Consider the following 72089-nt stretch of genomic DNA (forward strand, 5'->3'; position numbering starts at 1 on the left):
AACGATACTAACGGCATTCTGAATTCGCTTCTAATGCTTGACGACAATAATTGAATTCGGTGGAGAAAATAGATGCAATCTCTATTTGGCTTTCATGAAACCCTAGAAGTGTTTACTAATGGAGTTCATGTGCTGGATGCAAATGCATCCGACACACAGAAAACTGGCCACACCGAAGCCAAGAAGAAGGATTGCAGGGCTGCGTATTACATTCAAACGGCGGTTGATACTGAAAATTTCGACAGAATCTCTCATGTTGAATCGGTGAAGGAGGCATAGATATTCTTGTCAAATATTATGAAAGAGGTGAAAAAGTCAAGGTTGTCATGTTGCAGACCTTGCGTCGACAACATGAACTGTTGTCGATTACGAAAATGTTGTAGAGTATGCGTCGAAGGTGCAGAAACTCGTCCGTATCCTGAAGGGTTGTAGAGAAACCCTAACTGATAAGATGATAGTTGAGAAGGCAATGCGTGCGTTGACCTCTCACTTTGATCATGTTATCGTAGCTATTCAAGAATCTAATTAACTTAAAACGCTAAAATTGGAAGATTTGGTTGGTTCTTTGGAGGCACATGAGATTAGGATTGTCGAAAGGAAAGGAGTTCAAGATTCAATACAAGCTTTGCAGGCTCAGTCATGGAAAAAGAATGGTGGTTCCAATAAATTCAAAGGCAAATTCGACAAGACTCGGGGCAAGAAGCCTTTGATGAACTCTCACAAGCAGCAAGTCGAAGATAGAACTTCTGAATCCTCGAATGGAGGAGGAGAAAACTATCGAAAGGACAAAGAAGATAAGAAATATAAAGGTGTGCAGTGCTATCACTTTGAGAAGTGGGGTCACTTATCTAAACATTGTTGGTATAGGAAAGACAATGGATCGACAAAAGGCAAGGACGAAGGAGCGAACCTTACATGCCAAGATTTAGATGATTATGAAGGTGTGATGGTTGTGGCTGCAGTTGCAGATAACCATGTCAAATCCAAGATCTGGTTCCTCGATTCAGGCTGCTCGAATCACATGACTGGTCAAAAGGTGTGGTTGGCAGATTTCGATGAACCGAAGAAGAGCAAGGTAAAATTTACTGACAATACAATAGTTCGTTACAAGCAGAAGGTACTGACAACATAGTTTTTCACATGAGTAATGGAGGGAAAGCTATGATCAAAGATGTGATCGATGTACCTTGTATGAAGTGCAAGCTGCTAAGTGTTGGACAAATGGTCGAAAAAGGTTTCGCACTTGTCATGAAAGATGGAGTTCTAAAATTGTTCAAAACCCAGAACAATTTGGTCTTGAAATCCCCTCTGTCGAAGAACAGGATGTTTAAGACCGTGATCATTTCAACTGAAGTACAATGTCTAGAAACTGTTTTCGACCACAAGGATAGATGGTTGTGGCATTTGAGGATTGGACATTTGAACTTTAGATCACTCAATCAACTGATTACTCAATATATGGTGACTAGTATTCCAAGTCTTGAGATGCCTGACAAACTATGTGAAGGTTGTTTAGTCGGAAAGCAATCCAGAAATTCTTTTGCTTCGACTATGCCAATGAGATCATCCTACATAGTCGAAGTGGTACACTCAGATGTATGGGATCCATTCAAAGAACATATCTTTGGTGGAGATATTTTGTTTCATTTGTCGATGAGTTTAGCCGAAAGTTATGGCTCTGTGTGATCAAGAGAAAGGAAGAAGTATTTGACATCTTTAAGAGATTCAAGATACTTGTCGAAAACCAGAGTAAGAAGAAGATCAAAGTTCTGCGAACAGATGGAGGTGGAGAATACACATCCAATATGTTCAAAGAATTTTGTGTCGAACTTGGTGTTGATCATGAGGTAACTGCTCCCTATACTCCTCAACATAAATTAATTTCCGAAAGAATGAACAGAACCATAGTGGATATGGCGAGATGCATGCTGAAGCAGAAGAATCTTCCAAAGTCCTTATGGGGTGAAGTTGTTTCGACTACAATTTATATCCTGAATAGGTGCCCTACCAAGAAGTTGAAGAATAAAGTTCTTGAAAAAGTGTGGAGTGGCAAACGACCATCAGTGAGTCATCTAAAGGTGTTTGTCTCTATGTGTTACAAGCATGTTCCTGATGCAAGAAGATGGAAGCTTGATGACAAGAGTGAACCTGTGATTTTGGTAGGATATCATTAGACTGGTGCATACGGGCTATTCAATCCAGTTAATGCGAAGATTATGTTAAGTCGAGATATTGTGGTTGATGAAAATTCTGTATGGGATTGGAATTCGAGTAATTCAATCAACAAGCCATTGATGAGCTCTGACTTTGAAGAAGAAACTGCTGAAGTCGAAGTTGATGCAATTTTCGAAACTCCAGTGAAAGTCGAAATAGTTTCCAACATTCATGACACTGTCGAAGTCGAAGAAGGTGTGGCTTACAAGCCAAAGACCTCAAAGAACTCGAATTCTTCTAGCAAGACTTCAAGATTATGAAGTACCTGGTGATGATGAAGTCACACCAGAAGGAGAATTAGTTCATTTTGCTTTATTTACAGGTGTTGAACCAATCAACTATAGTGAGGCTTTAAAGATTCAACAATGGAAGTTAGCTATGGTCGAAGAGTTTCAGACAATCGAGAGTTGTAACACCCGTATTTTTCCTTAAATTATTTTAATTAGAATTTAAATTATTTGTTGGAATAAATTGGCATTTTATTGGAAAATTAAGAGAATTGGGCCAATGTAGTGTTTAGTAAAAGGAGGGGTGTTAGTTATGAAGCCTTTTACTAAAGCTGAGTTTTATTTTTCATAAAAGAAGGAAAAGAGGAAAATTGGAAATAGAAGGAGAAAAGAGCAAAAGAGGAGAAGAGAGCAAGAACGTGAAATTTCAGAAGCAGAGAAAGAGGAAGAATCCAAGAACTAAGCTAAGGTAAGGGGGGACTCTTCCAATTAACCTTTATTATCGGGTCGTAGGTGATAGGATTGATATCGTATGTTATTTATTCGATAGAGAATAGATTCTAGGTTGGGTTTTTGATCAATTAGGTCCAATTTGATAGATTGTGTGTAGACACATGTTTGCAATGATTGATGATGTTGTATGTGTTGTTTAATTGCTAAAATAACATGTTGCTCTGTTTTTCATGTACAATCGCATTGGTTCGATTGGTCCAACCTATTCTTTTTTACCTTCTCTTCCTCTCTATTTGGTTTAACCTATTCTTTTTTACCTTCTCTTCCTCTCTATTTAGATTATGAGTTTCAATTTTAATAATGTTCTTTATTTGTTATAGGTGATGAAAGATAAAGCAAGAATAACCACAATTTGTTGACGAAAATGAGGAATGCATGCGGAAACAAAAATAAAGAAAGGAGAAGCAACACTATAGAGAATAATGAAGTGTAGATTATAGATCTCCTTCGTATATGGTATACTATTTTTCTCTCCTTCCTCTCTAAATTTATTACTCATTTATGGAGGCTACTGCTGCCAATTGAAAGATGAGTACAGGTTTATGGTTTAGGTTGTGATGGCAACAAAATAGATTATTTGTAAGATTATTTTATTTCTATGAGTGTTAAAAAATTCACTTTGATTTTTATTTTATAAGAGTATTTTATTTCTATAATAGAAATTAATACTCCACTTTGAAAAGTAGTAAAATTAATTTTAATTTATTTATTATTTTTCTGTCTAAAAAATTATTTATTAGTTTTCAAAAGTAACTTAAAGTCGACTTTTGATTTCAATTATTAGATTTAAAAAAAAATTGATTTTGACTCAATATTAAATATGAAGAAAATAACAAAAAAAATCTATTTTATTTATTTGTGGCTAGAAGTTATTATATTTGATTTTTCTTGAATGTGATTTAAAATTTTGTATTTATATTTATCAATTTTTCTGTCATTATCAATATATTATGAGTCCATTCGCTTTTATAGAAAGAAAAAATGAGAGATATATCAACTTTCTTTAAATGCCGTAGGAATTACACATTGCTTTATTTTTATTTTTGTTGTTTGTCATCTACAATATAAGAAAGTTTAATGTTCTGGAAAGGACCAAAATGCCCCTTTGCTTTGTTGGTGAACCACGTGGCTAGCTTCTTTGCATTCCATTCCTTCCTCCTCTTCCTATGCTACAGCTTGCGCCTCCCAACAACTCATTTCTCAACTTTTTTTCAAATTTTCTTTCTTGCATTCTTGAACATAACCAAAACTTTTCCATCTACTATCTTTCTTGAAAACCCAACTTTACTGTTTACTTTACTTAACATGTCTAATCACTTCACCTTCCTCTTTCCCATCTCTTTCCTATCTTAGTCTGTCATTTCTCTAATATCTTCTTCTTCCATCTTCCTCCCTCCTCAATTCTTTAATATCTTCATCTTCCACCTTCCTCTCTCCTTATTTCTCTAATATCTTCATCTTACACCTTCCTCCCTCCTCATACCATTTTGTCTTCCTTTTTTAACGCTCCTGCTCTACATGGCTCGATCGATGGAGAAAGTAGTGGACATCAACGACACCAAGGAACTTTGGAAAGTGGCGGTGAGAGTTGTCCATAAATGGAAGGTAGTCTCCAACAACAAGGAGCACTTTGAGATGATCTTTCAAGACAAAGAGGTAACTGAACATTTATGTTAACTCTTTTAGGTTTGTCATTTGTTGTGTTGATGTTCATATGGTTTGAGGCCTTTGCTGATTTCTTTTTGTTTAACCCACGTTCCTTTTCTTACAATAAACCTAATATGTTGCTTCATGTGTTTCAAAAATGTTGTTCATGTGTATGTTTTTTGGATTGTGAAGAATGTCTTTCTAATATGTTGTCCTTGTGTTTCTACCTAATATTTTAACTATGATGGGCCTGTTTTTACCATAATTTTTATACTTTTCTGATATTTATACATTTCTACTTTTTCGTGATTTTCATGTGCATCAGTGTTTGTGATATGAATGTTTAACATGTTTTGGTTCTTTTGTATTTGCCAGGGATCTGATATTCACGTAGTTGTTCCAACTACGTGCATGGCCCCTTACAAAGACAAGTTTGAGGTGGACCACACGTACACTGTCTCAAACTTTACAGTGCAGCCAAATACACTGGAGGAACTTCTGTGAATGATGTCAACAAACACGACATACCCATACAACGCACCTTCACTAGTTTCCTTGATATTATGACCAGCAACTTTAAGAAGGATGTGTTGATCGGTAATTCTACATGTCGTGTTGTTTATACTTTCGCTTTTATGATGTTGTTCATTGTCTTATGTTTATAGTTTTCATTATTCCCTTAGATGTTATTGGCGTGATCGGTGCTATAGGATATCAACAAACTGGAAGTGGTGGAAAAAAATTGCAACTCAATTTTGTACTAAGGGATGCAGCGTATGTCGTCTCAACGTTTTCCTGATTTTTATACATTTCTAATTCATGTCTTCTAACCATAATGTTGTCATTTTCCCAGCAACAACACAATGAACTGCACCATCTGGGAAGACTATGCCAAACAGTTTTTCAAGTTTAACGAGGAAAATGCTACGACATCTGGACCAACTGTGGTTTTGCTTAACTATGCAGAAGTTAAAGAACAGGGTATGATGTTTTGTTGTTTATTTTGTATCAGCAATGTTTTGCCAATTTTTTAACACATTTTTTTTAATGTAGGCCAATACCCGCTATCAATTACAAATACATTCCATGTTACGAAACTCCAAATCAATCCAGATTTGCCTTCAGTAAAAGACTTCATAAATAGGTATCTTCCATGACAATTACGGTGTCCCATTCATTATTTGCGATGATTGATTATTTCTTTTATCTTATCTCTTCATGCAGTTTCTCAAAGGAAGCTTTGCGTACCGTTTCAAGCCAGCTCAAATCCCCCTCTCAATAATACTCGCGCAGCTCAGCTTCTGAGAATGTTAGACAGAGTGACACTCAAAAGTTGCTTAATAAGGCTGTTGCTCTGCCTCTGAGTCAGATTAAACAACTGTGCGAGGTTTAGTTACTGATTGTGATAGTGATAAACTTGAAGCAATTTGATGAACCATATGATTTCTAATGATCCATGTTTGTGTGTTGTTGCAGGACACTTTCTGTGCTACGGTTGCAAAGACAAGAAAAATTATCGCTTCTTCCTATGGATGGTACTACCGGTGCTGCCATGCATGCACCAAATCTGCACGCGGTGATAAACCTCCATACGAATGTGATAATCGCCATTTGACTGAAACGGAAATCTATAGGTATGAATGTTTTAGTACGTTTTTATTTGAACGATACAAACTCTTGTTGATTTTATGGTTTTTTAACATGTAATTCTTATCCAACAACAGGTATAAGATTGAAGTTGAATGATTCCATCTTGACACGTCTTGCAAATTTATTTTCTGGGACAGGGAATGCACTCAAATCTTAGGTATTTCAGCTGCTCAAATGTGGGACACAATGATACAGGTTGTTCATCTTATTCAACTTTTTTAATTAATGAAACGTACTGTTGTGTTGTATTATCCTTAACATGGTCGTTTTCTGTTATAGGCTGGTATCACAGATCCTTTGGATTTTTCCTTAAAGCTTGATGCCATGTTGGACTTGGATCTGGCTTTAAGAGTTAGATGGCAGCCTAGTTGGGACAGCTGCTCTGTTATTATGTTTGTAGATGACAAACCGTTTGTTAAACAATTCAGCGCTCCTTGGGAGCCTACACAGGTAACACTTGATCAAAACTTGAACTTCGTTTGTTTTTACATCCTCCTCCTCTTATGTTGAATGTATTTCTCTCTATAAGGCCAACCTCACGAATTCTGAACCCTCCGGAACAAAGCTGCCAGTCCAGGTCATCTAATGACTAAAAACATTGTACTTCAATACTGATTTAAAGTGTACCTGGACTATTGGTTTAAATAATTATAATACGAGCATATGTGTTTATGTTTTGCAGATAAAAGAGAGGGTTGATGAAGCTAACACTGCTGTTGCCGATGATTGTGACATTCTTACAGTATGATACATCTAATACGCAATTCATCTATTCAAAACACTCGCAAAAAGTTGCATAATTGTTTATTGTTTCTTTGGATTATGAGATTGCAGGATCTAGATATAACATCCAAACATAACCCCGATCCGCAAACACCCACTGCAAAAAGGCAAAACCATGATGGCTCAAGCGAATCGACGACCGTGTGTGATGGGGAACTTTCTTCGACAAAACTTAAAAAGATCATCAAGTTGGAGAAGAACAAATAGTTGTACTCCTGTTTTGAAACATCTTTTTGTATTGGCATGTACTATTTTGATACTGTGTTGCGTGCCGCTATTTGCGAGTCCTATTTTGATAGGATTATCCTACTGGATATCTCATTTTATTTAGGTGACGGCGGTCTATTTCTCTCCGTGTAATTTTTATTTTGGCTAGCTTAAAACTCTATCTTAATTGCTAAGCATCTTAAGACATCTATTTTACATTATATATTCATTAGCTTCTGTTTACATTTCTCAGCTTATCATGTCTCTATATTTCACGGTGCACACATTCTGTCACTTGCAAGTTTTTGGAGGTTTATTATATCAGTTTGGTTCAATATTATAAATCTTTATAATATAACTTTTGGTATATGAATTACCATTTATATTCATAATGTGGAACATAAATATGAATATTGATTTCACCAATAATGGTTCTAGACAATAATCAACCTTGAATTATAATTATTTTTTCTTACTCAAAAACAGTGTTCAATGAAATATCAAATAGATGATTTTTTATATTTGACTTCAACATGTATTTACTTAAATAATATCTAACTCAAAACAGATATATTAAACTATTGTACTTATCTGTCCCACAACTTCTCAACTCACCCTCCAAATACATTTTTTGATTGAACCCTGTGTAACAACTACAAGGCTTATCTCACTTTAACACCTTTTCAAATCAGTCTCCCAAGCAATAGTTTTTTTTATATATAATCTAACAACACAACCTTACGTGCAAGGTTTGTGTCAGCAAACTTTTTTTTACTTTTCTTCCAACCTTCCTATTTGTAATAGTGGCGGCAGCCTATTGTTTTAGCTGTCCAATCTAAGGGTGGCAAAACGGGTCGCCCGCCCCGCCTGCCGACCGCCCCGCCGTCTGCCCGCAGAAAAACGAGGGGGACGGGCATGCCCGCCAAGTAAAATGGGCATAAAAGTCATGCCCGCCCCGCCAAGATGGCAGGTTGGTGGGCGGCGGGCTTACCCGCCTAATTTTATTTATATTTTTTTAATAGATTAGTAGGCTTTTTTTACCTTTTAATTAAACTTTTCACTTATTTTTTAGAACAATTTTTTATAAAAGCGACTTTTTAACAAATTTACTTAAAAAATATTACATATATTTATAAATAAATGTATAAAATATACCATCAAGAATTATACTGACTAGAATTAACTAAAAAAATAGTGAGTTCTGGAGGGGCGGGTATGGCTAGGGGTGGCAAAACGGGCCGCCCGCTCCGCCCGCCGCCCGCCCTGCCTTATGCCCGCCAAAAAATGAGCGGGGCGGGCATGCCCGCCAAGTAAAATGGGCATCAAAATCATGCCCGCCCCGCCAAGATGGCGGGTTGGCGGGCGGCGGGCTTACCCGCCTATTTTTATTTATATTTTTTTAATAGATTAATATGCTTTTTTACCTTTTAATTAAACTTTTCACTTTTTTTTTTAAAACAATTTTTTATAAAAGTAATTTTTTAACAAATTTACTCTAAAAAATATTACATATATTTATAAATAAATGTATAAAATAAATCATCAAGAATTGCAATTACTAGAATTAACTAAAAAAAGTGTTTTTTGGAGGAGGAGCGGGTTTTGGCGAGCGGCGGGCTTTGGCGGGGCGGGTATGGCGGGCGGCGGGTTTTGGCGAGCGGCGAGCCTAAAATCTCAACCCAACACGCCAATTTTTGGCGGGTGCGCGGGCGGCCCGGCGGGCCCCGGCCCATTTTGCCAACCCTAGGTATGGCGGGCGGCGAGTTTTGGCGGGACGGGCTTTAGCGAGCGGCGGTCCTAAAATCCCAACCCAACCCGCTATTTTTTGGCGGGTGCGCGGGCTGGCCCGGCGAGCCACGACCTATTTTGCCACCCCTAGTCCAATCATCTGTGCTTTCACTTTTTCATACACTGCACATGACATATATTAACCCATTGCATAAACAAAAACTAATTTTATTATAATATTACTTTTTATGTTGCATATTCAACCTAATATAATAATATTACTTGAAATCCTGATGGAAAAGTTCAAATCTTTTAAGCCAGTTAGCGGGAAACCCAAATAATTCAAATTACCCTCTCTTTTTGGTCTCCAATCCATTTGCATCAAATATCAGTATACCTTTGGACGTTGCAGGATCGTCCCATACTACATTCAGTGTACCAATTGCATCTCATTCTTCACTATTATATACCAATTTTGAAATACTAATGCATTGCTAAACTCTATTTCAAAATCTAAACTGCATTATGTCTTGATCAATCCCTGGAGTACGAAGCTACTTCAAATCCAATTGCGAAGGCTGCTATTGCCAGATGTCGGAGAAGATTTATTTTGGATCAACAGAGACGCTCACGTCATGATAATCTCCCGCATACACCTACTGTCATGCAACATCCAGTTACCTCCCCCATCCAAATCGAATCTCATTTTACACATGGTAGAAGTTCCATGGGTGGAAACCTCCAATCAAATGGAACTCCTATTTCTACTCACTGTCAACCCTTGCAATATTCAACTGCTCATGCAATGGCTAGAAAGAGGAGGAGGAGGATCATATTGTCTAACAGGAAGAATGGCCCACATCACCCAAACAAAGAAAATATGTCCAACTTCAGAAAAGTTGTTCCTTCCACCACTACGACACCGACATCATGTAATCGACGGCCTCTAACTGACAACCTATCTAACCTGACAACCACAGCCCCTTCCAATAGACATATACAAGGTGGAAAACCTCAAAAAAGGACCAGACTTAATCATCATGCTCCCAATAACCTACTTGCAGACTTTAACCAAGCAGTTCTCCAAGTTCGTAACACTGACGTGGCTTCTACGTCTAATGCACGTGTAAACCCTATTACACGAATTGCTGACACTGCAGCTCATGTAACAGATGAGGCAAACTCTAGCTCTGAAGATGATATCAACTTGGGTGACAGTTCTGATGATGATTATGATGGAGTCGAGAATGAAACGTGCGTAGATGCCCATCTAGAACATATGCTTCCTTTCTCATTGTTTTAATCTATTTGAAATTTTATATATTAGTTTGTAATCTCCATTTACCAATCAATACAGAATACTCTGACATAGGAGATCGAGTTTGGGAATGTCAGTTTTGTCATGCCTCTATGTGGTATCAGGAACGGAAAGAAAAATCACGACATACCATTGTTCCTAAGTTCCACCGGTGTTGTAGGAGCGGAAAAGTTGTACTACCATTACTAACGAATCCCCCGCCACTGTTTCAACACCTACTACATAGCGGTACCAGTTCAGAAAGCAAAAACTACCAAAGCAACCTTCGTATTTACAACGTCATGTTTTCCTTCACCTCTCCAGGAATGAAGTTCGACAAAACCGTTGCTGATGGGAGAGGGCCGCCTACATTACGCCTGCATGGTCAAACATGTCATCGAGTAGGGACGCTGATACCAGAAGATGGTCAGACTCCGCAGTATGCTCAGCTATATATTTTTGACACCGACAATGAAATAGATAACCAAATAAAATGTTTCAGGTAATTGTACTCATTCACCAATTCATATTTCACCATGGTAATTTTGTTGCAAACTCATAGCTAACCCCTTTAAAATAATGTCCAGTAACAGTGATGTGGTCAACAGGGATATGGTTGGTAAGTTGAAGGATATGTTGGACGACTGCAATCCACATGCAAAGGCATTTCGAATGGCAAGGGATCTTTTGAGAGGCAATCCTTTCTTAGACTTGAAGATACGACTAATTGGTGATCATCCCCAAGATGGCCGTGTATACAACACACCAACTGTATCGGAGGTTGCTGCTCTGATTGTTGGAGATATTGATCCTGAGACAACGCGATACATCATCATCCACGCCCGCAATGGCCATTTGCAACAAATTACCGAATTTCATCATGCTTACTTAGCATACCAATACCCTCTCATTTTTGTTTATGGAGAGGATGGATATAGGAAAAATATACTACACAGATATGAACATGAGCATGAGGTTACGAGGAAAAATCGTCAATCGATCATGGATTGGCTAGCTTTCCGGCTACAGGATCGCCAGTTTGAGGCAAAAACATTACTTCATTCACGACGACTTTTTTAACAATTTTTAGTGGATGGATTTGCAATGATGGAGTCTGAGCGTCTCAATTGGGTAAGGACCAACCAATCCATGTTACGAGTTGGAAAGTATAACAACTTGAATGATCGATGCAACGGCACTGAGGCTAATGCGGCACCAAAGCAAGGAAAAAGAGTTGTTTTGCCATCTACTTTTGTTGGGAGCAAGCGGTACATGGATCAACTCTATTTTGATGGTATGGCCATTTCAAGTAAGTTAGGGTTCCCTGATTTGTTTGTGACGTTTACTTGGAATCCTGCTTGGCCGGAAATACAACGTGCCCTGTCCGGGACTAACTTAAAGCCACATGATAGACCTGATTTTATTACTAAAGTATTCAAAATAAAATTTGATGAGCTAATGGATGATATAACCAAACGCCACGTTCTCGGGAAGGTTATTGCATATAAATTTTCTTTCTTTTCTCAATATTGCTAATGTGAATATGCAGTATCTTTGTAGATAACAGTGTATTTCGTTTAACATGTGCTTTTGTCTTACAGTCATGTACACGATTGAATTTCAAAAACGGGGATTGCCACATGCTCACATATTAGTCTTTTTGCACCCTCAGAGCAAATACCCAACACCATCTGACATAGATAATATCATTTGTGCTGAGATTCCAGACCCGATGTTACAACCAACTTTGTACAAACTGGTGTCGGCCCACATGATGCACGGCCCTTGTGGTCCATCCCGGATGAATTCACAGTGTATGAAAAACCGAAAATGCTCTAAATTCTTCCCTAAGAAGTTCCAAGAAAACACGGTTGTTGATGCAGATGGCTATCCCCTCTACAGAAGACGTTCTAATTCCCATGTCATTCAAAAAAATGGTGTCTCTTTAGACAACCGACATGTTGTACCTTACAACGTAAGATTCCTTTTGACATACCATGCACATATTAACATGGAGTGGTGCAACCAAAGTACATCAATCAAATATCTATTCAAATATATACATAAGGGTTTCGATAGAATCACAGCAACAATAACTACAAACTCAGGCTCCGGAACCGACAAAGAACCCGTTGATGAGATCAAACAATATATGGATTGTAGGTATGTCTCCCCATGTGAAGCATGTTGGAGGATTTATTCGTACAAAATTCATGGCAGGAGACCGACGGTGGAATGGATGTATTATTATTTAAGGGATGCCTGCTTTGCAATGGGATTCCTTGAAGATGACCAAGAATACATAGGGGAGATAAAGGAAGCAAGTGAATGGGGTTTGGGTCATTTTCTCCGCAAGCTTTTCGTAGTGATGCTTTTGTCCGACGCCATTAATAGGCCCGCTCATGTTTGGAATGAGTCTTGGAGACTGTTGGTTGATGGTCTGCTTCATGAACAAAGACAGTTAGTACACAATGCAGGTTGTGCCCATAGATGTAACAGTAGTACAAATTTTTGTTCAATTTGGTGTTGTTGTCAAATTCTCTACTTTTTTGTGCTTATAAAATTCCAGGTGTTAAACTATTCTGAGTTTTGATTTGCATGTACCAATTTAATGTTATTGTGTTTTTGTTTTGTACCCGCAACCGAGACAGATTTGGTGCTGACTGAAGAACAGTTGCTGAATTTGACATTAACTGAGATTGAAAAACTGTTGCAAGCAAATCGAAGAACCCTCCACGACTTTAAACCAATTCCATATCCCGACGGGTACGTTCTACTGCAGTTAGGGAACAGGCTAATATATGATGAAAGAAGTTATGATGTGTCTGCAATGCGAACCGAATTCACACGTCTTTTCAATGCTCTAACAGGTTTGCCTCATCTGTTATGTATGTCTCATTGTGAATTCGGGCTAACTTTTTCGTAGATGAGCAAGGGAAAATATTTGATAAAATAATGACCGTTTTCCACGCTCAAAAGGGTGGTGTGTTCTTCCTACATTGTTACGGTGGAACCGGTAAAACATACATGTGGAGAACACTTGCAAGTGCATTGAGGTCCAAACATGATATAGGTTTAACCGTTGCAACGAGTGGAATAGCTTCTCTATTATTGCCTGGTGGTAGAACTGCACATTCGAAATTCAAGATACATATCCCAACAATGGATAACTCTACCTGCGAAATAGACTATGATGATGACGTTGCAGACCTTCTAAGACAGACAAAGCTTATTATATGGGATGAAGCACCCATGGCACACAAGCATGCTTTTGAAGCACTCGACCGAACTTTGAAGGATGTGATGAGTATGTATAGTAATTCAAAGGAAATCTTTTGTGGAAAGGTGGTTGTATTCGATGGTGATTTTAGACAGATTTTGCTCGTTGTTCTTAGAGGAAGTCGTTCTGATATCGTACACTCCGCGATAAATGCTTCTTACATATGGCGGTCGGTTAAAGTTTTGACTTTGACACATAACATGCGACTACAATCCGGCCCAAATGAACATGAAAAGAAAGAAATAGCAGACTTCTCAAAGTGGTTGTTGGAAATTGGTGAAGGAAAACTCTCTGAGCCAAATGATGGATTTGCCGACATTGACTTGCCACCGGAACTTTTGATAATGGATTACAGCAATCCAATCGTTGCCATCGTCAATAGTACTTACCCTGATTTCATACAAAATTACCAATCTAACGACTACCTCAAAAGTCGCGCGATACTTGCTTCTACATTAGAAGTTGTTGATCAAATTAATCGTCACGTCCTTGATTTAATGCCAGCTTTTCATTTAATTCCCAAACCTTCTAAATCCATATTTATATCATTACACTCACTATTAATCACATTTATGAAATATAGGTGAGATCAAGGAATATTACAGCTCAAACACTGTCGACAGGTCCGAAATTCATGACACCAATGTAGTCGATATCCTCACACCAGAGTTTCTCAGTTCACTAACTACTTCGGGGTTACCTAACCACCACATTAGCCTGAAGGTAGGAACGCCTGTTATGCTTATGCGTAATATAGATCAGTCGGAGGGTTTGTGTAACGGAACAAGGGTGATGATAACTAAGATGGCCAACCATGTTATAGAGGCAAAAATCATGGCCGGAAAGGGTTGTGGTAATTTGGTATACATCCCAATAATGGACATGTCTCCCTCTCAATCCCCTTGGCCTTTCAAACTTAAACGGCGTCAATTTCCAATAGTTGTTTCGATGCAATGGCGATCAATAAATCTCAAAGACAATCTCTGGATACAGTCGGTCTTTATTTTCCAAGGGACATATTTACTCATGGACAAATCTACGTGGCACTATCAAGGGTTACAACGAAGCAAGGAATCAAAATATTCATATATTATCAAAACGACCAGTTAAAGTCGACTACTACAAACGTCGTGTATAAAGAGGTTTTCAACAACATATAGATGGTTCTTATCTAAGGTATATACTTTCATCACTTCAACTCTGAGGCAATATTTCTGTTTTTTATATGATTTGCTAACTGTTAATTAATTAAATGTTCACGTGCAGGCTTTGAACTCTACAGCGTGGCCCATGTAAACATGCCTTAGGCAACATATGGACACTACTTCTCCTCATGACAGTAGACACTTCATTTTTTTGGTATATGTATTCTAATATATTTAGAGTTAATCTTCTAAGCCCTAAGGGAAACAAAACTCTTACGTTGTAACAGTTTTGTGTGCAATACTTTTTGGTTTTCATAAGTACTTAATATCATCCTTATCCAATAACAATAATACTTAATATATATATATATACAATTTTTTTTTGGTTCTTAATTTCTTACACTTGTGGAAGTGAATACACATAACATATTTTGGCAACAGAAGTAACCTCTAACCTAAATCGAATTCGGTCTCCGCATTTGAAGTTGTTTGACTTGCAGAAGTTGTCCCATCCATATCCTAATTTTGTGCGGCGGGGGTCTGAAAGGTTTAATGGCGACATGGTCTTATTCTTTCCATTGTCACCGCACAGCACAATAAATTCATATCCATAGTCTCCGAGAAACAAAGCGAAATCCTCATGCAATTTCTACAAAACAAATAAAGGTTAGTTTTTAATTTTACATGTTGCTGATGCACAAATATTAAAAAATTGGAGAATGAGCACTCAACTAATTTAGGACGATCTACACTGAAAGGGAAGAAATCCATATCAAAAAAGAAAATGTCCCGCTTAAACAGGCATCTACTATGAAAACGTGGTAAATCTTCGGGTGTCACCACCTCCTTAAATGATAAAATACCAAAATTGTTGTTGCCATAATACCCAACTGTCATGACCACATCAGAAGGTAGGTTGTAATACAATTCCATACAAGGCCATCCGCTAATAACGAGTGGATGAATCTCTATTTGGTTATATATTATATCATGGTGTACACCTTGGTTGTTCATCACAGTCCAACACTTGGAAATTTCATCTTTGTTCTTTTCAACAAAAGATGGTTGGATCTCTGGATAGGGCTGAAATAATGAATGATACTTATTTTGAGTTTGAAGGCAAATAGTTAACCCATAAAAATCTATAAATACCATGAATTTAACAAAAAAATTATAAATTAACCTGTGATGAGATCTTTGCTATATCAAAATAAGCTATCAGCTCAGAATGTTGAAGATCACCACAAAGCTCCATTTGAAAGAGGAAGAGGCTGGGTTCTAAATTTATTTCTTGGAGAAACGATGCAACTTCAACTTATCAAATATTTGGTTGCAATATGTAACTTCATAATTGTATTCTATTTATTGCTCAAAATATGGAAAATATCACATGCTGGATTCACCTTTTTGCCAATTGTTATCCACAGATTCACTCAAGTTTTTTTTTGTCATTTTCTATGCAAAGGAATATATTCTTCACATGTCTACAGCATTTTTTCCACCACTTGCATTATTTCTAGCGCAAGCCATGTGAGAAAAGTAAAGAATCTTTTCTTTGATATGTAGATATGTAACTTTGGTGTGACATGGTATTGTATTATAATGTTTATTTATTATTACAAAGAAAAGCCAACTATGAGTCATTGCCACTATTATTATTTGAATGCCCATGAGATTATTCACAACCTTCGCATATAAGTTAAAACATAGTGGATATTATAAACTTCATATCTACATATATACATATAGATGTTATGTAGCAAATTCATATATTACATCATTCCAAGTTACATCTCCAAAAAATAAAATATTGTTCAAAATGGGTACCAATATATTCAACTAATCACTAAATAACAGTGGACCCATTCACCTAGGTACTTAGAAAAATGGTTATCATAATAATAACACAACATACACCTTCCTAATATGCATACACCAGTCTATACGTCGATCTAATTCCAACACACCATGCACAGACACATTCACTTTGACGGGTTCTTACGTTTCACCGTAACCAACAACCTATCCGCAGAAGGAATCCTCAGACTGAATCCAATTTTGTCGCCCGTTTTAATTTTCCGGTTCCTTACGAACGTGTACCATTCCTTGGAAATAAACCGCTCAGTGCATGTTTTTCTTTTTGACCGGTGCAGCACACAGTTGTACTCCCTTGCGCGGTCTGAATCAAATAGCACAATCGACTCGTGCCCCTCAGTTAGATACTCTTGCACGACCTTCTGAGGCATTTGCTGCATCACCGGCAAAATTAGTTCATACAAATAAGAAACAGAATTGTAAGCATATACGCAAATAGTTGTGTTGTAGCCTACATTTCTTAAAAGGAAATTTAATATATATGAATCATTTGTCTTCTATTCACGCGAAAATAGAACAGCACTTAACCCCTACGTTTCAAACCATACATGCATCTACGTTATCTAATAACCATTGATGCTTAATATATATAGCAAAATATTTTCTATAACATGTTAACATAGACGTTTCATTAAACAATAGTGATTATATGTTTTGTTCTCCTTTATTTTATACACAGTGGGACATTTTTGAAGAGTCAAAGTGAATACTTACAAGGACGTTTCTTGTTGCAACCCTGCGAGACTTTACGTGACGCCTCCAAATAAGGATCCTACCTACTGGACCAAGGTATTCTTCCTTGACCTCTTTGTCATCCCATATATCCTCATCACAACTGCAACGTATATATTCACATTAATTAGTACCTTATATGAATAGAAAAGATTACATGTACATATAACCAATACATGCAGTAAACTACAAAAAAATTGTAGAAATAACCAATACATGCAGGAAACTACAACCTATATGCCTTGCAATTATATTTGTCAATATTCTGCTGCTAATGCGGTCAACCATCCTTTATTATTTAGATTCAACCTCATTTGCATAACCTTATACATTAGGAAATTTCGCATAACCCTATACATTAGGAAATTATATCTTAAATACTTCACAATGAATTAGGGGCAGGTAACACCATGATTTAAGGGAAATGGTGAAGTATCCAAGTCAAGACTATGTGCAAATTACAAATGCAAATTCAGAACATAATATACAATTCACATTCAGTTGGGATTTAACGAAACAATATGTTGTCTGACAAAATAGAGTCTTATCTATATCATATACTAACAAAAAACTATACATCACGACACAATTTCGTAATCAATACTAACACCAATCCACAAATTATTAAGGTTACTTGCAATGTCAATTTCATTCAATGGAGTTCACCAAACCCTATACATACATTTCCTTATTTTGTTATTATTATCATAATCGAACCATTAACTACATTACAAACTGTGTAAAGACTTACCTTTCGCTATCAGATTCTGTCACGGTAGGACAGGACGCGGACGTTGCCAAAACCCTCTCAGTTGCTGCCATCGACGATTCACTTGGACCTTCGTGGAAATTTAGCTGCTGGATGTCGTTATCCACGTCACCGGTGCCACGATCGGACACACCATCGCTTTTGTGACCTGACGCTGGTTCGCCGCGGATGCTTCTCACATAAACCCTATTTCTTATCCGGTTTTCTGGTGCGCTCAGAAAATCATAGACGTCGACTGGGATACGACCAAACCAAGGAGCCGGAATAACATGGTCTTCGCCGGAGGACATGGTTTTTTTTTGGTGGAAGCGTATTGAATGCAAGTAACCTTGATGGGGAACGTGTATGAATACTGATGTGTTTATGCTCTTCTTGGATTTCGTCTGATAAACAAGGGTAAACGTTCCCTTTTCACTTGCCTGTTTGTTTTTTTGGGCCTAATGTGTCAACCTTTTGGAATGGACCAAACTTCACTATTATAAAGTGGATAAAAACGGGCCGACTTAAATAATCTTTCTTTCTTAAATTTTTTTGTATATTCCCCCACAAAGACAAAAAATGTTTGTTAAAAATATATAAGTTTTTTCCTTTGCCTCATTAAAAATAATTGTTATGTGTTTAATAAAATATTATTAATTTTTAATTATTATATTTAACTAAATACACTTATGTAACATTAAATACATACCACAAAATAAATTTGAATTTGACTGTCATGATGTGTTAACAATTGAGAAATTTAATTGCATTACATATCTAATTATTAATGTGTCATTTTTATAGATTATTTCCTAATTATTTTTACAAAGTAGTTGCGTATAATTAATAATTTTTATAAAATAATCGGATTTTTAAGCGAAAACATCGTTCTACATATTATAAATTATTATTTTTTGAAAATTTCAATACATCGTTCTACATGTTTAAATGTTATTTTTGGCATTAATTTTTTGTATAAATTCTTGCTATTTTTTATATTAAGCCTCGTCTTTTTTTTTAATGTAGAAAAGGCAACATTTAGGACAATCCACATATACTTCCAAAAGGCAACATGTTTTGGAATACACTGAGTTTTTGAAAACCTTAATAGTCCATTCTGCCATTGACAGAATTTTAAATAAACCATGCAGCCCAGCATAATACAATCAATACAACAAAAATAACCACCATTTGAACTTGAAGTAGAAGCCCAACAAAAAAAACTACCAAAACATTGCCACATCTGTCTAGAAATTTTAAAACTAACACATTCATAAATACTACTTTGTCTACGACAAACCACACGTCACATTCATTAACACGTTAGTCACTCTGCGGATCCACGCTCTACGGCCACCAAAATCGGTTCCACCGGAGGATATCTAATGCAGAAACACAATGTGTCTCCCTTCTGAAGGTTGCGGTATTTGCAAAAGTCCGACCATCCACCTCATAAATACCTATCCACAGTGTCTTCCCTCTTGATCATCTCGCAGTAATACGGAACATCGTTGTTGCGATCGATCAGGGTTATTCTTGGAATCTTACCATGAATGCATTCACGAATTACCGCTCTTGGAATATGCTGAAACAGAACAAATAAACACCAATTTTACATTACTACTTACTATGCAGCATTGTTGGATTTGATTATACCTGTCGCATCGTAACTTACCAGAACATTGTTTCTCAACTTCACTGGATTGTCAACCACCCTGGTTCAGCTTTGCTCTTTCACAGCCACTGATCCTACATAAATTAAACACAACAGGTTTATATAAACCATTAAAACACAGTAATTTAGCAACATAAAGAACATATCGCACACCTTCACCATTTTATTCATCCACAATAAATTTATACCTTGCAGATTTAGCACGATTGACACCCCTGTGAGAAACTTCACCTTTGCCATTGTCTTCCTGCGACTTTGCTGACTTCGCCACACTGTTTCCAACAACTTTTCCCTTGCCTTTCACCTTCTGCGACAATATTCCAGCTCCTCCATTTTTACACCGATGCAATAAGAAATGGGAGAGGATTAATGTCCTCCTTTGTACCTTTGTACCTACTCATTCAGCGACGAATATATTCTTACACACATATGTCTACTATATTTTACAACATATTTACCTTGATGTCCAGGTTGATATGTGATCCTTTTTTTGCCGGGAGCCCCGTTCACCAATGCCATCCGTTCCAGGTATACAGGCTTTCCTCTTGCCTTCACGCCCCAATCTTCCAACATCACCGCTCATTGCAACTGCTACTGCCTTTCCGTGTTGTTTTCCCGATCCCGTATTACGTCGCTGTCTGCCACACAAAGGCCCATCAAATACATCATGCTTAGTATCAGACTTGGTATATATACAAAATTTTACTTTTATACTAAAATAGTTGGTTATAGCAATTAAAAACCAAGACACAAATACCTTCGGGTTACAGATGTTTGAAAAGATGTGCGGTAGACGGCTGCATGATAACTTTTGCTTCGATGCCCTGCAGCAATGCCTGGGATCTGTTGTTTCCCTTTCCCTTTACTGCCTCCTCCAATTTCTTCACAATCCTTAACATCTTTTGCCATTCCACACAGTTCTTCTTCCTCAGTCACAGGTTCTGTTTTCACCTTCGATGCTTTGATTTCTTCCATCGCATCTGTACTTTCTTTTTTCACACGACGTATCTCCTCCAACATTTGTTTCAGCACGTAACTCCGTGTGCGTTTCGGAGTCTTTTGGATTCCAACATGACCTTCTTCATCTCTGCACAATAACAGTTTTTTTTAATAATTAATGGCTTCCTCGTCTTTTATCATTACAGCGAAAATTATTAAACCATGTCACTATTCTAATGTCAACTCCGCCGTTGAAGGTTCATCAATATACATGCACGAAAAGAGAACGAATAACTATTAACACAAATCTATGGCAACTACAACTACATGCAAGGGCAACAAAAACCCCAAATCGTCGTTTACTATAATAAAGCTTCGACTGAATAACGACAACAACTGAATAACATCTTACCTTGAAATGGTGGTGTTCACCGTAGCGGAAGATCGGTTGAGTGGGATTCCTTCCATGTTGTGCCACATAGATGCTCCGACAACTTTCGATTATACTGTCTCCAAACCCGTGCGTTTCGAATATGAATATAACACAAGAACTCTGAGAGACAAGTCGACTATTATCTTTGTTTCCTCTAACCAATTGTGTTTCCCAACTAATAAACTTTAGGTTTCCCAAGGAGTTTTAATATCTACAATATATAACGTCCTTTCCATTACTCTCATTTAGTTCCTTTTTTTTTTCTTTATATCATTTATTCAATTATAATAACGACTTATGTCTATTTAAAAATATTTTTAATGAATTACTTATTAGTCAATAACTTTACTACTCTCTATTAATTTTTTTTATATGGTTATGGTAAGGTAATGCTCATTTTCAAAGACCGCTAACCATTCCAACCACATTATTTGTTTGTTGTTATTATAATTTTGTATTATTTTTAATATAATTCCACTATTTAACACTTTTTAATTTTTTTTTACAGGAAAAAAAATTACACTTTTTACTTTATAGTCTTCCTCTACATCTTTAGATTCATCTAATAATAACGTTTATACAACTGCGCCATAATATCTTGTATTCACAATTCTTCTTTGGAATTTTCATTATAATCAACAAAACTTTCTATTACTTAATATCTACTCTTAAAAATAATATATCATAAATGCTTTTAAAATATATATATCTTATAATATCTAATTTTTAGTTTTACTAAATTTTATATCTTATGCTATCAAATATAAACCCTAAATAATTTTATAATATATATATATATATATATATATATATATATATATATATATATATATATATATATATAAATATATATATATATCTTATAATACAAATTATACATCTGAAATGAATGAATGTGCGTCCCATACCAGAACCCGTGCGAACGCACGGGTTAGTTACTAGTTATATATTACATTTTAATATTACTCTGCATTTCAACAAGGCTATGCATGTTATATTATTTTAATATGTATTTAATCTTTTTATTATTAAATATATTTATTGTGCAGTCTCACATCAACTGCCTACCACCTGTCCCCATCAGCATGCTGGGAGTGTTGTTGTTTTCAAAGTCTATGGCTAGGTCTGATTTTCCATATTATTAACTTACATTTTGAATGAATGTTTCTTCTCACTTTATCCAAATAAGAAGCTCTAGCTTCATAAGTAAGAGGTTGAGTTATTTTCATTGGCACATGTTATATGGACTTTGCTAATAGATTTCTTAAATTTGTAGGTCTTATTTAGTTTTTAAAAATGTTATTTGTTTTATAGGTTTCTCATGTTTTTCAATATTTGCTATTATTTATGATAGTTTTTTTCATGACAGTTGAAGTATGATTTAAATCCTAAAATATTATACTCAGATATGAACTAAAGCGGTAATGAATAATTTGTTTCTCAAATATTTACCTGTCAGTTCAATTATGTAGACAATAAATGTTCTCTTACATTATCATTATCTCAACACTTTTAAAATAACATATGTACTTGGGGCAGGTTAACATCACCTACTAATGTTGATTTTGAAATACTTCAACTTATTATATTTTCCACTCCTGCAATTGCTTATTTATTTAGGTATTTTATTTGATTATTCATTAATTATATTATATAATGTAATTTTTGATTTGATATTATATCTACTATCTAGCTATTATCGAAAGATGCAACTATTCTACTAAAAATTCCTTCACATTTTCAAAACTTACAAAGCAAAAAGAGTTATTTCGTCTTTACATAATCAAACCAATGTATTGACCATTGAGTTTCTCTTTGTTCCCATTCACTTCACATGTTTCACTTTTGCCTTTTTTTCTCCAATATTTTTACTTTCATTTTAATTTTTTCTCCCTCAATTTTTTTTCCTTTTCATTTTTTTAAACATAAATAAATTAATAAATTGAATCTTTTTTAATGGAACGATAAGGAATACGTAAAAATTTACTCAACCAAAAATATAATTATTTTATGATTATTAAAAAAATATATTTTGAATTGTCAAAAATTTTGCTTTACTGACGGGTCACTACAGGAAAATACTTTTTATTTTAATTAATAATTATCTTTATTTGAAGCACAATATTCTTATTTTCAAATTTTAAAATTTTTTCTCACGGGGACATTATTAGCAAAATACCTATTTTATTTTAATTAACAATTGTCTTTATTTGAGACACGAAATTCTTAATTTCGAATGTCAAAATTTCTATTTTTACTACGGGGCATTATCAACATGATAACTATTTTATTTTAAATAACAATTCTATATAAATACACAAATGAATAACAATTCATTATATATCCATTGCTACATAAAATTATTATTTAATTTTGTTATGATTTTTACAATATCTATCTCAATCATATTACATTTTGCTCATTATAACTTTGCACTTGTCTTTAATGTTATGAAACACAACAAGTTAGATCAAAGAAATTAAACATATATAAATGTTACTTTGCACTTGATAAAGTGACACTAAACACAATCAATTAGATCTAGAAAAAAAGACATACATAAATTGACCATTTTCATTGATAAAATATTTTAAATATTAATATCTATTCCAATCTTTTCATTGTAATATGATTGAAAAACTAATTCATTTTATAAAGTATCATGGAAAGCATTTATAAAAGTTTCAAATTCACTTCCAAAATATTTTAAAAAATTGCATGAGATTCATTTTCAATTTTTACAAATTGGACCCTTCAATTTTTCAAAAGTTATAAATTTGTTCCTATTTTTCATATTTTAAATTTGGACAAAAACATTAAAAATTGGCTTAAATGCACTTTTGACCCCCCTATTTTCATTTTAATGAACTTTTGATCCCCCATTTTCAAAATTCCTTATTTTGATCCCCAAACATTCAGTTTTTTGGCAAATTTAGAGCCCCTCTCCAAAAATGCATATGTGGCTGTGGGAATTGCTGAGTTGGCTAAAATTACTTATGCCACGTAATTACATTTTTTAATTTATAATTTTAAATAACTGAAAAGCCATGAGCCGATCCATACGTGTTTTGTATCGACTCATACAGCTTCTGCTTCTCTGTTTTTCAATTCAAACTCAGCATGTATCGGACCATAGCCTTTATGCATCGAACCAAAATAACATGAGCCAATACATACGATACATGGATCGAACCATAATTGTTATGCAATTCTGTTTTGCATCTTTACTCAGTATGAATCGGACCATAGCCTTTATGCATCGAACCATAAGTGTATGGTTCGGACCATACGACGTTTGCATCGACTCATATAAGTTGAGAAGCTACTGGTTTGTGATTTATCACAGTATGTATCGACTCATGAAGTCATGAGCCAACTCATAAAGGCTCATGAATTGACACATAGGCATTAAGTGTCGAATCATAACTGTAATTTTATGTCTAACTAATTTTGTTTCATATATAAGCAACTTTTGACAGATTGGAAAGTGTCATGTTATCCCTATACTGCAGACCAAGACTTAATAATGCAGGCCTAAAATTATCCCTATACTGCAGGCCATATAACAGATGCCAAGACTTTATTAGACAATCAATAAAGTCATAACAGAATAACCAATGCCAATGCCATAACAGAATATCATAAGCACATTATAACAGAATAGCCAATGCCAATGCCAATGCCAATGATTATAACAGAATAGTTTACTAATCAGCATAACAGAATAACCAATGCCAATGCCAATGATTATAACAGAATAGTTTACTAATCAGCATAACAGAATAACCAATGCCAATGCCAATGATTATAACAGAATAGTTTACTAATAAGCATAACAGAATATCATAACATTAGACAATCAATAATACCATAACAGAACACCTTGTTCAAAATATACTTAGAAACCCTAAAAGATAACATAACATTAGAAACCCAAAATATACTTGTTCATTACAATAGATAACCAAACTACATCAACATCTACTTGTTCATTGCAAAAGATAACCACACTACATCAAAATATACTTTTTCATTACAAAAATGACCACACTAATTATAGAACACTACTCCTGAGATGGTTGTGTAGATGGAGGTGCTTGTGATGAGTTTCCAATCTCAACTTGGTTTGTTTTACTCTTCTTCCCTTGTCCACCTTTGCTATTGCCTCCTTTTGGAATGGCTCTTTCAGCAGCCCTCTTTCCCTTACAGCTTCTTTTATTGTGCCCCATTGCGCCACACTTATGACAAGTAACAGTTGCCAATTTTCTAGGTAGGACATGTGGATTCTTTGGTTCATCGTTAGACTTGTTTCTCATTTTCTTGGGACGACCTATGGCCCTTCTCATAGCTGGAGGATTCATAGTGGACTCCTCATCCAAAGGCCACAACTGTGGACCATTAGTAGGGTAAATTATATGGGAGTAGATGTTGTTGAAATTACTCTTCCTGTAAATCACAACAGAACCAATGAAAATCATAATAGTAGTCAGAATTAGTTCATACAACATTAATACGCAGATGCAATTCAGATAGTAGATCATAATACCTGTAATATTGAGAAACATAGTCTTCAGTTTTTTTCTTGATTTGCCACATACATGTGATCGAATGACTGCAAGGGATTCCAGTTAAATCCCATCTCCTACATTTGATATTTATATATCCCTCATCCTTAATCGAAGCTTCTAAATCCATGTACGACATGTAGTTCGTATCCCATTCCCAATCCAGTTCAGACACCAAACCATTAACATACCATTTACATGGACTCTCTACTAACTGTCCCCTATGATGAAGCCTTATCTTAACGTAGTTGCTTTTAGATGGTCTGAACAAATAACAAAGGATGAACATTCAGAATACTTTACCACAGTAAACAATGTTATTTAAGCCTAACGATTTAAGAGAACAAACCTCATACAGAAACGAACATCCTCTTTGCAAGTTGATGATGGTGGAATGTTGCGCGTCGTCTTTGATGATGATGATGGTGGAATGTTGCTCATCTTCTCCGATGCTTGGGCGAATGGACGAGAACTGATTAGAGCGACAACGGAAGACTGCTCATCGACGAAGAGAGGTCACGAAAACGAAGATGAAATTTTTCTGGGTTACGTTACAATTTGGGGATGAAGTTCTGGGTTAGGTTAGGAATTGTTTTTGATTTATAAAAAGAGAATTAATGTTATTTAGGATATTCAGAAGTTGTTTTCTATTTAAAATTATAAATTAAATAAATGAAATGACATGGCATAAGTAATTTTAGACAGCTCAGCAAATTACATGTGCCACATATGTAATTTTGGAGGGGGACTTCAAAATTGCTAAAATAATGAATGTTTGGGATCAAAATAACGAATTTGGTAAAAGAGAGATCAAAAGTTCATAAAACTGAAAATAGGGGGGTCAAAAGTGCATTTAAGCCTTAAAAATTTTATAAAAATAATTTAAAAATTTTAACAATAAATCATTTTAATACTTTATTTAAACAAAAAAATTTAAAAATAAATTCCAATTAATTCATTCAAATCACTAAGAATTTTAAGTTCCTTACAAATTTTCCATTACCTCATAATTAACCAGCCGCTGTACCTTTAGTTTCAGTATCTGAAGATAACGAGCCATTTGCGTGATGGCCGTCTAATATATAACTTATATTTATATATTATATTCCAAACTACTAATGAGTGTGATGTGCAAATAACTTGTTTTCCAGTCAAACTTAAATTTAATAATAAATAATAACAAAATAAAATATAAATCACTTAGTCACAAACTTAGTTTAAACCAAAAACCAAAACACTTAGGTGGTTATTTATGATTGAATGTGTAATGAGTCTGTTTATTACTGGACTCCTCCTGCGGATCCGCTTTGAGGGAGTATACTCTCAAGACTCAAATCTTCACCACTATGTCACACACACGCACACCCCCTTTGACAATGTTAACATTGCAAGTTAGGAAATTACTAGTATATTCAAAATATTCAAATCAAAACTATTAAATATTAACTTCAAGCCTTGAAATTTCTGGAGTTTGGATTATTACTATAGAAACAGAACATATGCACTATATATTGTAATGTATATATACCCATCAGGCGTCCCAAACAACATTTTCCCCCACAGAAAGTCCATAAAACCTTATTCATTTGTGCTAGTTCATTGCATATTTCTGGGTCCAAGACCGGGCAGTACTTTCATACTTGGCTTTGTCAGTCTTGTACATGTGGGCAATATCAGGCACCAAAGGATCATCTGGGTTTGGATCTGTCAGCAGGGAGCAAATGGACAGCAGCACCTGCAACAATATAACATAAATCTTAAATCCATAACTCTACTGCAATAATCAATTAAGTTAATTAAAAAACCTTCCAGCTCTCCTTACTTATTCCCTCATATTTCATAAAAGAAATTGGGCAAGGAACTATTACGACAAGGCATAGGCAACATGTGAACAACTATTAGAGTATTGCCATGCCCTAACTAACTCGTAGTTAGTTAGAGTGTGGTGTATAGGATAAGAAAGAATTGGCACAGGATTAAATGAATAAATATTCTACTCTGCTGTAACTATCTTAATCATAATAACAGAATTCAATTTGGGATTTTCCCTCTCTTTTTCTCTCTCTCTCTCTCTCATAATAACAGATTAGATGAAATATAAATTCTACTCTGCTGTAACTGTATTAATTATATTAACAGAACTCCATGTTCTGGTTCTGGTCAACCTGCTGTATGGGCAAAGCTTATAGACTGCATTCACCTCAATCACAAACTCAATATACCTCACCTCTTGAATTAATTGTGATCTTTGGGGTCTACCCCAGTCAAATCTTCACAAAATTTTCATTATTATACTACCTCTACATCAGGTTTACTTGGATTAATTTGCTTAAAACTAAGTCTGAGGCCTTTTAACATTTTTAAACAATTCAAAGCGATGGCTGAACTTCAGTATGGTGAAATTCGACAGTTGAAAGCAATCACATTAAAGCAGTTCAAAGCGATCACATTAAATCAGTTCAAACAAACTGGAGTGGTGCAGGATAAGAAAGGATTGGCACGGGATTAGATGGATATAAATTCTACTCTGTTGTAACTGTCTTAATCATAATAAGAGAACTCAGTTTGAGAATTTCTCACTCTCTTTTTCTCTCTCTCTCTCTCTCTCTCTCTCTCTCTCTCTCTCTCTCTCTCTCTCTCTCTCTCTCTCTCTCTCTCTCTTTCACTCTAATAATGACTAACTAGAAAAAACTTAAGATAGAAATATAATAAACCAAGTATAGTTAAAGAAATCTTAAAAAATTACAATAACCATAGATTATTAAGCAGTAGCTTGGCTTATGAACTGAATTTGGCTTTCTCAAAATCTCTACCATTTAACTTCTCCATAAACCTATCACTTTTTTCGTGAAGTAAATAGCCATAAACATATTTAGATTGTAAAGCTCACATCAATCAGAAGTTAATCCCAAATGGGCCATAGTCTCATACCTTGGAAACAGTAAGAGCCGGGCTCCACTGTTCTTTCAGAATGTCAAGACAGATACTTCCATTGCTGTTTATGTTAGGGTGAAACACTTTTGTTCGGAAGGAAACCTACAAAATCCACATTGAGAATAATTTAACCAATTTAAACCAGACATTATTTTCAACATAATCAAAGAAACAAGCATAAGTTGGACTTCATTCCTCAAGAAATCAGAGCAATAAAGGTCAAAAGCATACCAGAGACAATGAAGCACAGATACTCTAAAATGTGGTATCGTATCGAAGGAGTATCTAAATTTTTTATTTAAAAATAAAAAGTTTCGTTATGTTCTGATACGCCGGCGACACATCTTCAATATGGATACAGACAGTTTATCTCATGACTGCTCATATATCTAGAACATGAATCAAACTTCCTCCTCCTTAATTATTCTTTTCTCAGCTATAATTACCTCATGGCTGTTCATTTTTCTATGACAAGAATCAAACATTCCCTTTAATTACAATTCGGTCAACTTTAGATATAGTTTCTCTCCTGTGTAATTTGTGATGCACCGATTAAATATTCTCTCAGTTACTATTTTCAAGATTGATTTCTTTTTCTCATAATTCCTTTATCAATTATTACAATCAAATTTTGCAAATTCATTTGGTTTTTGTTAGAAAAGGATTTAACTAATGGTTAATTTTAATTTTATATATACTTTCAACGATTGGCATAACACTGTATCAGATATGTATTATATCCAATACCCATATCATGTCCGTGCTACATTGAAATGTATAAAACAAATATAACGGTCAAAAGCAAAACAGTACAACAAGGACTGTGTCACTAAAGATATCTATTTGCCCATGTCATTAACATATCTTTAGTGAATGTTTTTGTTGCCAAAAAATATTCAAGAATCTGGTGTGCCAATGTCAATGACAGAGACCATTAAGGCGCTGCTTTGATATTTGTTTCATAACAAAAACAATCACTAAAGACCGTGTCTCAATATTAAATGGCTAAATGCAATGACATGACATGCCCACCTATAAAATAATAGTTGGCAAAATACTAATTAAAACTACAAAACAAGCAATTTAAATAAGAGATTAAATATATCAGCCCTAGTCCATCAGCCGGAATTAAAGCAGCATCAGCCTTGTTTGACCTTCGCAATGCATCCATGACAGGACCAAAATTCAAAACCTTGAATCTTAGATGATTATATACTAGCATAGATTGCAAACTAGTTAGTTACCTTTGGCGGCTTAAATGGATAATCTGGTGGGAAGTGAATGGTCACTAGGAATACACCACCAGCATAAGGACTGTCTGCAGGACCCATGATTGTAGCTTGCCAATGAAACAAATCTTCCCCAACAGGGCCTGCATGAGTATAATATATAATAATCATGATAAGACTCCTATACATAGAAAAGAAACTTTAGTTGAACTTGGAACTCAAAGAAGCACGCAATAGTTTATACTACAGCATTATATATCATTTTACACTATATTGAGTAGAATTAACTCCTCGTATGGAAGCATGCGCTCACCTGATACACACATAATACTAGAGGTCTATTTTTAGATGTGGAGAAGTAAATATTGACAATTAAATTTTACGATGAATGGTCAAGATAAAACATAAAGCATGTGCCTTTTATATGATTATGTGACCAATGAGATGATTTTTAATTCGACGATTGATATACAGTTGTATTGTATGGTCACATTTTCCTCCTCTTACTCATTGGTTTCTATAAACCTACTACCAATCAAATCTAGATTTTTATCAAGATTTCTATAAATCTTCTCCACACAGCCCAATACAGTTCAGACAAGATTCTGCCATCTCTCCACATCCCTTAATACATGCTAGCAATAACCATTCCTAATTATGTAGTGTTTACTTATTCATACTGATTTGAAGCTAGCGGTTGTGGTTTGTTGGCTAGTTTACTTATAGATCAGGTCAATATTTAATTGAATAAAATGGTGCTTGGTTGGAACAAAGGATTTATGTTAGAATCTATTGTTTTACATCTCTTCCCCGGCCTTCTATTTCTTAGTAGAATCCTAAGTTTGAAAACTTTAACTCCTACCTTCCCAAATGTCATTTAACAAAATGCATTAAAGTTGCTGCATGAACGGATGTTTTCACCGGCCATTGCGTTCAACTTTTATTTTATCCTATGGCAAACCCATATCAAACACTCACCTCAGTATAGCACTGTAGCACTGTAATGTGTAGCAGGAGAGCCACTATTCTAATCTTTAATATTTATTGAATAATATTAATACATTAATACTACATATAAACTATTATTCAATAATAAAGATTATAAATAATAATTTTATCTTACTAATATTGTTTATTAAATAAGATAATAAATAATTATTAATACTATATTAATAAATTATATTTATCGTCATGTTTGTGCAAATGTTATTATATATTTTATTCAATTATGAATTTACTATAGGTTCCCGTATCAGATCAGCATTTTATTGGCCCAATCAAAAAAACAAGCCTATTAGTCACTTAATAAAGATAACCCTAGAATATATCTTTCAACACAGAAGCTGCAACACCCTAAAACATATTTTATCGGGTCTCAACGGCAGCGCTGCTACCAATCCTTCTTGATAACAGCACTATCAACTGCTATTAACAATCTTGAAAAAGGATAGTTTGCATCTTGTCCAGGTATAATGTAACTCCCAAATGAACAAGCTGCTTTAAAACAATTGCACCTTATGTTTTGTTTGCGAGTTTGGAGGGGAAGGGAGGGGAGGGCTTTGGAAAATAGGAAGAATTGGGTGAAAAGCAGTGTTGTCGATGGCGGTCCATGGCGGATAGCCAAAATCCCACCATACCGGCCGCTTTGTGGCGCCGTTATTGCGGAAAAACCTGCAATAGCGGCCGATATTAACCATTGTGGCGAGCCCAAAAACCGCCATGAATATCCGCCATAGCGGCCATGGCGGGGCAATTTAATAACATTGGTGAAAAGAATAAAAGATTTTGAGTAGAAGGGTTTTGAAGAGTTTGATTTTATTCCTAATACCAAAAACCACATAAAATGGGGGACTCAAAAATGGTATTGAAGGAGGGTTTCGGAGGGCTTACATAAATTTTCCAAATATCTTTTAGGTTGTTATATTATTCTGAAAATTAAAAAATTTAGTAATGACAATGACTCTTTTATCATTCTAAACAAAATCATTTTTTCAAAAAATGTCAAATATTTTCCTATATTTTTTTTAAATTTCGTTTTTGGAAGTCTTCCTCTCCCCTCCTCTCCAAACTCGCAAACAAGGCCTTAAGGAATTTAAACTGTATGGCATGTTAAATGATAGCAAGGCGTATTCAAAATTCACAAACAGAATGAGAAGATTTACCACATAAATAAATGAGGAGTCAAGAAAAGAAATATGAAAAATATTTTTACAGACGAGAAACTAATGCTCCAGACTACGTTCTAAAATATTGAAACAACAAGAATGGATGAGAGAGAGGGGGGGACATACCAGCACTGCAGGACACAGGAGGGTCTTTCTGCAGATCCTTCAACTCCTTAGTAATGCGTTTTGAAGCCATTGCAACTAAACCTAATGCCTAATTTAAGACAAATTTTAGGTTTCTCACTAAGAAAATAGGACTAAAAAACATTGTAAATCAATCATAAATGCATTTGAAAGTAACACAACCTACACCTCCATTTCAAAACAGAATTAAGTACATTACAAGCTCTAGTTTCCAAGGGAAGTAGAAGGAGCCAAATAATACTCCCATTCCATTGTATTTAAAACTCAATTCACTTTAGATGAGCAAATAATAAAATGTTTACTTAGTTATAAAAATAAGTTGAATACATATTAAGGACGTTACAAATAATAAATATCCATACAATATTGAATCAAACATATTTGGTCAATGGTGAAGAAAGTAAGTAACCTGCAACTATAATAAAATATAACAACATTTAACTTAATTATTTTACTACACTGAGCTTATTCAGATTTTACTTGGTCAGAATAGTTATATTTAAAAATAAAAAATGATAAATGTTTAGTTTGTGTTTTGGAATGTGACAAACAAATCAAATTAAGCAATATGGCATATTTGGTTTGGCTTTTGGAAGAGTCAAAAGCAATTCTAGAGGTGTAGAATTGATTCTAGAGTGATTTTGAAGTGTTTTGTTCTTCTAAAGTAGAATTGATTCTACTTGAAGCTAGAATGTGTAGCCTCTGAGTTTAAATGTGAGTTTAAACGTGATTCTTATACTGAAATTTATTGCTCAACTCACTTTTACATGTATGTATCCAAATATAAATCAATTATGTTAAACTCACTTATGTTAAAATCAATTTTACCAAACTCAATTTTGTCAAAATCAATTATGTCCACCGTCAATCCAAACACACACTATAAGTAGAAAGAACATATAAGCCAGCTTGTGAATGCACAGAATCAGAATAGCTGATCAAAATTATCACAAGTGCAAGGCCACGGTAATTTCATGAGCTATACATCAAGAGAAAAAAATTGTTTGGTTTTACTACTGAAACATAGGAAATTTACTTTTGGAATTAGTTTTCAGAGTAGGGGAAGCTAAAACCATATAGGCAACATTAGTTTTCCAACTAGAGGAAGCTAAAACCGATATAGTAAACAATTAGAGACTAATTCCTCCAATATGGAAACCATTACAACAAGTTGAAATATTTTTGAACACCTGGGATGGTATTATAAAATATCAGTGATAGCAAAATATAAACCCAGAATATAATGTTTGTTTAAGCTGCTAAACACAGGACAGATAATATTAAGTTTTAACATAATCAGGTTATCAATGTACAGAGAATAAAACAGCATAGAAAATGATAACCTAAAATTCAAATCATCAGTAGAAGCATGACGAAAAGGGAGAAAAGCCCTAAAAGCCGGAAAACAAAACCACGCCTCCGATCAAACAAAGTAAGCATTACGCAATGAAGGAATCGAAAAGGGAAGAGGAAATGGATACAAACCTATCGATTGGGATTGGAATGTTCGTTAGGGTTTCAAGTTTTGATTACCGATTGCGGGAGTGGTACAATAGAATGACTTAATCAGACTCACTCTTCCTTTATATCTCATCTCAAATTCATGCACCTCACGTGATCCAAACAAATTTCATTCTTTTTTTTTTTTTTCTTTTCCTTCAAATTTTTATCCTAACCAGCGGATACGCGTGCTTAGAGATGTACTGATACGGTAAATGTAACGAAAGAAAGTCGAATTAATTTAACCAACGAATTTTATTGTTTTTAAAAAAATAATAATTTGGTAGCTATATCTATAATATAAGAAAAGTTACTCATCTGGAATTCACCAAAATAATCTTTGGTTAATTTAGTCTAATTTAATAATTTTGGGACAAAAAATGTCTTTTGCGTTAACCTATAGTATAATTTCCGGTGGTCCAACATCAACAAATATCACCTTTAATTAAATTCACACGGTAATCCAAAAACCCCTTTGCAAATAATTACTTTTCGCTTTTTAACATACTTCTTTTCTCTTTTTCACGATAAAAATAAAAACCCCTTTATCTTCTCTTCCCCAATTTGTTCTTGAAACCCTAACTTTTCCTGCCAAAAGCCTGTTGTGATTCTGCAAACATGCTCAAACTCACATGTAACACCCCAATTCTACCCAAAGCATTTAGGCAAGAAAATATCAGAGTATTTAAAATTTCATACAACACAATTAGGATGTTACACTAAGTAACCAAACAAACACCTAGAAAACAAACGGACATCAGCGATGCCAAAAGCATACACACCTGCCAATAAAATGATACATAACACACGGAAGGTATGAACATATATATATATATATATATATATATATATATATATATATATATATATATATATATATATATATATATATATATATATATATATACGTATAGCTCTCACTCTCAAAGAGGAGTTTTCCAAAATAAAGTGTTTACAATACACAATGGCACGTTATCACATATACATGTTCAAAAGAGTCATATACAAATAAATAACAACAAACTCCCGACTCCCCGGTGTTACGTATCAGAGCGACCGACAAGACCAACTGGAGAACTACCTCTTCCAAAAGACTCCCAAAGCGGCTAATCTGCAGGATGCCACTCAAGCATCAAATCAGCAGAAGGGTGAGAATATAATTTATAATGAAAAGCATGACAATTATAGTAATGCCAACAAGTATCATCAAGAATCATACAACAAAGTAATTCACTAAGTCAACCACAATCAATATATAAGTAATGCGACACATGAATGATAACATAAATTATACAGACAGACAATGATGAATGAGACTCGACTATGCATATGCATGTGGTACCAAATCCGGAGTAAACTCCTCCTTGTCATTATGACAAATACACCTTGCCGAGCATTATGCTGGGACTTCTTTCCCTCAGGAAAATACACCTTTGTCGAGCAGTAAGCTACGACTTTATTCCACTCAGAGCCCGCAGGCTATTGTCATCGAGCATGTAGCTCCCACTGATGACCTCTTGCCACTTGGGCAAATACACCTTTTTACCGAGCATTAAGCTCCCACTGGTAATAATTGCCAATTCAGGCCACCTGTTAATAGCATTCCGCCATTAACGTAATGAAATGTTATGCTGTGCAAATATATGACTCTATTACACGACAACAACATCATCAACAATATAACACGGTCACATACTCACGTTACACCGTTTATATTCTATCCAAAAGGATACATCACCAATTAATAACATCGTTATCAATTACATCACACCATAATTACCACACGGGCATTAATAAGCACACATCACACATTCACCGTCAAAACATACTAGCCACATCGGCATAAATGATCGCATAATTGCATCACATCAAATTAATATTGGCCATTGGCCCACAACTCCATCAATACATCATCAACGAGTTGTAATAACAACAATTCAACAATGATAATACATCATTCTCATAACAACAATTACTTGCCATAAGGCCACACATCATGTTAATAACAAACAACCAAACATCGTCACATATCAAGAATGAACATTCATTAATACATAACACATATGAACATGATCTCATGTTATCGACAACTAATCACATACCTCGTACCAATACGATAACATTCACACAACACATCATCATGATTTATCATGCACTAGTTCACAAAACCATTTATGAAAATCAACCAATCACTACTACATCCTACATCATCATATAGAGCATGGAAATAACTTCCGAACGTTTCAAACAACACATAAAAGGAACACCCGAGTTAAAAGATACGTCTTTTCAAAGTTTGGAAAACATAAACATACTTCATAAGTTAACCCTACATAGTTCTATCACTAAATCCTAATAAAAATAATAGGAGACCACATCCTATGAATCATTTAATTAAATTATAGTATAGCTCATTGCGTTAGCTTTCCAACGCTTCGAACGGCGACAAAATCGGAGTTACGGTTCAAGAGTTACGAAGTTTCGGAAAAACAGAAAATGTTGTTGGCCGCTTGAGCTCCGCTCGGCGGACCCTGCCAGAAACGAGCCAAAGAAAACTCCGCTCAGCGGACCCCCCTCTGCTCAGCGGACCTGCGAGAACCCAGAAAAAACCAGCACGAACCAGAACTGTTCTAACCCCCTTATACCCACCAAAACCACTCCAAAACATCATTATAACACCAATACAACACATACAAACCATATAAACAACATAACATCAAACTTTTCATGGTTGATTCATTAATCTTTCTCAAAACCTAACTTTTTCTCCAACTTCAATCAAGCCATAGAAATGGAAGACAAACATGATCAATCACCATAACACAACAAGGATATCATTTAATCATCATACAATCATTCTCAAACAAACTTAGATCAAACAAAGACCATACAAGGAAGTTATGGAAATTGAAACAAGAAGAGCAAGAACAAGAACAAGAACAAGACTATAAGAATCATACATCCAAGATAAATTAGATTCACCCCCTTACCTTTGTTTGATTCTTCATCTTCTCCAAAATCCCCTTCTTCACTTTCTCTCCATCTTTGCTCTTCTTCTTTCTCTCTTCCCTTTCTTTCTCTTCTTTCTTTCCTTTTTCTTTCCATCCTTTTTTCCTTTCTCACAAATATTTCTTTCTTATAAAGAAAATGTCTACCCCACGGAAATGACCAAAATGCCCCTATGCTCAAATATCGTTCAAACGCCCCCAAAACGCGGAATATTTCCTTAATAATATTTCTAGTATCAAAAATATGAAAACCTTCAATTAAATATTAGTCCGCCATCCCGAACTAATACCGACTGAAACGACTCCAAAAACGGTAAAATTCCAATAAACATCACAACGTCCAAATCAAGCATATACTTATTTTTTCCGGGCGTTACAACTCTCCCCCACTTAGAACATTCCCGTCCTCGGAAATATCCCAAACACAAACAAACCTGGATACGCTCTCGCATCCGACTAACCAACTATCAAGCCACGGAAGCACCGACACAATCAGCACCAACAAAGAATCACTGTAGCTAAAAGCCAAACAACCAAAACACAACAACGACAACGAGATGCAATGCCCATACAATGCACTCATCGACTAACACCAAAACACAAGAAATAATCAAGACACAGACAACAACCCGGTCGCACAACATCCAAATAACCATGCCAAGATATAGCAGTCAAACATGTAACCAAACATCTGGTGGTCTTATAATTTCTACCACATCCACTGTCCACAATTTGAACTCTAACAATTCAAATACATAAAATTCCTGAGATCCTACTCAACTCTTCATACTCCTAATTCTCACTCGAGTTCCAAAACGTTTCCAACAACGTCAATAACTCCTTCAACAAAGTCTACCACAATACTTTCCTTAATCATTGATCCAACAACGACACTTCACACAAGGCTACTCAAACAACAACTTCATAGTCCATCAGTAGCGTTTGAGCATCACCACTTTCTAAATTCCATTCTTTAGAAATAACCAAAATATACTCCGAGACACTCCAACTTGATTAACAATCAAAGTCTTAAGTCCAAGTCACCTTCACTTCAGAAAACAACAAATTCCAACAACATTAGTAATGCTGCCCTCAGTAGCATACTAACATCTTGCAACTGAAACATATCCGAGAAGCATATCTTCTCCCCCACCTAGCTTCAAACCATTTCTGCATACAACTGACTAGAGGCACAACAAGTACTGACAGTGCTCCACACACTTATCACATACTAAAGAATTAAACAACATTAGACAACACTGGCCGGACAGATCGACCTGCTCTGATACCACTAATGTAACACCCCAATTCTACCCAAAGCATTTAGGCAAGAAAATATCAGAGTATTTAAAATTTCATACAACACAATTAGGATGTTACACTAAGTAACCAAACAAACACCTAGAAAACAAACGGACATCAGCGATGCCAAAAGCATACACACCTGCCAATAAAATGATACATAACACACGGAAGGTATGAACATATATATATATATATATATATATATATATATATATATATATATATACGTATAGCTCTCACTCTCAAAGAGGAGTTTTCCAAAATAAAGTGTTTACAATACACAATGGCACGTTATCACATATACATGTTCAAAAGAGTCATATACAAATAAATAACAACAAACTCCCGACTCCCCGGTGTTACGTATCAGAGCGACCGACAAGACCAACTGGAGAACTACCTCTTCCAAAAGACTCCCAAAGCGGCTAATCTGCAGGATACCACTCAAGCATCAAATCAGCAGAAGGGTGAGAATATAATTTATAATGAAAAGCATGACAATTATAGTAATGCCAACAAGTATCATCAAGAATCATACAACAAAGTAATTCACTAAGTCAACCACAATCAATATATAAGTAATGCGACACATGAATGATAACATAAATTATACAGACAGACAATGATGAATGAGACTCGACTATGCATATGCATGTGGTACCAAATCCGGAGTAAACTCCTCCTTGTCATTATGACAAATACACCTTGCCGAGCATTATGCTGGGACTTCTTTCCCTCAGGAAGATACACCTTTGTCGAGCAGTAAGCTACGACTTTATTCCACTCAGAGCCCGCAGGCTATTGTCATCGAGCATGTAGCTCCCACTGATGACCTCTTGCCACTTGGGCAAATACACCTTTTTACCGAGCATTAAGCTCCCACTGGTAATAATTGCCAATTCAGGCCACCTGTTAATAGCATTCCGCCATTAACGTAATGAAATGTTATGCTGTGCAAATATATGACTCTATTACACGACAACAACATCATCAACAATATAACACGGTCACATACTCACGTTACACCGTTTATATTCTATCCAAAAGGATACATCACCAATTAATAACATCGTTATCAATTACATCACACCATAATTACCACACGGGCATTAATAAGCACACATCACACATTCACCGTCAAAACATACTAGCCACATCGGCATAAATGATCGCATAATTGCATCACATCAAATTAATATTGGCCATTGGCCCACAACTCCATCAATACATCATCAATGAGTTGTAATAACAACAATTCAACAATGATAATACATCATTCTCATAACAACAATTACTTGCCATAAGGCCACACATCATGTTAATAACAAACAACCAAACATCGTCACATATCAAGAATGAACATTCATTAATACATAACACATATGAACATGATCTCATGTTATCGACAACTAATCACATACCTCGTACCAATACGATAACATTCACACAACACATCATCATGATTTATCATGCACTAGTTCACAAAACCATTTATGAAAATCAACCAATCACTACTACATCCTACATCATCATATAGAGCATGGAAATAACTTCCGAACGTTTCAAACAACACATAAAAGGAACACCCGAGTTAAAAGATACGTCTTTTCAAAGTTTGGAAAACATAAACATACTTCATAAGTTAACCCTACATAGTTCTATCACTAAATCCTAATAAAAATAATAGGAGACCACATCCTATGAATCATTTAATTAAATTATAGTATAGCTCATTGCGTTAGCTTTCCAACGCTTCGAACGGCGACAAAATCGGAGTTACGGTTCAAGAGTTACGAAGTTTCGGAAAAACAGAAAATGTTGTTGGCCGCTTGAGCTCCGCTCGGCGGACCCTGCCAGAAACGAGCCAAAGAAAACTCCGCTCAGCGGACCCCCCCCCCCCCCCCCCCCCCCCCCCCCCCCCCCCCCCCGCTCAGCGGACCTGCGAGAACCCAGAAAAAACTAGCACGAACCAGAACTGTTCTAACCCCCTGATACCCACCAAAACATCATTATAACACCAATACAACACATACAAACCATATAAACAACATAACATCAAACTTTTCATGGTTGATTCATTAATCTTTCTCAAAACCTAACTTTTTCTCCAACTTCAATCAAGCCATAGAAATGGAAGACAAACATGATCAATCACCATAACACAACAAGGATATCATTTAATCATCATACAATCATTCTCAAACAAACTTAGATCAAACAAAGACCATACAAGGAATTTATGGAAATTGAAACAAGAAGAGCAAGAACAAGAACAAGACTATAAGAATCATACATCCAAGATAAATTAGATTCACCCCCTTACCTTTGTTTGATTCTTCATCTTCTCCAAAATCCCCTTCTTCACTTTCTCTCCATCTTTGCTCTTCTTCTTTCTCTCTTCCCTTTCTTTCTCTTCTTTCTTTCCTTTTTATTTCCATCCTTTTTTCCTTTCTCACAAATATTTCTTTCTTATAAAGAAAATATCTATCCCACGGAAATGACCAAAATGCCCCTATGCTCAAATATCGTTCAAACGCCCCCAAAACGCGGAATATTACCTTAATAATATTTCTAGTATAAAAAATATGAAAACCTTCAATTAAATATTAGTCCGCCATCCCGAACTAATACCGACTGAAACGACTCCAAAAACGGTAAAATTCCAATAAACGTCACAACGTCCAAATCAAGCATATACTTATTTTTTCCGGGCGTTACATCACACGCTACCCTTTGTTTTGTTTTGCTTCATACACAACCCTACCATATGTCTCACCAACAAATATTGAAATCTCTCTCCACAATAAATACATCCATCTCTCTCCACAACAAAGGTCTGCAACTCTCAATTTACTATGGCAAGACCTTATGCGAAATTGAATGACATCAATGAAAGTAAGGAATTATGGAAAAATGTCGTCAGAATCCATCACAAGTGGATAGTTTTATCAAAGACCAAAGAGCACTTCGAATTGATTCTGGTTGATAAATAAGTTTATCTTTTGGTTTCAATTTTTTCTTGTGTTTCATGTTAGTGTTTCGTTGTTACAAATCTTAAATTGGTTCTAGTTTCGTGTTTGTCTTCATATCATTTTTCTGGTTTCGTGTTATCCTGGAATTTCATTTTAGGTTTTGTTTGTTAAAAAACTGAAATTGAAAGTGTTTCAGTTTAGGGTTGGTCTGGGTTCGTGTTAAACTGTGTTTTCCTTTCGTACTGAATTCCTCCACAATGGTATCATATGTGTGTTGAACTCTAATTAAATGGTTGTATGTTGTTATCTGCTTTTGGACTGATTCGGTCTTGAAACGTATAGTGCGTGTTTGTATGTTGCAGGGGCTGCAATAGAAATGCATATGAATGTGTGGATACGAACGACTTTCAGTTTGTGCCGATTCGAATATGTCATGGGCTGGCCATTTGGTAAGTGTAGACATGTATGTGTGGCTATGTATTTGTATGAACTTTGGTAGACCTACTGTATGTATTCTTTTTTTTACAATATCAGATATTTATGAATATGGTAGTGTGTGTGTATGGTACGGTTTACTAATGATTCAACTTCTATGAATGAAGAGAATGATGGTAGTGATGATGAAGATGGCGACTTTTTTAAGCCTATAGAAGAAGTGAAAAAGGTTAGTAGTCCTTATCTAACTTGCATCAATTGTATGTTATTGCTTTTGTAATTTTTTCAATGTTTCTTTCCCCTGTTTGTGTCGATTAAATAGCAATATCTGAAATGTGCACTTGACAGATTTTAAAAATCACTTAATTTATCGGATTTCACAATATCTGCTTATTTGTTTATTTGTTAAAAAACTCATGTTTGCTTGTGTCTTTTTAAACTATAGCAAAATATGAGAGATGGACCAGATGATAGTATGGTCGACACTGAGGATTGCTCCAATGCATGGCTATATTCTTGAAACTTTTTACTATTTTTTTCTTGGAATATGTTGAGTTTGAATTTGGATTTATTGTTTTACAGAAACTTATTTCATGGAAAAAAAGGAGTTAAATCTCTACCAACCACTTTTATCAGTGAGGATATTTACATCAACAATAGCTTATGAATCAGATACATACACTGGTAATTCTTCTGCTAAATAACCATATCTTGTTTTTTATAAATCAGAATTAAGTTCAGGTCCGGTGTGAAATGTCGGTGCAGTTCCTTTTCAATGGGAGAAAACGCCAGGAAAACCGAAAGATATATAAGTTATTGAGAGGGAAAAGGGAGGTTCTGATTCGGATGACGGAAATGAGAGTTTTCAAGATGTGCGCGGCACGCTTTCTAGGACGGGATCTTTTTTCATGAGAAATAGTATGAGTTCGGATGATCGTGAGGTAAATGTCCGACCGAATGGAAGGTGCTCGAGCGATGGACAATGTCGCGATTTCATGATTGATCAGTTTTTGTCTGTTGCAAAGGCAATGATAACTGAAACACCTCAATGTGCTTCCAAGAAGGCAGATTTTGGACAAGGACAACAAAAACAGATAAAATTAGCTTATTTCTTGACCATGTGAATGCAGTGCTATTTGAATGCCATGAAAGAATTATAAAAAAGTCGTATTCAATGTTTGTTCGATTATGCATTAAGTATAACTTGTGTTTCTTGCACCCAATACACTTGCAGTAGCTTAAAAATTTACGGTAGCTTAACAAATGCTTTTCATGACTGTTTTATATGGCAGGTTTCCAAGAAAGAGTGAGGGAAATGATGAGGGAAGCTTAGGCATGTAGAGAAGACGTAGACCTTATGTGCCAAAGAAGACTTGAAATAAATTGGTTCATATATTTTTTATCAATCAATGATATATGAAGATTTTATAAAAGCTTAAAGTGTTTCTCTGTCTTTTTCAATGGTCGTAGATTACACTTTACTCTCTCAAGTGTAAATCACACTTGAGACTTCAGAGAATCCATTCCCCATAGCAAAGTTCCCCTAACTTCGTCTTTACGGCATAAAGACACGCGGACAGCGGCAGTACAAAAGAACCAAACAACATCGTAGTTATATATTTATCTATAATTTTATAGATGGAAAATAATTTTTGACGTTAAAACTTAACATTGAATTTTTATCATGACTAAATTGTTAAATTTATTGTTCATTAAATTGTGTTGGTCCTTCCAGTTTTAAGAGAGTTGTTATACTGTATGCGAGCAAAATTACCAATAATAACCCTGAAAAACATTTAATGCACAGAAAAATAAATATTTAACTGGCAGAAAACACACAAAATATTATCTTAATAATTAAATAACAGTATGACAGATAGTACGACATTTAATACTGACAGTACAAATATTACATACTATAATGAACAGTACGACGAGTGAACGGTACGTTATTAAAAAAATAAAAGATACGACAACTTTAAGAGTGACGATTAATAACCCATGCTACAAATAATAACATATAGATGATTGGGAGTGTAAACAACCCAGGTACACATTTTTCAGGACTATGCAGACAGAAGAAGGACATGATTACCACCACGACGGTGATGACCATAAGAAAACACGTTTCCATCCGCTTCGCCATTTTGCCGGGGAAGAAGAGAGAAAGAATATGAAGTAGAAATTTGAGAGATGAGTTAGAATTTGATGTGAGATTTTATGGAAAAATGAGAGGTATTTATAGAATGAAAAGAAAGATAGAGACGTTGGGGAATGAAGTGATTCCGTACAAAAGGAAAATTTGAGTGGAAGTGTGATTTGAAAGAAAGTGTATGATAGTGTTGGAAAAAAGAGAGATGTATAGAATAAAGTTAGCATTTGATTTTTTGAAAGAAAGAGATTTGAAAAGAAAGGAAAAGATTTTGAAAATAATGGAATATAGTACAAAAATTAGTGGGAAACAAAAAATTAATAATAATTTACTTGTTACCAGTACAGTCTAAATCCCCGGACTCTGCGCCTGCAAAAGATTTAATTCTGTACCAATTGCGTCAGTACTATTTATCTGTAAATAAATCTCAAATAAATAGCGTGTGTGAAGTAATAAACAGTACTTGGCGCTTGTGTAAGAATGAATTCAACAGCGAGCCAAAGTACCGTATAAGAAAAATTCTTAAAAATCAAGTATTCATAAATCAGGATATTTATGGAATAAAAATCCAAGATTATATGAAGCTCTTAATTTTTAGATTGAAGTTTTCTTGAAAAAAGATGCGGGCAAATTTTGGGGTATAACAGTTGCCCCTATTCAATCTTCTTAAACCTGAAGAGATTGTTTGAAATCTGAAGGTAGAAGATGATTGAATATTTTATATGCCCTGAAAAATTTGCACTTACCTCCACCGGAAGTGATGTTGAAAATTGCATTTGAATGTTATTGTTGGCAGATCGAAACATTACCTGAGATGGGCTTTCAGATGCCATCTGGCAAATGTATTTGATGGTTTGTTCACCAGAATGAATCCATTGATTATATCTTGATGAAGGATTTGAAAACCTCTGCGTTGACTGTTTCGGAACCGTCCGAGGTTACCGCTTTAAGTCTAGGAGGATGGTCGTTACGGAACTGTCCAAAGTTTTTTCGCTTTAGATTTTGAAAGTTGACCGTTGTGGAACCTTCTGAGGTATTAGCTTTAGATCTTCGATGGTAGATCATTCTGGAACCGTCTGAGGTATCAGCTTTAGATCTTCGATGGTAGATCGTTCTGGAACCGTCTGAGGTATCAGCTTTAAATCTTCGATGGTAGATCGTTCTGGAACCGTCTGAGGTATCGACTTAGATCTGTGATGGTAGATCATTAAGGAACCGTCCGAGGTATCGACTTAGATCTGTGTTGGTATGTTTTTGAGTTGATAGGTGATTTGTAAAGAGAGATCTCTTCAGAATGAATCTTCGGCTGATTATATCTTAGAGGACTGCTTATCTGAGATAGAATTCAGGAGAACACTGCATGTGATTGAGAATATCCCTGCTGAAGATATCCGTCCGCCTGAAAAAATCAAGTTAGTGTCATGCAATGTTTATGATGTAATGTATGAGATTTTTGAACCAAAGGAGAAATATGCATGTTATGTTGTGTATGAATATATGTATGATGTATGATATATGATGTATGATATATGATGTATAATGTATGATGTATGATGTATGATGTATGATGTATGATGTATGATGTATGATCTATGACTTGAGCGTATCAAGCTTCTGGTTGGGAAAATAAATGAAGGCATTGTGATTGTTGATGATATTTTGTCGTCTTGTTTGAGTACCCTCGGCTGGGGACCTCCTTTGAGAACCAGGGTGCTCTGTTAAAGGATCTTTGACTACCGCTCGGGGATGAAAAGTAATTTTGAAAATTCTGACTTTGATGCCCTTTAAAGTGGGAATGAGGAAGATGCATAATCCTCCGATGCACTATTTGACCAAGTCCTGGTGTGGAGATCACACCTTCTGGGGACAGCAATCTAGAACAGCCATGCTGGGGAATAAGATTTCTCGAATCACTTTGTCGGAGAGAAAAATCTCATTGAGGAATTTGCTGAGAAATGCACTTCTGTTGGTAATTTTTCTTCTAATGCTGGTTTCAGGATGATGTCCAAATGATTGGGACATTACCTGAATGCTATTCCTGTTTTTCCTGGTAAACATCAATCATATCCAAATGCACATGTTCATTCAAAATTATCATTTGGGACGTTTACGTATTCAAAACAGAAAAAGTGAAAATGTTGATTTTGAGCATGAGCTGCATTGATTTTTTGAAAAAGAGCCATGATAGGCTGATTAGTACAAGGAGACAAAAATCTAGTAGTAGGAAATTGTCATAAAGCTTTGAAAAATATATAAAGAGAATAGCTATGTGAAGATAAACCAGTCAAGTTTCAATTATGCTATTGCCAATCTGTCTTCGAGCATCTCATCCCTCACTTGTTGGAAGAAAGTAATTGGAATGATCGGTGTCTTTGATGTGTTGAATCTTGAAGGTGAGTAGTTAAATAAACGGAACATAGTTGTACGCTTTATTCCCTAACTTTTGCCTAGGCTGCCTTTTCAGGTTTTCAGCCTACCGGGATAATTATTATTTTTTAGTCTCTAACTTTTGCCTGGATCGCTTTTTCAGGTTTTCAATCCACCGAGACGCTCATTTTTTTGCCTAAGTTGCCCTTTCAGGTTTTCAACTTAGCGAGCTTTTCTTCAAGCGAAGTACTTTTTGACTATGTCCGCATTTACAGGGTGTGGGAAATCCTCGCCATCCATAGTGGCAAGCAACATGGCACCGCCGAAGAATATTTTCTTGATTACAAATGGTCCCTTATAAGTGGGAGTCCACTTGCCCCTGGGGTCACCTTGTGGTAAGATGATGCGTTTGACAACCAAGCCACCAGTTTGGTATGCCTGAGTTTTGACTTTCTTGTTGAAGGCTTTGATCATACGCTTTTGGTACAACTGACCATGACAAATAGCTGCGAGCCTCTTCTCATCAATCAAGTTTATCTGGTCCAACCGGGTCTGAATCCAATCGTCTTCGTCTAGATCAACTTCTTTCATAATCCTTAGGGAAGGAATCTGAATTTCAATTGGAAGAACTGCCTCCATACCATAGACTAAGGAGAATGGAGTTGCCCCTGTTGAAGTACGCGCAGATGTGCGATAACCATGAAGAGCAAAAGGTAACATCTCATGCCAGTCTTTGTAGGTTACTGTCATCTTTTGTATGATTTTCTTGATGTTCTTGTTGGCAGCTTCCACCGCGCCATTCATCTTTGGTCGATAGGGAGAGGAATTATGATGTTTGATCTTGAACTGTGTGTAGAGTTCAGTAATCATTCTGTTGTTTAAATTTGTGCCATTGTCTGTGATGATCCTTTCAGGGATGCCGTACCGACAAATGAGATTGTGCTTGATAAACCGGGCCACAACATTCTTGGTGACTGAAGCAAATGAAGTTGCTTCTACCCATTTTATGAAGTAGTCAATAGCGACCAGGATAAAACAATGTCCATTAGAGGCAGTAGGCTTGATTTCTCCAATCATATCAATACCCCACATTACAAAAGGCCAAGGAGCCGTCAGGACGTTTAACGGGACTGGAGGTACATGTACTTTGTCGGCATATATCTGGCATCTGTGACAGGTTCTGGAGTGATGATGGCAGTCTGTCTCCATGGTAGACCAGTAATAACCTGCTCTTAGGATATTTTTAGCCATTGTATGTCCACTTGAATGAGTACCAAAGGCACCATCATGTATGTCTTCCATAATCTGTTCTGCTTCCTTCTTGTTTACACAACGAAGTAAAGTCGAGTCATGGTTGCGTTTGTATAGGGTTCCATTACTTAGAAAGAATTTGGCAGCAAATCTTCTTAGAAACTTTCTGTCGTTAATGGATGCCCCTTCAGGGTACTCCTGAGCTTCGAGATATCTTTTTACTTCATGGAACCATGGTTTTTCTTCCGTTCCTTAGGCTGGTTCATCTTGTCTGTAAATGGTGATCATCGGCGCCTCATTGTCCCATCTGACCTTGAACATGGATGACATGGTAGCTAGAGCATCAGCTAGTTGATTTTCTTCGCGCGGGATATGCTCAAAAGTGATCTCTTCAAAGTAAGGAATCAAACTCAGCACATATTCTTTGTATGGAATTAGATTCGGGTGCTTCGTGTCCCATTCCTCTTTGACTTGATAAATTACCAGCTCCGAGTCTCCGTAGACCTCCAGGAACTTGATTCTTAGATCGATTGCAGCTTTGAGACCTGTCGCGGGGAAAAATCGTTATCTTTTTTCGGGATGAAACACCTGATGCCTTCTTTGGGCTCGAGTGCTCAAAAAATGATTTTTCTTTGTTTCGACCAAACTTTTTATTATTTCCAAAGGAGGAAAAGGAAAAAAGCTGCAATAACCTAAAAGTGGGGGGAGAGATCTTTGGGTAAGAGGGTTGGTTATACGAAGGGAAGGTATTAGCACCCAACGTATCTATAGTACTCTATAGGTTTCTTTGTTTTGTTTTTCATTCCATGTTGTTGAGAGGTTCTGGTGAAATAGGTGGGACCTAAGGTGTTTGTTTGATTATGCTCGCAAAGATCATCGCGATCCTCTGCATACATATCCCTTAGAGGGAATCAGAGCATCTGTAGCTCGGGGTCTACGGGTGCTAAGGTTTGAATGGTTTTTTTTGTTTGTTTTGTTTTGCTCGCCAAGGATACGACCTTGTGCCTACGTATTCTCAAAGGGATGTTGAGAAAGTCAGAGCAATCGTAGTTCCCACTTATGCTAGTGGAAGCAAAGGAAAATAGACAAATGTCATCTAAATGCTCGATGTATCTAATCTATATCATCACATACATCTGTTTGATTTTTGTTTGAAAATCTTTTCATTATAAGCCCTGGGCTATGCCACTTATGGCGCTTAGAATGATAAAGATGTTTTTTGTTGTTTAACCAGCCTTGTGGCAAAAACTTTCAATGAAGTCAGCCTTGTGACAAAAAGTTTTGATTAATCAGCCAGCCTCGTGGCAAAAGTTTCAATGAAGTCAGCCTTGTGACAAAAACTTTGATTAATCAGCCAGTACGGTGGCAAAACGGTTTGATTGATTAGCCAGCCTTGTGGCAAGAAAAAGTTTGATTGATTAGCCAGCCTTGTGGCAAAAAAAAGTTTGATTGATTGATTGTTTGTGATGATATAGAAGAGATACTCCTATCATAGAGATGAAAAATGTCTAATCTCCTAGGGTATTTGATTTGGATATTTGGGGTGCTTATAAGAAGCCCGTGGGTCCTTGTACGAAGCCCAAGAGGAGGCTATCCGAGGGTCCTTGCATTGTAAGCCCAAGAGGAGGCTATGGGAGGGACAATCCAGGGTCCTTGTATTGTAAGCCCAAGAGGAGGCTATGGGAGGGACACTCGTTTGTACAAAGCCCAAGGGGAGGCGTGGTATAGTTGGTTTGAGCTCTTAGAGCGATTTCACCGGGAAACCATACTCTATGTCCTAACCTAAACTAGGGAGATTCTTTACACGAAGCCCAATAGGAGGCTATGGGGAACCTAGTGTTGTACTAAGTTGAACAAGTATATATAACACAAACACACATATGAACAAGTACGAACAAATATGCACAAGTACATGAACAAATATGAACAGTTATATGAACAGTTATATATAACAAAGTGTGTGTATATAATGGAGTTTATGAAGGAAATATACCTGTAAGCATGATCAAACAGGTATTTACAAAGGGCTTGGGACTTATACCTACATGGAGGCCCATGGTATTTTTGGGAAGATTTTAAAGAAAACCTTCATTTTTGATTTGTTATTCAAAGTTAAAAAACAAACTGATCGAGGTATGTACAAAAAAGTGTATGTACAAGAAGGATGTACGATGAAATACCTAATTTCATGTACGGGAATGGGACTTATACCTATGTGGAGGCCCAGGTTTTATTTTATAAAACATGGTTGATTGTTTCGTTAACAGACGCGTCGTTTGAAAACAGTTTGAAAGTTTGTTTTGAAAGAGTTTTCTGTACAAAGAAAAACTGTAAAAAGAAAGAGGAAAGGGACTTATACTCTCTAATATTCGAGAGGCCCCTGTTTTATTTCCATAAAACATGGTGGATGGTTTGAAAAAGATGTGAGATTTGTTTGTTAAAAAAAAATGTTTGGAAGTAATTTGGAAAAAGTTTTCTGTTTAAAAAACTGTACAAAGAAAAGGAAAGGGACTTATACTCTCTAATATTCGAGAGGCCCCACATCTCTTTGAAAATCAATTGATCAATTAAAAAGATTTAATCAATAGTTTCCTTTGAAATAAAAAAGAAATGGTTTATCGTTTTGAAAAGAATCGTGATCGCTTGTTTTAAAACGGTTTGAATTTTGAAAGAAATTAATTTAATCAAGATAAGCAAAAGATTATACTTAATTAACACTTAGATGATTAGGGTTTATTCAAAAAAATATTTACAAGTGATTAAGTTTGAAAATCAAATAAAAAATAATATTTAAAGTATTAAAAATACTTAAAAACAAGTCATTTTAAACCTATTTAAAAATGTATCAAATAAATATTTTTTGATGATTTTTTTTGGTATTCATAAAATATATATATTAAATGAGGAGTGTGCAAAAAATGAAGTGAAAATAGTGAATTTTGATTGGTTAAATTAATTGATGAAGTTTGTTAAAAAAAATGAAAGAAAAATAGTTGCAAAAAAAATGATTTTGGTCCCTAGGGGTGTTGAACCCACGCCCTCTCTCTCACCAACCAAAACATGGACCAACTGAGCCACGCTTGTGGCTTGTAATACACACGCCTTCAGTTTAATATATTTTAAAACCAATATTTGAATTGTTTAAACCAAAAAACGCGCCAAGAACACAACCCTAATTGATTTTTGAAAATCATCAAATCTGTGTTGTTTTGATCAAGTAAAGGGTCTATTCCGCTCGGTTTTTCACAAGGATCATGATGGTGGCCTTTGATTTCATTTATTTTCACTCTAAAGTCATCAATTTTCTGGAAATCGTGAAGAACCCTAATTCTGAGATTGATCATGAAATTGTGTATGTGCAAGATAAATAGCAATTGATTGAGGGTTAATGATCCTCATGTGTGCAGAAATGAGATGGTATGTTCATATTTCATTCATGATGCACGATTCATAGAGTTTTAAGTTCAAGTAGCTTACCTTCAAAAACGGCAAAAGTGAGAATCGAATTCTGCAAATGAGGAGTTCCAGTTGTTGTTTCTTGATCTGGACAGCATCAATGGACCTTATGGAACATGTTTGAATACTTGGAACAGTTTGAATTCACTTGAGCAAGGTCATGGAACCCGATCTGCAGAAGCTTCAAGTATGGATCGAGCTTGATGATTATGAGGTTACAGGTTGATGGTGAGTGTTTGGAGAGTTCATATGAAGTATATGGATGGTGTTTGAAGTGTTAGTTTGGACAGAAGTAGCCTGGAATTGATTTTGGCATGGTAAGGTTCAATATATGCAAATATGGAAGTGAGGTAGTGATTTTGAGATTTGAGGTGTTTTGTGGTGTATGAGTGATTCAAACACATCCCATATGATGTTTATGGTTTGCTAGAATCATCACTTTGGTCAGAACTTGCAAGGTTTAGAGGTTGAGTTTTCTACCTCTTTGAAAACTATGAAACTTGTAATTCAAGAAAGAAAGAGAAAACCTATGCTTTTTGAGGTTTTGGTGTGATTTGCAATGAAGTAATGACCTCTATTTATAGGCCAAACTTTCTGAACTCAGAGCTTTGCAACTTGCTTCTTCTTTGGTGATTTGGCACTTAAAGGATAGAAAGGAATCTTACCATTAAATGCATATGGTTAAAGTTACTAAACCATGGTTAAAATTGGCTATGCTTCTTATCTCTTTCCCATCTGTCTCAAATCAGAAAATATCTTCCAATTATGGCCTCTATGTATCATTACTTGGACCATTTGGCAATTTGGTTCATAACTTAGTGAAAATGGCATGAAATTTCAAGTGAAAAGTTCACTAATGTCAAAATTCAAAACCATGGCTACACTCTATATTTTTTCATGCTCTTGGACATTTTGGAAAGCTCATGTTACATACTTCAAAACCCTAGTTGAAAGTTTCTTCAAGACCTTTAAGGAAGTGGGTGAAAAAGATCCATGAACTTTGAAGAAAGTGAGATTTTAAGTGCATTTTTCAAAAGATGCCAACTTTGAAGCTCCATATCTCTTAAATGGTTGATCTTATGGAAAAAAATTATATGTGTCAAAGTTGTTTATTGGACCAAAATCTACAACTTTCATGTTGGAAGTTTTTTTCAGTTTGTAGGTGAAATTTTGAGAAATTCCCCTCCAAAGTTTTGGAAAAACCATTGAAAAACACTTAGAATTTTTCTAAGTATGGAAAGTCAAACTTTTGACTTTTTGATTCTTGATTGATTTTCTTGATTTTTCTTGATCAAATGACTTCTCATATCATATATTGATGATTTAAAACTTCAAAAGTCATGGTTGACCAAAATTCCCCAAAAGTCAATGGTGATCTTGTACAGTTGACTTTTTCAAACGAATCGCGTTTCTGGAGTTTTCAAATGAAACAGGCTATCCTCTCCAAATGAATGGTATGAATGGATCATATTGAAGCATTAGAGGATGTTGAGCCATGGTTTGAGTTGTAGCATCATGTTCTGATAAAAAGTCAGTTGTTTAGTGAATTAGGTCAAAAACCCTAATTGTCGACCTGATGAAATTGATGACTGTGGATCTTGAATTGAGATGTAATTTCCATTGGATTTTGTCATAGGGATTACTTGAAGATGATTGAAACCTTTGATTGACTCCCTGGGGATTTTTAGGGTTTCCCAAATGTGATCCCTGATTTCAGTCCCTGATAGTTCAAAACCCTAATCTGATGATTTGCAATTTCTCTTTTGATCAATCCTTGTGTAGGAGATGTCATGAGCCAATGGATTAGGTCAAAATGATGCACTTGGAGTTTTGAGGTCATGTACCAAGTCATTAGGTCACATCCTGAGCAAAAGTCAGGAGTATGCTATCTTCAGTCAAAACCCTAATTTGGTTGATTCAGAGCCTTTGAGCTTGTTGAAATGAATCTCTGAGGACCAAATGTTGATTGTTGATGAAAATGATTCATTTGAAATGGAAGGAGAACAAAACCCTAATTGTTATTTGTACTGATGAGTGATTTCTTGTTTAAATCCTGCTGAGTCACAAGTAACAAACACAAGCTATGCAATTTGTTAGAGATGCAAATGATGCATATGCAATGATATGAGGTGGTATCTTAGGTCGAAAATTGGGGTATGACAAGACCCAAAATACATGCTTCATACTCGGCTATATTGTTAGTGCAGTTGAAGCATAATCTGGCAGTGAATGGTGTATAACCTCTTGCAGGAGAAATGATCACAGCTCCGATTCCATTGCCAAGTGCATTAGAAGCTCCATCAAAAACCATAGTCCATCGGGATCCCGACTCGGGTCCTTCTTCCGGTCCTGGTTGTTTGTAGTCAGTGACTAGCATAATGTCTTCATCTTGGAAGTCAAAGCTTAATGCTTGATAATCATCTACTGCTTGATGAGCCAGATGACCAGCTACCACACTTCCTTTGATTGCTTTTTGTGAAGTGGACTGGATGTTGTAGCGGTAAAAATGTGACTCGAGCGTAATCGCGCGCTCGAAGTATCAACAGAGTCGCCACCGAACTTTATTTATTCCAAGAAGGAAAGGGAAAATATCGATAAAACCCACAAATAAAAAGGAAATGATAAGATGGTCGTTCGTAACCAAATTAGGGTTCGGGAGTCGTTTAAGCAAGGGGAAGGTATTAGCACCCCTCACCTCCATCGTACTCGATGGGACCCATTTAGTTAGTTTCGTGTTTGAGTGTTAGTGTGTTTGTTTGCGTTCTTTAGCTTATTGATCGTGAAAAGATGAAAGAAATGTTTTTTAGGGTTTTATTTATTATGAAGGAAAAAGAAAAGATTTTTTATTATTGTGCTCGCCAAGACGTTTGTATCTTGTGCCTACGTATTCCCTAGTGCAATGGGAAAGTCAGAGCAATCGTAGTTCGGGCAAGAACCACGAAATGTTTGTTGGTTGATTTTAGCGAGAGGTACTCGATCGCTTTCAAATGGAAATACTACGCGCACATGGATATGATATCACTACCAGAATGGATTACTAAATCAAGATAAGACATGATTTTGGCCATCATCGCATTCGAGTGGAAGATGTTCGATCTTCACATGTGGAAGTATGTTCGTATTGAAAATTGGATAAGTGTCTCGTTTATGAAAAGAGTTTTAAAAGCCATAAGGCAAAAAGGTTGAATGGAATTGAGATTGTGTTTTTTAAAGGATGTTTTTGCAGACATTTAGCAAAGGATTGAGCATAGGTGTGCACCTAGCGCGTCTTTACCCAAGGTATTGAACAGGAGCTAGCCCCATTGTCACTTGTTGTCCTTATTCAAAAGATCAAGGTATTCAAGAGGTGTGCACTTCTTGTCACATGATCTTTCGATTTAGATTAATGTGTTTTGATTCAAAAGATCAAGGTATTCAAGAGGTGTTCACCCCTTGTCACAAGATCTTTCAATTTGATTAAGTTTTAAGAAAAAAGTTTGATTCAAAGGATCGAAGGTATTCAAGAGGCGTTCACCCCTTGTCACTTAATCACTTTAATTAAAGAGTTTGAATTCAAAAGATCAAGGTATTCAAGAGGTGTTCACCCCTTGTCACTTAATCTTTTGATTTGATTAAAAAAGATTCGAAAGATCAAGGTATTCAAGAGGTGTGCACTTCTTGTCACAGGACCTTTCGGTTTGATTAATGTTTTTTGGTTCAAAAGATCAAGGTATTCAAGAGGTGTTCACCCCTTGTCACTTAACCTTTTGGTTTGATTAAAGAAAAGTTCAAAAGATCAAGGTATTCAAGAGGTGTTCACCCCTTGTCACTTAATCTCTTGATTTTATTAATGTGTTTTGATTCAAAGGATCAAGGTATTCAAGAGGTGTGCACCCCTTGTCACTTGATCACTTTGTGTGATTAATGAAAGGTTAAAAAGTGTTAATCCAAAAGAATCGAGGTATTCAAGAGGTGTACACCCCTTGTCACAGGATCTTTTGATATGGTTTAAAGGATTTTGTAAAGAAGAAAACTCGACGTTGGATCGAGAAATTTATTTGAGGCGACTTGGCGTTGGACCAAGGTTTATTGATTTTTTGGAATGAGATGAATATAATGTTTTTGGTATTTTTAATATAACATTTAAAAAAAACTAATTGATATAATTAAAATATTCTCAGACTACTTGTAATCATAAAAAATAGAAATTAACTATAGTTAAGAAAAAATATCAAAAGCAAATGATTAAAACAAAAAAACAAAAGTTAAATTAAAAATTGAAAGGAAAAAGGAGGTGCTAAACGGAATGGGTGGTGATATAATAGAAATGGTTTGGGTTATAAGCCCAGAAAGAAGGCTGCCAAAAAAAACAAATAAATAAAAGAACTTGCTGGACCGAACCGGGTCGGATTTAGACCCAATTGCCTTTTACCTTAACCAAATTGGGTTCAGAGTAAAACCCTAGCCTCAAATCACCTGTGAACCGCTCCTCACATGCCTCTCTCTCTGTTCGATTTTTTTTTGAATCGCATACTCCCTCTGTTCTTTCTCATCATCAATTGTTTCAAACAAAAACAACAATAAAAACTCTTATTTCTCTAATCGTGCTTCTCAATATCTCACGATTTCAATCTCTTAGTTTCGTTTCTCGTTCGGTTTCGCGAAGAGTACAAAAGATCAATAATCAATGGCATAGTAAATCACAGCACAAAAATAGGAACTGAATATAGTTATGAAATCATCAAAGCGACGACAAATACAACAAGAATAAGTGCAAACAACAACAACAATTTCAACGAGAAAAGAGATGTTACACTTGATTGTGGTGTTGTATGTGACAGGTTGTTGAAGCTGCTTCAGTTATGAGTTGTTGCTGCTTCTGTGGGAACGTTGTTGCAGAGCGTGCGGTTTGTGTTGAGCCAAGGTTGAGCGATTTATGCGTGAGTGTTGTGTTGGGTTCTGTATGAGTGGATTGAAGGGATAGTTTGAGGTTGTCGTATGGTGAGAGTGTTTGGGTTGCTGTTTGTGATGTATGAGTGCAGGGTATTGAGGTAGATTGAGTGTGTGATTTCTGAGTTTGTTGTTATCAAATGAGATGAAGGAGTTGTATGTTTGGTTTATGTTGAAGGGTTGTGAGTTGATATGAAGGTTATGGTTTCTGCGGAAATCTTGATGTTTTAGAGGCAGAGGTTTAGTTTGAGTGTGGTTTGCGGTTTGTGAACTGAGGGAGATTTTATGCAGGATTGTTGGTGTAAGGTGTGGTGAGATTCCGAATGGAGTTTGAAGGTGTGAGGCAGAGGTTTCTTTTGTGTCTCCTGAATCGTTTTTGCCTCCCCTATGTGTGCTGTGAATCTCTATTCTTATAGATAGAATTGGTGAATTTTGGGGGGAAATTGGGTGTGTTTTCAAACAATTATGGTATACTGAATTGTTTCTTTTTGTTGCAGGTTCTGTCTGATCCATTTTTGGGTGAAAATTTTGGCTTGTTATAGCAGGTTTCCGTAGGAGCAGGGTGGCAGCAAGTTGGTGGATAGCAGGGTTTTTGGACTGAAGCAACGCATGGGATAGCCAGTCTGCAACAATTTTTCTCCTTTTTTCTTTGTTTATTTTTGTTTAATGTAAAAAAGAACAAGAATGTAAATGGACTTTGAGAAGGAACTAATTGGGCCCAACATACAAAAGCCTTTTTTTTTTAATTTGCAAATCATTTTTTATTATGTACAACCATATAAATAATAAAAAACCAACATATAATAAATATTATGAAGATAAAAAGAGAATAATGTAAGTTAAAAACCTATTTTGAATGTAAGTTTAAATAAAAGATAAAAAGAATTTAAATATTTACAAAGCTAATTTAATTGATAAATTCAATTATTAAAAGAAATATTAATTTTGATAATAATAAAATTAACTATTAATCCAGTTAACACATGATGCACATAAATCAACTATACAAGGTGTAAAAATCGATCACAAGCCACATGCGACGAGATTAGCGAAGCGACTGGTCCAATGGACCTTACAAACAGTCAATTATTAACACGGACACAAGCAACAAAAATGATACAAATGAAAAAAAAAGGCTAGGTCAAAATTTGGGGTACGACAGATGTCATATTCTGTTAAGATCATTTGCCATCTTGCTATTCTTCCAGAGAGAGCAGGTTTTTCGAACACATACTTGATAGGATCCATTTTGGAGATCAGGAAAGTGGTATGGTTTAGCATATACTGTCTTAGTCGGCGAGCCGCCCATGCTAAGGCACAACATGTTTTCTCGAGCAGTGAGTATCTTGTTTCACAATCGGTAAAATTTTTGCTAAGATAGTAGATTGCATGCTCCTTTCGGCCAGACTCGTCATGTTGCCCCAGTACACACCTCATTGAATCTTCTAACACAGTTAGGTACATTATCAGAGGCCTTCCTTCCACAGGTGGTAACAAGATTGGCGGTTTTTGGAGATAATCTTTGATCTTATTAAAGGCTAACTGGCATTTGTCATTCCACCTTTCCACTTGATCTTTCTTCAACAGTTTGAAGATCGGCACACAAGTAGTAGTCATATGGGCAATAAATCTGGCATGTAATTCAAACGTCCCAAGAATCCTCTGACTTGTTTCTCGGTACGGGGTATAGGCATTTCTTGAATGGCTTTGACCTTGGCAGGATCAACTTCAATACCTTTGCTGCTGATGATGAAACCTAAGAGTTTGCCGGATCTTACTCCAAAGGTACACTTGTTCGGATTCAGTCGCAACCTGTATTTATTGAGTCTGTCAAACAGCTTGTGTAGATGACCTAGATGTTCTTCTTCGGTGTTGGACTTTGCAATCATATCATCGACATAAACCTCTATTTCCTGATGAATCATATCATGGAACAGAGCTACCATTGCATGCTGATATGTTGCTCCTGCATTCTTTAAACCAAAGGGCATTACTTTGTAACAAAAGGTTCCCCAGGGTGTTGTGAAGGTTGTTTTTTCCATGTCTTCGGGTGCCATCTTGATTTGATTGTACCTTGAGAATCCATCCATGAAGGAGAATACCTTGCATTATGCAGTATTGTCAACCAGTACATCGATGTGAGGTAAAGGGAAATCATCTTTGGGGCTTGCCCGGTTCAGATCTCTGTAGTCTACACACATTCTGACTTTCCCGTCTTTTTTAGGCACAGGTACTATGTTAGCTATCCAAGGAGGATAACTTACAACTTTCAGAAAACCGACATTGAATTGTTTCTCAAACTCGTCTTTGATCTTCTTTGACATATCGGGCCTACTCCTCCACAGTTTCTACTTAATTGGAGTGCTACCTTCTTTGATCGGCAGGCGATGAACCACAATATCCGTGTCAAGGCCAGACATATCTTCATAGGACCAAGCGAATATCTCAACGTAATCTTGTAACATTTGAATCAGTCTTTGCTTGACACTGTCTTCTAGATCAACCCCTATCTTGACTTCTTTCTTTTCTTCGTCATTGCCCAAGTTGATAACCTCAATTGGTTCTTCATGCAGCTGTATAGTCTTTTCTTCTTGTTCTAGCAGCCTTGCAAGTTCTCTTGGTACTTCACAATCTTCCTCACTTTCGTCCTCAGTTTGGTAGATCGGATTTTCAAAGTTATGACGGGCAATAGCAGAATCGTTATCAACAGGATCCAGAGTGAATGTGAATCTACATTTATTTATGTGGGTGTGTGTAAGAACACATAGCTATTTGAAAAATGAATAAAGCAAAGAAAGAAAAAAGGATCACAAAATTTGAATATGCAAACGTCCCATGATTTTATTGAATGAACATGATCATGATATGACAAACCCTTATAAAAAGGACCAGTGTGCTTCGGGCAAGGCACACGGCTTTCAAGTTCATGGTTCGATAGTACAGGAACCATTTTTATCTTTGAACAATATAAACAACGAAAACAGGAAATTGCATTTACTCCTGATCAAAGGAGATCACATCCTCAGCTTCCTAGTTGTTCAATCCATTGTTGTGAGTAGGGAGTATCCAGCTGCTCCAGTTGCAATTGTCTTCTTCATCTTCCACAACATTGATTTCTTTGGTAGGGAAATGAGCTGGTGATCTTTTGGGATAAGTAATATACTCTGCTGGATACGAGAGCCCAGGCTGAGATATCTCTGTTGGCTGAGCGAGATGCTCGATAAGGCCGTCCCATCCAGTCGGGATGATGTTTTGGATAGAGACTTGTGCATTCTGGTGAATGGTGTACTCTGACAGAAAATAACCCTCGTTATTTGGTATTTCCCAGGCTTCTCTAGGAGTGAAATTGTCTTCGCAATGTTCATCCCATCCAGTTGGGACAATGTCTTCAATGGCGACTTGTGAGCTTGGAGGAGCAGAATATTTCACCATAAAGTCATATTTGCCACTTGGCTCTCCTAGCGTATCCCAAACTTCTTTAGGTGGACTTTGATATTGCTCAGTGATGGAACTTGTGAAACTTTTGCCATCTTCAAATTGATCACCCCATCCAGTTGGCGTAATATCTTCCATAGCAATAAAAGAACTCTGAGGTGCGTTATATTTTACTAGAAAATCATACCCGCCGCTTGGTTCTCCCAAAGTATCCCAAACTCCCATGGGAAGGGGTGGAACTTCATTTGGATATGGCTGAATGATATGGTTTAAGAACACTCCATCGTCTTCAATAGCATTTGCTCATTGGCTGATGAAATGTGACATTAATCCTCTAGAACGAGGACTTTGATCGTTCTTTTGATTTCCATTAACATATCCCAGGCCTAGCCTATCAGACTTGTAAGGTACATCGAGGAGCTGTCCCCATACTATGCAACCACCTTTCTCGATCACAGCTTTGGCATCTTTGTGAGAAGCCATATTTGTAGTTATTTTTGTAGCAGGAGTATGATTGGTAGTAGAGTCATCTGGAGAGACCACCTCAAAAGATTGGCAGGGAGTTTCGATGAATTCGTCATCCAACTCAACATACTTGGAGTTGCTTAGGTGGCTAACCACATATTCCTCTTCGCCGTAAACTGTGACAATCTTTCCTTTTACTGGATATTTCAACTTCTGATGTAGGGTAGAAGTTACAGCATTTGCCCCATGTATCCAAGGGCGTCCTAGTAAACAGGAATATGCTGGGTGAATTTCCATTACGTAAAAGGTAGAATCAAAGATCTGAGAGCCCACTCTGATTGGAAGATTCACCTTTCTGTATACTGTTCTTGTTGACCCGTCGAAGGCTCTTACCACAACATCGCTTGGTTGCAACATAATTCCTTCGAAGTCAAGATTTTCCAGTACTATTTTTGGTAACACGTTCAAAGAGGAACCGTTATCTACCAGCACATGAGACAAAGTGGTGCCATTACATTCAATAGAGATGTGTAGGGCTTTATTGTGATTTTTTCCAGCAGGGGTTAGATCAACATCAGAGAAACCGAGACCATTATTCACTGTTAGATTGGCCACACAATTTTCAAATTGATCGACTGAAATCTCTTGTGGCACATGTGCATCTTTCAGGAACTTCATCAGGGCCTTGGCATGAGCTTCTGAATACTTTAGCAGAGACAGCATTGAGATTTTTGAAGCAGTGTGCCCCAGTTGTTCGACAATATTGTAATCACTCTTGCAAATGATTTTCAATATCTCCTTCATTTCTTGCTTTGATGGATCTTCAACAGTGACTTCCACCGGTATTTGAACTGGTTCAGCTTGTGGCTCTTTGCCTCGAGCGTTGATATCTTGATTAGGGACTGGGACCTGGAGGATTAGTAGCAACATTTGGAGAAATTTCTGCTGAAAAGATCCTTCCACTTCTCGTAATCTTACTAGTACCCACAATATTATCAACAGTTGGAGTAGTAAAATTCACGGCCTCTTCAGTCAAGGTATCTTGCTTAACTCCATGGACATAAACATTAGTGTCATAACTCCACGGGACAGCTTTGTCTGAGGAGTATGGAAACGAAGTCGGACTGGTAATGATGACAGATGCCACTTTGGGTGCAGCAAAAATTTTGAAAGGAGCTTTGATAGGGATTTTCAATGGTATGTTGGAAACCACTGAGACGTCCTCTATTCTCATCCCGTTAGAAAAGACTTCGCATAAATCATCCATAGAAGGGAGCCTCTCAAACATAATGATACGGCGATCCATCCACTTTTGAATTCCCATTCTCAGATTTTCACAACCATTGGGTAGATGTGCGCAATAAAAGAAATCAGGGTCACAACCTGGAAAGTAACCAGCTTGGATTAGCTTTCTTTTGACTTCAAGGAGCGGAGTTGACAATTCTCTCACATCATAGATGTAAACAGTGTCTATGATTGCGTTAACAGTTTTGTCGTGCTTCGGCATAGGTGCAGTGATGACATTTGGAGTTTCTGGAGGATCGAACTCAATTTCCCCAGCATCTATCATGTCTTGTATTTTATTTTTCAGGGCCCAACAGTGATCTGCGTCATGTCCTGGACAGTTAGAGTGATACGCACATGTTGCATCAGGGCGATAACTTGGAGAGGAAGTGTTGACATTCTTTGGAGGGTCTTTCAATGTGATTAGATCTGCTTTTAACAAATGCTGCAATGCTTGAGAGATTGGCATATTGATTCTGGTGAAATTTCTTCTTGGTGCATCTGGTCGACGCGTATATTTTGGCGGCTGATCTTTTTGAGGTGCAGATGCGGAGATCAGAACTGCCCCTACAGATTGGTGATGCTCATTTTTGTGACCTTTCAGACTGTTTTTTTTATTGACTTCATTTCTCCCACTAATGGGCCTTTTTTTAGTACCAGAGGAAGAGCCTATTTGAATTTTTCCACTTTGAATGCCGCTTTCGACATGCTCTCTAGTCAATATCAGGTCAGTGAAACCTGATGATGAGCTTCCCAGTAAATGACTATAGAAAGGGCCAGTTAAAGTGTCCATGAACATGTCGACCAGCTCGTGATCAGATAAGGCTGGTTGAACCCTTCCATCCAGATCTCTCCACTTTTGTGCATACCCTTTAAAACTTTCTTTTGGTGCCATGGACATGCCTCTTAGTTGAGTACGGGTTGGTGCAAGGTCAGCATTGTATTGATAATGTTTGTAAAAAGCAGCAGATAAATCTTCCCAGGTATGAACTTTTGTACTTTCCAGTTGGTAGTACCACTCGAGTTGTGTACCCAACAGACTTTCTTGGAAGAAGTGAATCCATAATTTGTTATCTGCCGTATGAGGTTGTATCTTCCTTACATAGGACCTCAGATGTAATTTTGGGCAAGAAACTCCATCATATTTTGCAAAGACAGGAACTTTGAACTTTGGAGGGATAACAATATCTGAAATGAGTCCCAGATCATCGAAATCTAAACCAGGTATTTTTTGTATTTCCATAGCTTTCATGCGTTCTTCCAACTGCTGGTATTTGTCATCATCCTGTTCGTCTCCAGAATGATAATCTTCTTCATTGGAAGAGAGAGAGGGTTTGGCAGAACCCTGGTTGCTGTGATTGTCTCCTTGTTTACCATCGCCGACTATTTAAGGGATCGGTGGCTTTTTGGACCTTTTGACTGGGATTTTGATCTTCCTTTTCAGATGACTCAAGCCTACAGATCCTTTGGGCTTCTTTTTCTTCTTGATTATCAGGGCTTTCAGTTCTTGTTGCCCCTTTGCCAGTTCCAGAATTGCTACTTGAACTTGGGCGTTCTGTGCTTCGAGATTCTTGATGCTTGTTTCAGATTCCATCTCTTCTAACTGAAATAAACAGCGAGGAGATGAGAAATCTGTCATGTGAACCTGTTATGCAATGTTTATGAATGAAATGCATATGCAATGTTTTCAAGGATCTTGGAATTTAGATTTGTTAAAACAAAGGAGAAACAAACATTTATTAGTTAAACAATTTATTTATTTATTTTTCTTTTTCTTCTTTTTTTCTTTGCCTCTTTCGGGCTTACAAAACAGAAATAAATAAAGAAAATGAAGGATCCCTCAGGTCTCCCATGGACGCTTTCTCTTTTCACCCAGGAATGTGTTGATCTGCTGTTCTTCTTGGAGTTGTCCGGTGAGCTCCAATATTTTCCTCTCATAGTCTTGACAGTGTGCTTTGAAGGTGTCTCTTTCCTCTTTTAGTTGAACCCAAGATTTCTGCAACTCTTCTAGGTCAGTTGGCATATCCGGATGTAGAATAACTCGAGGTTCGTCTCCTTCGACTTCTGGCTCAATAGTCACAGGTAGAATAGCGGGATATGGCATGATGAACTTCTGAGCATGAGTACGCACCCATCTGAGGTAAGGTTCCGTAGGAATAGAATTCCATTACCCTAAAGTTTTGCTTTCTATTCTATAGACACTTCCCCACGCATGTATAAACCTTCGTCGATGTCTGTGGGAATCATCATCGTAATCAAACACAATGCCACGGATAATCATGTCATGAGGACCGTTTCTCCGTGCATATCCGAATTGGCGTAAAGCTAAAGAGGGATTGTAAGTGATGCCTCCCTTGATGCCAAGGAGTGGCACATTAGGGTACTCTCCACAATGGTCAATGATAGTAATGTCTCTCTTAAAGAAGTTGTTCCATCGGATATCTGAATGAGACAAAGACATAATCCTGCGAGACCATTGCATCCTTTGTTCATTTCTCAACACTGATCGGGGAAGGTGTAATGTAAACCATCTATCCAGTAGTGGTACACAGCATATAAGAGTTCCTCGTTTCTTCATGGTACGAGTGTGTAGAGAATGTAGAATGTCTCCCAGCAAGGTTGGTACCGAGTTACGGGTTAAGAAAATGTTGATAATGTGCACACTTATGAACTGGTCGGGATTAGGGAATAAAACCAACCCATAGATCAAAAGAGCCACAACCTCCTCAAAAGCTGGGTAACTTTTGTTTTTTAGTAGTAATCGAGCCTTTTCCATTAAGAACTTAGCAAGCAAACCCTTAACTCCACTCTTTGTTTCCATATTGGACTCGATTTCTGACTTCCGCAAATGTAAGGCAGCAGCAATGATTTCAGGTTTTGGAATCCTTTCTAAACCAGTGAAAGGTAATTGATCTCGAACAGGTAATCCAATTAGTTCAGAAAATTCTTCCAAGGTGGGTACCAACTGGTAATCAGGAAAGGTAAAGCAATGATGTTCGGGATCAAAGAACTGGAACAGGACCCGTATCATGTCTTCTTCAAATTTTGAGGTAACCAAATGGAGTAGGTGACCGTGCTTTTCGGTGAATTGAGTATTCCTGGGAAATTCTGATATTAAGTCCTTTAGTTCAGATGGTACTGTTGAGATGTTGATTCGGATGTAATCTCTGGTAGCGGGAGCCATTACCTACAATAACAGAACAAAGGTAAACTCTTCGATCCTTGAAATGATTAGTGAGAACATGATATGCTTATGATGTCATGATGTCAAACATGTGGCAAACACAAACAAATCAAACAATAGCCTTAGGTTTAAAGGCTTGCATGAGGTTTGATAGGTGATACCCTCCCAACTGAAGTTGAGTTGGTTAAAACCTGTCCTAGAATAGTATTCGGGTTCTATGATCCTTGGAGACAACATCTCAATACGGCGCTCGGACGGCCGATCAAAATATTCCTCGAGGATAACTAACTTCGATCAATTTCAAAGCTAGCCACTTAATAGGCCACAAGTCAAGTTCAACTAAAGGTTCTAAGACAAATTAGTGTTTAATGACATTTCGGAAGCCTAACACACTCCTTGATCGTTTTCAAGGGACATCAGTATAAACCAAAGTGTCGCACTAACGGTGACTACCAGATCAACCGTATCGGTACATGCTATACAGTTTCCTTGGTCTATTGTCACATACTTAAGGTATCTCGAGATTCGAGTTAGAATCTTTCACACAAGCAAAATACCCAAACAAACCTTTGAAAAATAGAGCAATCAAGTCAAGCAATTGAAAACATCGAAGTGATCTAAACTCTAAAGGTAACCCCTTTTGAAAACATTTTGTTTTTAGAAAGTTATCCCCAGCAGAGTCGCCAGTTCTGTCGCCCTCGGTTTTTTACCGTACCTCTCGTGGAGAGTTACGCGAACTGACTCTTCTCTTTTTGCTTTTTGTGTTTTTGAAAATCAGAGAGTCGCCACCGACTTTTATTTTATCCAATTAAGGAAAGGTTTATAAAAGAAACAGAAAAAAGACCTTTAAGAAATTCTGGGTAAGGGGGTAGGTTATACAAAGGGAAGGTATTAGCACCCTGTGTATCCATGGTTATCCATGGGCTCTTAATTTGCTTAGCTCACTTGTTTTGAATCACTTTTCTCTTGCCTTGAAATGCTTGTATGTTGTTTCAAATACTTTTGTAAATTGAGTTTGTAATGATCCTTGAACGGATGTATACAAAGTATTTTATCTTTCTAAAGATGTTTTGAAAAGAACGTTAACTTCGTAATGATCCTTGTTTGGATATATACCAAGTATTGCCTTTTTTTGAAAGTTTTATTTTGAAAAAACAACGATATATGAGAGATTTGTTTGTTTTGATTTGAGCAAGCAATTAGGAGGTTTACCCTAAGTTATAAGGTCTTTTCCTATTTCTTTTAGAAAATTCTCCTTTTACCGGATGTAAACGAAAGTTCGATTTTGCATTTGAAACAGTAGAATTTGATTTTGATTTTGAAAAGAGTAAAAGAGGGATTACCCTAAGAGGTGCAAGTATGATTGTGTTTTGTTTTCAGATATTTTATCTTTGAAGTTAGTGACCTAACGCTTCAATTTTTATCTTTGACATACACGCAATTTTATATGTGCTGGAATTAAAATGCGGAAATGTAAAATGCGGAAAGTAAATCTACGCTATTACATCGATTGTGCGGGAAATGTAAACTACGCTATTTACATGAATTTGACAACCTATACACTTGATCTAGGAATTTAAATTGCAATAAGATAAAAGAAATATTTTTGGATTTTTTGTATGATTGATTTTAATTAGAATTAATGCATGATTAATTTAATTAAAATGGGAAAAAGATAGAAATAAAATTTAAACCTAAAAGTTAAGTTTGAAATATGTTCAAAATGTTTGTCAATTAATTTTAAAATAAAACTAATTTTTTTTGGAATTTTTGAAGTTGTTTTGAAAATCATTAAGTTAAATTAACATATAATTATGCAAATAATTATACACATAATTAAAACTTAAAGAGAAAAATATTCTAAATATATACAAAATTAGCCTATAATATATAAACTATATTTAATAAGAAGTTCAATGAAGTTCAGAGATGATGTTTGAATACTTAGTTTGTATTGAAAATGACTTAAATTTAAAATTCGAATTTCAAGTTTCTTTGAATATTACAAGTTGTTACAAGAGCGGTATATGCATATGGTAGGCTATGAATTCGCGTCACCTTGTTTACTGAAGTGTCCTAGCCATTATATAAGTAATGAAGTGCTTCAAAACTAAGCTAAAAAGCATTAAGTGCTTTTGTTGAATTTTGGAATTTTTTAATATATTAAGCTTTGAATTCAAGCAACCATGGCTTGATTTTTCCACACCTCTTGCTCTAGGCCTGCTGTACTTCTCTTGCTGCAGAGCTTTGAATGATTCTTGGTGACTCATGCTTAAGATTCAAGCTACATATTATCCTTCCATTTCTTTTTTCAATTTAATCTTAAATGTGATAAAATTAAACCAAAAAAAGAAACAAAAATGCTATGGGCTTTTTCATGGTCGTGGGAGGCCCTTCACATTATGGGGAACATGTTTGGATCATGAAAACTTGTCCCCTTTTGAAAAAAAAACATTTTTGATCAATGTTGATTTCATGCATTTTCCCAAAAAATGGTCAACTTCAACAATGCATAAATCCCTCAATTTTTATCATATAAAGGAGTTCTTGTACTTCATGGAAACCTCAAAGAGTCCTCTAACCAATATCTTTGGTCTCATATCAAAATGATTTTCCATGCTCCTTGTGTGTCCTTTTGAAAAAAGTGACTTTTTGTTGACTTTGAAAATGACCTGTAATGTCTTGGTTCATATTTTTCAAATGGTGAATCTAATGACCATGGGACCAATTTCATTTGAAAGATAATTTAATTTCCTTCAAAATGAGCTTTTGTTTGAATTTTTTGGATGAAGGATGAGAGAGTTATGACCAGTCAAAGTTCAGTTGACTTTTTAGGAGAAAACCCTAATTTTGAAACTTAGGATTTTGTTGATTTTTGATCTTTCCTTGATGAATTATGGCCAACCAATGATAAAATGATGAATCTTTTGAAAAAATATGGATGTTGACAAAAAATTTCATTTTTGACTGTCTGTTGACTTTTTTGGTCAAACGGGTCGTCTGTTGACTGTTTGAGCTGCTGATTGTGCGTCTGAGTGAATTGAAGTTTGAAAATTTGTATGGTGGTACTTTGAGATATATGGAGGTCCATGAAATACATTTGAGGTCTCAAAACTTGTTCTCCTGAAAAAAACAAGAAACCCTAGTTAAGGACTGTTTGTGTAGGAGACAGTTAAGCGTACCTGATTTTTGTGCAGTGCTGAGTCTCTACTAATCATTTGATATTCAGAAAACTTCTAGAAAAAAAATCTTGGAATTTTGAAATGCAAAAGATTGATTTGATTGATGGTACAAAACACGGAGAATTGCATTGTCAGCGGTTTTGACTGTCTACTGACTGTTTAGGTATTAATGTAGCAGTTAAGGTGAAAATTCAACAGGCAAAGTTAATTTTATTTTTTGTTGTTTTTTGTTTTTGTTTTGTTTTAATGGTGAAAATTTATTTACATGACTTGTTAGAAAAACACAGACATAATAAATAAATAATATATACTGTATGCGAGCAAAATTACCAATAATAACCCTGAAAAACATTTAATGCACAGAAAAATAAATATTTAACTGGCAGAAAACACACAAAATATTATCTTAATAATTAAACAATAGTATGACAGATAGTACGACATTTAATACTGACAGTACAAATATTACATACTATAATGAACAGTACGACGAGTGAACGGTACGTTATTAAAAAAATAAAAGATACGACAACTTTAAGAGTGACGATTAATAACCCATGCTACAAATAATAACATATAGATGATTGGGAGTGTAAACTACCCAGGTCCACATTTTTCAGGACTATGCAGACAGAAGAAGGACATGATTACCACCACGACGGTGATGACCATAAGAAAACACGTTTCCATCCGCTTCGCCATTTTGCCGGGGAAGAAGAGAGAAAGAATATGAAGTAGAAATTTGAGAGATGAGTTAGAATTTGATGTGAGATTTTATGGAAAAAATGAGAGGTATTTATAGAATGAAAAGAAAGATAGAGACGTTGGGGAATGAAGTGATTCCGTACAAAAGGAAAATTTGAGTGGAAGTATGATTTGAAAGAAAGTGTATGATAGTGTTGGAAAAAAAGAGATGTATAGAATAAATTTAGGATTTGATTTTTGAAAGAAAGAGATTTGAAAAGAAAGGAAAAGATTTTGAAAATAATGGAATATAGTACAAAATTAGTGGGAAACAAAAAATTAATAATAATTTACTTGTTACCAGTACAGTCTAAATCCCCGGACTCTGCGCCTGCAAAAGATTTAATTCTGTACCAATTGCGTCAGTACTATTTATCTGTAAATAAATCTCAAATAAATAGCGTGTGTGAAGTAATAAACAGTACTCGGCGCTTGTGTAAGAATGAATTCAACAGCGAGCCAAAGTACCGTATAAGAAAAATTCTTAAAAATCAAGTATTCATAAATCAGGATATTTATGGAATAAAAATCCAAGATTATATGAAGCTCTTAATTTTAGATTGAAGTTTTCTTGAAAAAAGATGCGGGCAAATTTTGGGGTATAACAATAACCATGGATACAAAGGGTGCTTTAAACCTTCCCTTTGTATAACTTACCCCCCGAACTCAAAATCTTTTAAAAAAAGGTCTTTTTCTATTCTTTTAGCCTTTCTATAAATTGGATAAAATAAAAGTCAGTGGCGACTCTTGCTATCCACAACATTTCAAAAAGTCAGTTCTCCCACCGTATTACAGAACTGGCGACTCTGCTGGGGATTATATTCGAATAAAAGAGAGGTTACCTTAAAGTTTAGGATCACTTAAATGTTTTCTATTGTTTGCTTTGCTTGCTTTATTTTTTCAGGGCTGTTTTGGGAATTAAATGAAGGACGAATCCTATACCCGAATTCAAGTACACTTAAGATAGGAGGGGCATAGTCATGGCGACGTCTTTCACATATGTGGGAGATGAGTCAATATGAAGTTCACACTTGAGTTAGGACTCCTTAGATATATGCACACCTTTCTCAAGTGAGGGAGGTCTATGTATGTAACTTTGGGTGCGCCGGAGCTTAAGGACCTTTAGTTACCCTTTAACCCATCTTGGCCTTTAGGACGTAGTGGGGGGGCTACTCTTGACAAATGTTGAGAGCCTAGTCGCTACCCGATACTACAACTCAGATAGGTTCTTTCTCAAAGCATCATTGCATGATGCGAATGCATCATGTCCGAGGGTGCTTTAGAGGGGCTGACAATTCAGAATAACTGGTAGAACCCTGTTACTAAATTCACTCTTATCCATAGAAGTACCTTTGGGAAGGGTAGTTACCTGGTCAGACTCCATGCAAGCCTTTAAACCTAAGGACACTTGTGTGACTTGCTTGTGTGTGATGCTAACCCTATGGTTTTCCTTGCAGGTTTTGATTTAGGACTTCTTTGTCCTTACTATCTCACGCTTTGCCTAACGCATTACATCTTCATGACATCATGACATCATAACATAACATGATTGACCAACCCTTTCAAGGATCTTAGGAATTTAGGGCGCACAATTTCAGGCGCTCTTATCAAGGATTGAATTCCTATCAAGGGGCAAGAGGATTTATTTTCCTCTAGCCATATGACTTCCAATTCAGAGCCATGATACCTATCAAGGAGCAAGAGGATTTATTTTCCTCTAGCCAATTCAGAAGTACAGGTATCCTGAATCAGAGGCCATGACCCACTGGATATGGTGAGCTCGATTCCCATAGAAGAACATCCAAGAATCAGAGTTCTTTAAACGAAGATGCGACCAAATCTTTTTTAATGTTACTAACTAAACTCCTTAAAGATCCTTGAAAACATTGCATCAGCATTCATAACATCGCATAACAGGTTCTCTATGACGGGTTTCTCATCCCTCCTCGCTGTTTATTTCTGCATCATGAATCTCGAGCGATCCGTCAGAAATCTTCAGGCCCAGAACAACCGGTTCCAAGAGATGACCCTTAACTTGTCCAAGGGGCACGTGTTGAAAGTATTATGGGTAAATATTTTCTAATATATCGTATCCACAGAGACTGAGTCAATATTACTACCGTTCTATAGTCGAATTATAATGAGTGGTAAAAAATATTGGTTTTGATTATTTAGTCTAAAAGTGCATATAAGAAAGTAATAATTAATTGACTGAAAGCTTAAAGAATGAATAACAATGGTGCTGAATATGTTGAGTTCTAGGGTCTATCACGCAATTGATCAATTAATCCACAAGTGAACCATTATATAAGTTATTATCTTCATTCATCCTCAAAACTGACCTCATGTCTAAGATCAATTTAGAACCACCTCTACCTGTATGATATTCGATCTTTCAGAATAATAATAAGGATAAAAGGAATTAAACACAATGATTTACGAAAACTTATTCATAATCCCATCTCTGCGAATTAAGAACAAATCAATATAAAAACCTAGGGCAAAAGTATGAACCCTACCTCTCGATTGATAGTTTAACAATGATATAAAATAAAAACAAGGTTCTTTATTGATAATAAAACTTAAACAATTGTTCATAGGAATTAATCAAAGTTATTGCATCTTCATAGGTTAACTACTACCTTAAATTCAACACAATGGGGTTTAGCTCTCCATAGACATGAAGAACACATAAAACTTCATAGAGGGATTCATCTTAATCAAGGGAATATCTTTGATTGATGTTGAATTCTTCGTCGAATGTTGTTTTCATCTCTGGAATATGAATGCTCTCTGAACTTCGCTCACCAAAGATTTTTCACTTATGAGGATTAGGGCTTCTTTTTATAACAAAGTATCTTTTTACGAAGCTCCCGCGGCGCGGCACGGGTTAGCGAGGCGCGAACTGGGACCTGAAGTTTTGGCGCGTCTCGCCCAGTTTTGATGCGGCCCGGCCTCTGCTTTTTCCTACTTCTTTGTGATTTTGCGTCTCGCCCAGTTTTGATGCGGCCCGGCCTCTGCTTTTTCCTACTTCTTTGTGATTTTGCGTCTCCAGTGTCCCTACACCTTCATGTTTCCTCATCCTTACTTTTTCAGCTTTAATACCTGCACCAATAACACCCAAAGTGATTCCATCTGCTCTACAATCAGAATCAAACTTTTAGAGTTCAATTCTAACCATAAAATCACTAAAAATCATAAAATAAGCTCGACTTCAAATCAAAAGGTAGTTATTTTAACACATGAAAATACTAATAATTCACTCCTAACAAACTCTCCCCAACTTAGAGTTTTGTTTGTCCCTAAATAAAATTACTCACCTCAGTGAAGACAACCACACATACCAACAATCAAGCAGCAAATTTTTCAAAGCGTTTTTCAAATGGCCCAATTCAGTAATCAATTCAGATACTCTTCATCTCCCTGCAAACTCAGAACATGCACATGAAACAGATTTTGAAAGAAAATTACCTCTTGAAGTTCAAAACACTACACAACTGCAGTTGAATCAGCACTAATCACTCTCATCAAAAAATATGATGAATAAAAGAGGGGTTAAACACTCATCCAAACAATTAAATCAACAAGTACTCATATCATACGTTCACCGTATTGTTAGCATCAAGTCCTGTGAAATCTGAGAATCGAAAGGTCTTTATAGGGTTGTAATGTGGTTTAGATTCAAAGAAAAGAAGATATTCAAAGGTTGTTCCTATTCTACGGAAGCATCCTAATCACAACTCATTCCTTTTTCTCTAGGCCATTAACTTTCTTACCCGTTCATCTTTTCCTTCGTAGCTCGATATTTTCTTTTCTTTTCTTCAACATTTTCCTACTTCTGTTTTTCAACTGGTTAGGTTCCAACATTGTCTTTCTTTTGTTTTTCTTTATTCTCAAGCTACAAATTTCTTTTGTTCTTTGCAAAAAACCACCTGTACTTACTCTTTTTTTGATTATGAATCTCCCCAACTTGGAGATTAACCTGTATTCAGATTCTATGAATGCTCCCCTACTTTCTATAAAGGTAAAAGAGAAAACACATCACCAAATTTTATGGTTGATGGTCCAAAACAAAACTTTTTATTGAGATCAAAACTCACCAGATGTTTTTCTTGGTGCATGACCGGTAAAATAGCAAGTGTACTATTTTTACCGATGTAGTAATAATGGGATTAATCCCCAAGTATCGAACTCACGGACTGCGTAGGAAATATAAGTTATCGTAACGATTCAATTGAACAAAAGAACATGGGGGTTTTGTTGTTTGTTTGGAAATAACGATAAATGATA

General features: G+C 36.0%; 3 protein-coding genes across 3 annotated transcripts; 1 reads left to right on the forward strand and 2 right to left on the reverse strand.

The window, feature by feature from the left end:
* Nucleotides 1–5164: 5164 nt before the first annotated feature.
* Nucleotides 5165–7241, forward strand: LOC131662683 (uncharacterized). Its single transcript, XM_058932535.1, has 9 exons — nucleotides 5165–5198; nucleotides 5285–5375; nucleotides 5455–5582; nucleotides 5826–5920; nucleotides 6078–6235; nucleotides 6389–6446; nucleotides 6531–6701; nucleotides 6934–6993; nucleotides 7086–7241. The coding sequence occupies exons 1-9, from the start codon at nucleotides 5165–5167 to the stop codon at nucleotides 7239–7241; spliced, it is 951 nt and encodes a 316-aa protein (XP_058788518.1).
* Nucleotides 7242–15028: 7787 nt separating this feature from the next.
* Nucleotides 15029–16015, reverse strand: LOC131621751 (uncharacterized). Its single transcript, XM_058892801.1, has 3 exons — nucleotides 15875–16015; nucleotides 15424–15774; nucleotides 15029–15340 (listed from the first exon to the last, which is right to left on the reverse strand). Exons 1-3 carry the CDS (start codon nucleotides 15944–15946, stop codon nucleotides 15089–15091), a joined length of 675 nt encoding a protein of 224 aa, XP_058748784.1. The 5' UTR covers nucleotides 15947–16015; the 3' UTR covers nucleotides 15029–15088.
* Nucleotides 16016–27076: 11061 nt separating this feature from the next.
* LOC131644789 (ubiquitin-conjugating enzyme E2 28-like) lies at nucleotides 27077–33740 on the reverse strand. The gene is made up of 5 exons (XM_058915382.1): nucleotides 33616–33740; nucleotides 32113–32200; nucleotides 29837–29964; nucleotides 28590–28694; nucleotides 27077–27393 (listed from the first exon to the last, which is right to left on the reverse strand). The coding sequence occupies exons 2-5, from the start codon at nucleotides 32180–32182 to the stop codon at nucleotides 27250–27252; spliced, it is 447 nt and encodes a 148-aa protein (XP_058771365.1). The 5' UTR covers nucleotides 32183–32200; nucleotides 33616–33740; the 3' UTR covers nucleotides 27077–27249.
* Between the last annotated feature and the right edge of the window lie 38349 nt (nucleotides 33741–72089).

The sequence above is a fragment of the Vicia villosa genome, linkage group LG1 (genome assembly GCF_029867415.1).
Source record: "Vicia villosa cultivar HV-30 ecotype Madison, WI linkage group LG1, Vvil1.0, whole genome shotgun sequence".
NCBI lineage: Eukaryota > Viridiplantae > Streptophyta > Magnoliopsida > Fabales > Fabaceae > Vicia > Vicia villosa.

What these genes read in the sequence shown, in the direction of transcription:
- LOC131644789 (XM_058915382.1), bottom strand. Translation starts at nt 32,182, where the DNA reads ATGGCTTCAAAACGCATTACTAAGGAGTTGAAGGATCTGCAGAAAGAC. An exon ending in ATCCATTTAAGCCGCCAAAG is followed by an intron (nt 28,695 to 29,836) that starts GTAACTAACTAG and finishes TGGATTTTGTAG; the next exon opens with GTTTCCTTCCGAACAAAAGT. An exon ending in CGGCTCTTACTGTTTCCAAG is followed by an intron (nt 27,394 to 28,589) that starts GTATGAGACTAT and finishes ATATTGTTGCAG; the next exon opens with GTGCTGCTGTCCATTTGCTC.
- LOC131621751 (XM_058892801.1), bottom strand. Translation starts at nt 15,946, where the DNA reads ATGGAGCTTTGTGGTGATCTTCAACATTCTGAGCTGATAGCTTATTTT. An exon ending in TAGCAAAGATCTCATCACAG is followed by an intron (nt 15,775 to 15,874) that starts GTTAATTTATAA and finishes TCATTATTTCAG; the next exon opens with CCCTATCCAGAGATCCAACC. An exon ending in GTGTAGATCGTCCTAAATTA is followed by an intron (nt 15,341 to 15,423) that starts GTTGAGTGCTCA and finishes TTTGTTTTGTAG; the next exon opens with AAATTGCATGAGGATTTCGC.
- LOC131662683 (XM_058932535.1), top strand. Translation starts at nt 5,165, where the DNA reads ATGACCAGCAACTTTAAGAAGGATGTGTTGATCG. An exon ending in TAAGAAGGATGTGTTGATCG is followed by an intron (nt 5,199 to 5,284) that starts GTAATTCTACAT and finishes TTATTCCCTTAG; the next exon opens with ATGTTATTGGCGTGATCGGT. An exon ending in TGCAGAAGTTAAAGAACAGG is followed by an intron (nt 5,583 to 5,825) that starts GTATGATGTTTT and finishes CTCTTCATGCAG; the next exon opens with TTTCTCAAAGGAAGCTTTGC.